Source organism: Arachis hypogaea, chromosome 1 (genome assembly GCF_003086295.3).
Source record: "Arachis hypogaea cultivar Tifrunner chromosome 1, arahy.Tifrunner.gnm2.J5K5, whole genome shotgun sequence".
Classification (NCBI taxonomy): domain Eukaryota; kingdom Viridiplantae; phylum Streptophyta; class Magnoliopsida; order Fabales; family Fabaceae; genus Arachis; species Arachis hypogaea.
Window position 1 is genome coordinate 98,178,910 of NC_092036.1, and position 70,788 is coordinate 98,249,697.

A 70,788-nucleotide genomic window follows, 5' to 3' on the forward strand; every position below is an offset into this window, starting at 1 on the left:
ATATAATAATATAAATATTAAATATATTAATATAAAAAATAAATATAGAGATTATTATATAAAAATTAATTTAAAAGGTACAAAGATTTGAGGGTATGATATTAAATTAGTTAAGTAAAAAATATTAGTAAATTAAATAATTAAGACATAAATTAATCACATAGTAAAAAATAATACTTATAAAACTATTAAATTACATAAGATTTTTTATTTTTAAACACATATCTCATATATAAATATAGGTTCTTAAAATTTTGGGGGGCCGAGGCCACTACTCGCCCCCCTCTAAGTCCGTTCCTGTGTATAACAGACTTTAACAGTTAAATTATTTTAAATTTTAGATAACGAATGTTAAAATGAATTATTAATAAAAAATTATACTTTTTCATATAAAAATAATTACTAAAAATTTTATTATTTAATTTTTTATGTATAGATACTTTAGTTTTCTTAGCCAAAGACTTTTGTTAACTTATTATTTTTTTTTCTATAAAAATAGTTTGATTTTATAAATCTTTTATGCCATGCATAATTTATACTATTAGAATAAAGACTATTCTTTTAAAAAATTTATATTACCATAATAACATTACGGATAAAAATACTAATTTATTTAATACTAGATATTGTTATAATGTTTCTTAATATTTTGAGGATATTTTTATCATTATAAAAAATAAATTTATTTTTAATAATATTTTAAAAAAATCCAGTACAATTATAGTAGTTTACCTTACTGCAGAGTTGAATATGTTTCATAGTGGAGTACAATATTAATACTTTATTTATCTTTTTATTTTTTTTTCAAATATGATAAAATATTTTCATTAAGTATCAGTAATAAGAGTCTTCTGTTAAAAAAACAGTTTAGTATAGTTAAGGATAGTAATATTATATTTAAATTTGATTAGAAGTTTTATTATTAGTTTTAACATTTGTATTGAGTGGATCATTTTATTTTACTTCAAATTTAAAAATAGTGTATTGGAGCATGAGAGATGCAAATGTAGATAACGGCTAGTTTGAGCATTTAAGTGACCGTTTTTTATGAGCTGCAAAATATTCAAATTGTAGATTCAGACAAGACTTTTACACAAAGGCATTCATTCATTTTAGCATTTTTGGTGGAGAAGAAGGAAAAAAAAAAAAAGAATGGTGTACTCTTCATATCACTACACACCCAAGTACTACTCTACACTTCAAGACTCCATCACCACACTCTGTAAATCCATTCTTCCTTTCAGCTTCAAGAAACGCTCTCTCCCGCCAACCGAACACAACCTCTCCAAGCTTCAATCTGATAACCTCAAATGGCAGCAGAACTCCTTCCATCAGGTTCTCAACCTCATGGCCCTTCACTCCGAAGGAATTCTCGCTCAATCTGAGGTCACTGCTTTCAGAACTAACTTGCTTGACACCCTCATTGCTTCTCCCCCTCAACAAGAACACCCACTTATTTTGAGAGACAAGTTGCTCTTTCTACAGGTACTCTCTTATCTTACTGCATAACTCTATTATCTTCTTCTTCTCTTGTTTTGTTTCATGTATTGTGTGTTAGCAGGAGCTGCTTTATGCCAAATGCATTTCTGAAGAAGAATACCATTCTTCAAAGAGGCCTTTGCTGCAGAGATTGGCGGTTCAAGGTGCTCATATTGAAGCTACAGATGTCATTGCGGCAAGGCCTAAGGAGAAGGAGGACCCCAAAGAGACGACTTCAGAAGAAGAGTGGTCGGTCATTGACTTAAGAGATGACAAGGACAAAGACAGCTCCGTGAGTTCCAAGAATAAATCAGCTAGGAAGCACATTAAAGGAGCAGCCTCTGTTTTCGGGTTTGGATCTTCTCACAAACATGGCAAGAATGGCATGGAGAAAAGCGTCTTTGAATTACCCTCCCATCCATCCAAGGGTAGTTCAATTCTCATGGAGGAAAGTGGGCCTCCAGAGAAGTTGAAGAGAAAGCCCTTTGTTACTTTGTTCCAAAGGGAGCCAAAAGAGGAACATGGTGGTGGTGAAGCACATCAGATAGCAGGGAAATCAGTGAAGAAGCAATGGGGGTTTGAGGGGTTTAAGAAATGGAAGAGAAGTGAGTTAGATGATGAGAATGAGAGAGAGGCTTGTCAACATCTTGGGGAGGGACCAGACACCAAGTTGATCAAGAAGAAGTTGCATGCTGATGGTTCACCATCTGATTTCTTCATAGACAAGGTTGAGATCTGTGTATTCAAAAGTCAAAACATTCAGCTGGTTTTGATGCATACTAATATACTTTTCTGTGCACTCTTTCTCACTAGGTTTTGGGAGACAAGATCAAGAAGGAGCTCTCTAGAATCCAGACAGAACTCAGCACCACAAACCCAAATCTTAGATTCACGTTAGTATACTATAGTACCATTCTCTCTCCTTCTTTCTAAGTAACTGTTGCTTACCTTTGTTGTGTGAAAACAGGAATGATCAGATTGAAGCAATCTCTACCAAAATACCAGTGGACAAGGCTGAGTTAAAAAATTACTTTCCCAAGTGAGTCAACATTTCAGTTCAGTTCAACTTTTGATGTTATTCCAGACTTTGTGTATCTTACAGTTTCGTCCTTTTCTTGTTTGTATTGAAGATCATGGTGTGACCGATACGGCGATGTCGTGCTGGATGTGGTGAAGAAAGAATTCAAGGAACATGTGGGAGAAATGGAGAACATGCGCAACATTGCGAGAGAGAAACACAGCAGCAACTCAAATCGGTGGACAACGTTTGGCAATGACGAAAACATGCATCCGAATTCAGTTCGCAGCAGTTACATCAATCCATTTTCTCAGGGTTACTCTCAGACCAAGTGGAACTAAGCTGTGATCTGGATCAGCTTCCTCTAGAGTATTAAGTATTGTTATGTCAAGCATGCATAAAAAGACTTGTAATTACTGCTTTAATTATCAATAATCTTATTTTCTTGATATCAATAGAGTTTGCTGCTAACAATTTATGCCACACCTGTTAGGCAAAACTCAAATAAGAATAATAACACAATTTCACAGACAAGGCAATATACAATATGAAAATGTAAGTGGGGGAAGGAATATCACAAAATTGGAATACAAAAATATCTCATTATTTTGCCAGAATAGATAGGTAATCTAAATGGCTATTTTATACATGTCATTTGAATATTTACATCCATATGTACAACAATATCAATGAGATGGCACTGAGTTGGCAGAAGACTCCGTGAACCCTCCACAAACATTGCCACGACAAAGAGGGCATACGCTGTAAAAGGATGAAGCAGAGAAAATGGTTGTTGGTTACAAAATGAACGAGGAAGAATGAAATAAGGAAGAATGATGAGTTTTTGGTTGTAATGACCATACCCATGTATTTCTTTAAGCCACTTATCAACGCACGACATGTGATACTCATGGTTGCAAGGAAGAACTCGAATTTGGTCCCCTTCTTCATACTCCGCCAAACATATGTAACATCTGCCAAAATGATTAGTAAGCATAAGTATAACCACATTAAGAACACATAGACCTGCTTAATAACATTTTGGCTAAAGCTAATTGGAGTTGAAAGAGACTTACTGTTCAGCATCACTGCCACCGTCAGCTGCATCGACCTTTTTGTGAGACTTAAGAGGGAAAGAGTCGACAACTGATTCAGGTGCGGGAAGAGAAACCATGGATAGGGAAAGCGATACAGGTTGCCGATGGATTTCATCTAAAACCTGATGAGGCAAAAAATATGGTTCTAGTTAAATAGGTCTTGGTCCACATAGTCAAATAATCTAATTTATCATAAACATGAGTACATGACTCCAAGAAAATGGAAACAAGCTTATTTGGAAATTATGTAGGTATAGATAACCGTTTGATAAACCAATAAGAACATATGACAATGATAGAAAGCCAAGACAAATTAAATCAAAGAAAAAACAAATGAATGAGTTCAGTAAAGGCTTGAACCTCAAACAGAGCTTCAGCCAGCATGACAATTCTTGAAATACTTGCTCGAGTGCTAGATTCTTCAGCTGTTGGTAAAGACTCACATGAGCACATACCATCTGCATGAAGTCCTGATGGACATGAAGAATTCAAACGACCAAAATCATCAAGGCCACCTCGAAGCCTTTCCCAGATCTATAAAAATAGAGAGAACAGCTTAAGTTAGATAAAAGGGATCACAAACCTAGTTATCACATGCAAGATGCAACTAGGTCACATAAGCAATATGAGACGTTCTATAGCACAAATATTCAAAATCACCTCGGATCTTGAATGCCGCATTCTTTCATTAAATCTGTGAATTCTACTGCCCACATATCCAGAAGAAGCACCTCCAAACCCATCGTTGGAGAAATCCCCACCAAGATCAACAAGCCATCTATCTTGAGATCTAGGATCATCGGCACCGCCAGCAGAGAACACAATTGTTTGAGAGTCGCCAAGCCTTCTAGAACTACGCCGTGAAAAAGCATCCCAAAATATTCTTCTACCACTCCTTCCGGTATCATGATCATTGGCATCAGCAGTGCTGCCAGACAAGATGTTGGAGGATATTGTGACAACATCAACTTGAAGCACACTATCATTTCCCTGCACTCTTTCCCGATTAGACACAAGAATACCTAATCCTGAAGGTATTGCCTCTCTGCGAGGTTCATCTTCGGGCATAGGAGAAGGTGCCGGTAAAGTGGAAACTTGAGAAACGGGATCCGAAGAAGGACTCTGGGTAGCCATTAATGCATCATTCTCAACAGAAATTTCCCCAGAACTAAAATATCCATTCTCCTGAGGGCTCGAACTCCATGGATGCACTGTCTCATGAGAGATTTGAGATACACCACTAACCACTGGATCATCAACATTATTGACTCCATCTTTGTTAGCAGAAACATTTACAGAGACTGGATCTGAAGATTGTTGCTCTACAAAAGAAGTACTAGCTGTATTGCTACTATCCCTATATGATTCATTACCACTATGACCAGCACTTACCTGATGAGGAGGGACTAGCTCCTTACATTCAGACAAGCACTTCCTCTGACTACTTGCTGCAACATTTATGGAAGAACCTTCAATACCAATATGCCGATGAGACTCAGTTCTTGTATTGGATGAGGTTGCGGCTTCAGCATGGTGGCTGCAGCTGATTCTAGCTTCTGTACATGATAAAGATGATTCCTCAGTGATTTCCTGAGTTCCACCATCAGGTTCTGTTGCTAAATCTACCTGAAGTTCAGATGGATGTTCTTCCATCTATATAAAACAATATAAGAAGGTCACTTCCAGTATTAGTTATTTGTTGAGTATCTATGTAAAAGCCATCCCTGTATTGTTGCACGATGAGAACAATTATGGTGGGTTAGGCATAAAAGTTCATGTCAGGAGATCAACAGCAAGCTAATATAAGAAAAAATATGATAAAAGCACATCCCAATGTAGATGTAAATTAATAGCAGCAAAAAAGCATAGACCATTCCTGAAATCAGCAGAAAGTAAAAGAGTCACACTAATTGTCAATATTTGGAGAGAAATTCTTAAATTGTTATCTATAACAAGGAGATGAGAATAACTTAAGTCATATCAACCATTTGTGAAGTGCAAGATTCTACATAATCCAACAACTAAGATAATCACTAAAACCAACAGAATATGAGCGCGTTGATGACATTCATATTGGTACATATCCATGTATTGAAACGATCTCACATAATCAATTGAAACAAAAGCGAAAATTGAACTATGAATAAGTAACGCTCAATCGATTTGCCTTTCCAGAAAAAGCTACGCTTGGACATGACTTATACACATGAACTAAAAAAGAGCTACCAGATTCAAAAAGAAGTTGATAGAAATGGTTTTGTTACGGTGGCAATGGTCTGAAAGGGGATGGATCCAAGATGCGAGAAAAAAAATTCGAATTTTTGAATTGAGAAAAAAGGAAAAAGGTATTTTAAAAAAAAAAATAGAAAAAGGAGATACCTGATAGGTGGAGCGAGAGGTGGAAGCACCGCAGAGAAGAGAGGAGAGGCTGAAGCGGGTGTTGTTGCGGTTGAGCCTCGCCGTGGGAGGGCGAGAACCGTCTAGTCTACTGGTGGCGGAACCCATGTGATGAGTGATGACGTCGAAGAAAAGAAGAGAAGAGAAAAGTGTGTGTCACAGATTTAATTTGAGACGTGAATGGTTGCTTATGCTTTATGCTGCTTCTTTCTTTTATTTCTTATCTTATGCTGCTGCTTCTCTCATAACTCATTAAAATGGAAAGCTGACCAACTTTGAGAATGAAACTCCCCCTTTTCTTTCTTTCTTTCTTTCAATCATTTCCCCCAACCTTCTTCCTTCCTTACATTTCAGGCTACCTCCACATGAAACATTCTACATGCCCTGTCTCCTCTCTCCTTCCTTCCATGTATTTTCTTTTTCTTTTGTATTATGCATATATTTGTCCATTATTTTATTGTTTTACAAAAATATTATCTACATAAAAATTTAACCACTATAATTAATTATTATATATTATTTAACTTATTTTTAATGTATAAATATATTTTTATAGTTAATTTTTTATGAGTAAAAATTTAATTACAGTTATTTTCATATGAAATTAATATTTAAAAATTATTCGGTAATTTAATAAATTTAACCAAATTATTATTTAATAATTTTTAATTATTAACTTTATATGAATATAATTGTATATGAATCTTTATTTTTTTGTGAGCATATAAAATGGTTATTTGTTTTGTATTGTTTTTTTGTTATATTGTTATTGCATGTTTAATTCATTTAAATTGTTTGTAGCTATTTTTGGGTTCGAGTATAGAATTATTTATGTACTTATTTTCCTTAAAGGGTGCATTTTAGTTCCCTGTATGGCTGTATCTTGTGCCTTGTCCACACATAATTTATGGATGAAATTGATTTTGAGTTGCCTATTGACATGTTAATCATGGGTATATGATAAGAAGTAAATATAAATAAGAAGAAAACAAAATTGTTGGTAACAAACTTACAAGTTACAATAGAACAAAAAGAGAGGAAAAAACGAAAATAAATTGAAATTTTTGTTCCAACCAAAACCAAGAAGGAATCAACCTAGCCAGTTTTAGTAATAATTAAGTAACGAATGATGTGTTTTAATTTTGACTATGTTTGGCTTAAAACAAAAAACCGAAGTAGGAAAATAAATAAGCCGAATGCCTGTGTGACATTTAGCAGTAGACAGTATGGAGAATCACAAAATCGAATCCATAACAGCTCATACCAATTAACATTCTCCTCTGCTTTTTGTTTTCTTCTGTATTAGGATTCTAGGAGTTAAATTAGTTTATTAAATTTTTATATTAAATTAAAAGTTTTTTAATTTTTAATTTTCACGTTATTTGACTCATGTTACCTTAGTGAGAAATAAGTCATTTAAGTGTACTTACTTTGCGTGAAATATGAACCATTGACTATGTGGATTAAACTTTCGTCCGTTTCTTTTTTTATATTGTTACGTTTTCTTTATATTCAGCAAACGCAATCTAATTCATCCGTCGTTTTACAAAATTTCTTCTACAGTTCTACATATTCTTATGCTAATTCTTTAATGATGAGTACCGTGGAATCATAAACGCATTTCTTTTGTCGTGATCATAAATCCATTTAAATATAAGTTTTCTTCCAAAAACATTAAAGGAAAACCCAAATAGCTACTTGGGTGTTTGTGAACAATGGAATTGTTAAAGCCCAATTTGGCCCATGGAGAATGTTAGCTAATATGTAATGTGCCGTCAAACCAACGTAGGTTGGTTAAATCATCAGGTCACTTGTCTGTTTAGAGTAAACATTCACTCTTGTTCTTATTCATTTTTACAAATGATAAAGTGATCTTTGTCAAAAAAAAAAAAAGGACAATGACAACCTTTTTTTAGACAGGATCCTTTTATCCTTCATAAAAGAAATTTAAATTCATGTAGTAATTCATTAGTCAACAACAAATTTTTAAATGAAGCTCAAATTTATCGAACCAAAGAATCCTGTGAACAACAAAAAATTGTAATATGTCGGCATATTTCATGCAACTACCAGGCCACAAAAAGTAACACAGCAATTGACTAGTAGATGAACATATAGATCTACATAGGTCTTTTGTCCCCTATATATATACATGTATACATTTGTGTATATACATAGTTGAGAAGTAAATTAAGGAGTGATTAAGCACTACTAAGCAGGCATAATGCACAATCCTCCTCCGCCAGGACCAGGAGGTCCAGGCCCTCACCACCACCCTCCAGGGCCACCGGGACCTCCACATCCTGGGCCTGCTCCACCGCCACACGCACAACCATCTCCTCCTCCTCCTGGTGGTCCTCCAGCAGTAGGGGCGTCACCTCCACCTGGTCCACATCAGCCTCATCCTCATCATGGCCATGGCCCCCATTGAGCTTGGAGCTTGATTATTCTGTTGTTGAGCCCTTTCATTTCCTTCCATTATCTGTAGTCACTACTCACCTATCAGTAGTTACCATGTATCATGTATCATGTATCATGTACGTATGTACATGTGGTGTGTGTACAAGCTTATAAGATCTTATATATAAATAAAACGAGAGCCTTTTATTAATATATATATTTTACACATACGTATAATTGTTATTGGAGCAGTGTTACAGGGTACTTGCAGCTTAATCTTAACATAAATTCTAGCACAAGTAATACAAATCAGATAATGAAGTTTTCTCTGAACTCAAACCATGGACTGATGGGAAATTTTTTGTTCTTCTAAGTTATGTATATATATAGTAAATTGTACGCAATACGGAGACATATATGATCATGGATAATTCTCTAATTTTAACTGCAAACGGATATATTTTAGGCATAAATTCATATTACAATAGTTTAAATGCTAATACAACCGTGTTTAAAGACGATTCTTCATCAATCTTAAATTGCTAAACACTCGTTTCCGCATATAGAGAGATAGAATTTGATATTAAAGAAAGGAAAAGTCTAGGGACCAGCAGTTTTGTTGAATTTTAGCCAGCATGTAACCAGCAGAGGAAGGTGAGTCATTGGATGAAATCTTACACCAATCTCACACCATCAAATCATCATTGATGGCTAATTGATGGCTAACAATCACAAAAATTGCTGCCCCTAACATTACTCAGAAAGAAATTGACTAAAGAAAGAAACCCAAGTGTAGGGTTTGAAATATGATGAATACTACCACTCTCATCTGATCTTCTTCATCTTAAAGCAATTAGCAAATAAATGAGTTTGGTAAGCTTGTAAATCTTGAAAGTTCGGCGAGGTAATAATGAATAAAATTGTGCTTGAAAAAGAATAATAAATTCACTTTCAAACATTTAATACAATCAAAGAAAGCAAGTGTTTATTAATATTCAATTCAATCTAATGATAGAAATAAAATATTTGAATATTAGAATAAAAATCACAAAAATGTTCAATAATTATCTCAGGTAGTTTACTCAAATTTTTACTTTCCATCAGATAAAAAGCGTCTAAAACATCTTTTTTTAAAGATGTTTTTTAATAATTAAAATTTAACATATATAATCGACTAAATTATGTTATTTTTGTCAAAATTAGGCTAGACAAACTGATTTAACCGAAAAAATGGTGAATCAAATTTTGAACTGGTCTAAATTAATATTATTTTTTTTTATAAAAAATGACTACAATATCTTTATTATAAAGAATGATTAAAATACTCTTATTATATATATATATATATATATATATATATATATATATATAATTTTAAAAATTCTAAATCCTAACCCTAGGGTAGAAAAATAAAGGACTAAAATTTAAGATTCTCAAAATTAATATATATAATAGAAATATTTTAGTCATTTTCTATAATAGGGTATTGTAGTCATTTTCTATAAAAAATAATATTAATTTAGATCAGTTTAAGATTTGATTCACCATTTTTCGATCAAATCAATTTATCTAGCCTAATTTTGACAAAAAAACACGATTTAATCGATTATATGTGTTAAATTTTAATTATTAAAAAATATCTTTATAAAAAGACGTTTTTAGCGTCTTTATATGAATGACTCCCTTTAAAAATAGTTTATAAAAACTAATTTTTAAAAAATGACCTAAGGCTTTGTTTGGTAAAGCTTTTACTTTTCAAAAGTAGCTTATAAAAGTTAACTTTTAAAAGATGTATTTTTAAAAGTTGTATCATTCATGTTTGGTAAATCAAATCAAAAATAGATTTTAATAAACATAAGCAATATCAATTGTGTTGGTAAAATAGCTTTTAAAATTTAAAAATACTATAATAGATATAAATGTAAGTATTAAATTTGAAAATTAGTTAACATATGAAGTTATATTAGACTTTTAAATTTTAAAAAGCACAAGCCAATTTTAAAAAGCTCTATCCTAGGTGCTTTCAAGAGTACTTTGATCTTTTAAAAACTGCAAGTACAAGCACATGATCTTTTTTATTTACCAAATACAAAATGAGGAGTTTGAGATTTTAAAAAGCACAATCACCTTAAAAATTGTAGCATTTATATTTAGTAAATTAAATTAAAAATAGTTTTTAATAAATACAAACAGTAACAATTATGTTTGATAAAATAACTTTTAAAATTTAAAAATATTATAACAATCATAAATATAAGTATTAAATTTAAAAATTAGTTAACATAAGAGATTATATTAGATTTTTAAATTTTAAAAAATAAAAATTAACTTTAAAACTCTATTTTAAATACTTTTAAAAATATTTTATTTTTTTAAAAAAATACAAGTATAATTACATGATTTTTTTTATTTACCAAATACAAGATAAGAGGTAACTAAGGCTCCCTCTACTGAAAATATGACTAGTTTAACCATGTAAATTGCATAAAAGGAATAAGAGTGTAATTGCATAAAAGGTAACTAAGAAGAATGTAATGTAAGAAGCTCATTTTGGGCCAGCTATAGTCGTTATAATTGGGCCAAGATTGAATAGGCCCAATAACCCCAAAAGAACATTAGAATGATCGTGTTCCCCCTTGTGGTTCCTGGTCTTGAACCCTAAACGGCTAAAACAGTAAACTTGTCCAAAAACCCCTCCACTCCTTGAAACGACGGTGAAGCTCACTGAACATCATTTCTCTCTTCTACTCCCAGATTCACTCAATACAGTAACACTCGAACATGGATGATAGCTTATACGACGAGTTTGGCAACTACATCGGGCCCGAAATCGAGTCCGACCAAGAATCCGACAGAGACATTGACGACGACGACGAAGAGGATGAGGAAGACCAAGGTGACCGACGCCACCGTTCCGCCGAAGACGGCGCCGCATCCGATGGCGAGGCCCATCCGAACGGCTGGATCACGACCTCAGGGAACGACGACGTGGAGATGGTGGACAACCAGGTGGTCCTGGCGGAGGACAAGAAGTACTACCCCACCGCCGAGGAGGTTTACGGCGAAGACGTGGAAACCCTAGTCATGGATGAAGATGAGCAGTCTCTGGAACAGTCAATCATCAAGCAAGTAAAGAAGAAGGACTTCGAGGTTGGCGTGAAGGACTCTTCAACCTACGTGGCTCCGCAGTTTCTGTTAGGGTTAATGTCGAACCCTGCGCTTGTGAGGAATGTGGCGCTTATCGGGCACCTTCAGCATGGTAAGACGGTGTTCATGGACATGCTTGTTGAGCAGACCCATCGTATGGCGACGTTTGATGACCAGAGTGAGAAGCATATGAGGTACACTGATACCAGGAAAGATGAACAGGAGAGAAGGATTTCAATTAAGGCCGTTCCAATGTCGCTCGTGCTTGAGGATAGTAATGCCAAGTCGTTTTTGTGTAATATTATGGACACTCCTGGCCATGTTAATTTCTCTGATGAGATGACTGCGGCTTTGAGGCTCGCTGATGGTGCCGTTTTGATCGTCGATGCTGCTGAAGGAGTCATGGTACAGTGTTCTTATCTAATGATATTGTCATTGTCATTATAGCTGTAGTGAGCTTGATTTTTGGATTTAAAAGAAAAGATTAATTTATAGTGTCGATAACTTGAAATTCCGGAATTGGTTGGTTTCAGGTATTTAAGCTTTATATAAGTGATTTGTTTTCAAAAGTGTAGCTGCGAACTGCTAGTTAGATTATGACTAGGCCTTGTTAGGGATAGTGCTAGTTACAATGACAATGACTGTAAGATTTTGAGGATTTAGTTCTTGTGATTTGTAGGTAAACACTGAGAGGGCAATACGCCATGCAATCCAGGAGCGGCTTCCTATAGTTGTTGTAATCAATAAGGTAAATGAACTTTCTGTAGTCTTGATTGCAACTTTAAATCCTTTTCGTGTCCCATTTAATTCTTATTTGAGAAAGGATTTTGATTTTAGGTTGACAGGCTCATAACTGAGCTTAAATTACCCCCAAAAGATGCTTACCATAAACTAAGGCATACACTGGAAGTAATCAATAGTCACATATCTGCTGCATCTTCTATTGCTGGGGATGTCCAAGTTATTGATCCAGTTGCTGGGAACGTTTGTTTTGCAAGTGGCACTGCTGGATGGTCATTTACGTTGCAATCATTTGCTAAACTGTACGGGAAGGTGCATGGAATTCCTCTGGAAGCAAATAAATTTGCTTCTCGCCTTTGGGGGGACTACTATTTTCATCCAGATACCAGAACCTTTAAAAAGAAACCCCCTGCCAGTGGAGGTGAACGATCTTTTGTTGAGTTTGTACTGGAACCACTTTACAAGATTTATAGCCAAGTGATTGGAGAACATAAAAAGAGTGTAGAGACAACCCTGGCAGAACTTGGAGTTAAACTAAGTAATGCAGCCTATAGATTAAATGTTAAACCTTTGTTAAGGCTGGCTTGTAAGACAGTCTTTGGTTCAGCTTCTGGTTTTACTGATATGCTTGTTCAGCATATTCCTTCACCAAAAGATGCTGCAATTAAAAAAGTTGATCATATATATACTGGGCCTAAAGACTCAATCATTTATAAATCCATGGCACATTGTGACTCTTCTGGGCCCCTGATGGTTAATGTAACCAAATTGTACCCCAAATCTGATTGCAGTGTGTTTGATGCTTTTGGTAGAGTTTATAGTGGCAAGATACAGACAGGACAAACTGTACGGGTTCTAGGAGAAGGATACTCACCGGATGATGAGGAGGACATGACCGTGAAAGAGGTAACAAAGTTGTGGGTGTATCAAGCTCGAGATAGGATGCCAATTGCTGAGGCTCCTCCTGGGTCTTGGGTCTTAATTGAAGGCGTGGATGCTTCAATCATGAAAACTGCCACTCTTTGTAATGTAGATTATGATGAGGATGTATATATATTCCGGCCTCTTCAGTTCAATACTCTGTCAGTGGTTAAAACAGCTACGGAACCTTTAAATCCAAGCGAGTTGCCGAAAATGGTAGAGGGCCTCAGGAAAATCAGCAAAAGTTATCCTCTGGCCATTACTAAAGTGGAGGAGTCTGGGGAGCACACTATATTAGGGACTGGTGAGCTGTACTTGGATTCAATCATGAAGGACCTCAGGGAGCTTTATTCTGAAGTGGAAGTCAAGGTAATCTATTTGTTCACCCCTACTCAATTTTTCTATCATTAATGTGGCTCCTATTTGTTGACTCAAAGTTATACTTTGCTTTGCTTTTCTATAGGTGGCAGATCCTGTTGTATCATTCTGTGAAACTGTTGTCGAGTCGTCTTCAATGAAATGTTTTGCCGAGACACCAAATAAGAAGAACAAAATAACTATGGTAGGCAGCTATCTCCTAAACTTGTTGTGTAAGCATTTTCAAGAACGTATGGTGTATGGTTTTCATGAGTACTTTTTTCCTGGGCTGATTTATTGTTCACTTTTGGTTTTTCTTTAGATTGCCGAACCACTAGAAAGAGGTCTTGCTGAGGACATAGAGAATGGTGTCGTTAGTACTGACTGGAATCGGAAAAAACTAGGGGAATTCTTTCAGACTAAGTATGATTGGGATCTCCTTGCTGCACGGTCAATCTGGGCGTTTGGCCCTGATAAGCAGGTAAATTTACTTGCTCTGCTTTTTAATTTTTATTTTATTTTATTGTTATGGTTCCGTCTCTGAACTTTTGTGTCATATGTGCAAATATAATGCAGGGCCCCAATATTCTGTTAGATGACACCCTTCCAACTGAAGTTGACAAGAGCCTGCTGAATGCTGTCAAGGATTCCATTGTTCAGGGGTAAATAAATGCATTGAACTATATTGCTATTCAGTGATTAATTAATTGATTGCAAATTGTTATGAGGTTCTATATATATATTTTTTGGGAGCAGATTTCAGTGGGGTGCACGAGAGGGACCTCTGTGTGATGAACCCATCAGAAATGTTAAATTCAAGATTGTTGATGCAAGAATTGCTCCTGAGCCACTTCATAGGGGATCTGGCCAGTTAATTCCAACAGCACGACGAGTGGCCTATTCTTCCTTTCTTATGGCTACCCCTCGGCTTATGGAACCAGTATATTATGTGGAGGTACATTCTTGTTATTTTTAGCTTATAATGATGGCTGCATATCAAATGTAATTGAATGTAATAATTATCTGGTTTTGTCTCTCTGACTAACCCATGGTCATATTATTTGCAAAGGCTGTGCATTCAAGCTAGTAGTAAGTTGATTTTCATGTCTTATGCTTACATGATGCCCTAATAAAACAAGGCTCGAATAATAGTTTCATGAAAGTCATTAAAACAATACTTGCTTTTGCATTTCCTTTAAATAGATTATTAAGAACAGTCATGTTACCATTTTACTGATGCTTGGATGGTATTCTTTTTTTGGACCTTTCCATCAGATTCAAACACCAATAGATTGTGTATCTGCAATCTACACTGTGTTATCTCGTAGGCGTGGACATGTTACTGCTGATGTTCCTCAACCAGGCACCCCAGCTTATATTGTTAAGGTTGGTGGTTTAACTTTTTCTCTGTAACCTGATTTAGTTGGCATTGCTTCTTGTTCTTAGGTTACTCCCATGATAAGGATAACTTGAGTAAGCCTGAATTTGTTAGTGCACCAGCAATCTGTTTTACTTATTTTGTTCCTCACTATGCAGGCTTTCTTGCCCGTGATTGAATCTTTTGGTTTCGAGACAGACCTGAGATATCACACTCAAGGTCAAGCATTTTGCCTCTCTGTTTTTGATCACTGGGCTATTGTTCCTGGAGATCCTCTGGACAAAAGCATTGTTTTGCGTCCACTTGAACCAGCACCAATTCAACATCTTGCTCGTGAGTTTATGGTGAAAACAAGGCGTAGAAAGGTATAGCCTTTCCTCCTGGATCTTCAGTCATTAACTACCATAAATTTTACTATGCTTCTATTTATTTATTTCCTCACTGTTCAAATTCCATGCTTATTTTGAAGTATTTCTAGCTGAGCATTTGCTGCTTTTTTTTGTGAGATTTTTTCCAATAAATAATATATTTGAGAATAGTAAGGAAGTTAGATCAATGTTACGACAAATATTTGTTATGTATTCGGAGAAGAGCATTTATGGCAGCTGCCAATAATTTAACATGCTCTTGCACCCAATTTTGCAGGGAATGAGCGAGGATGTAAGCATTAGCAAGTTCTTCGATGAAGCTATGATGGTGGAACTGGCACAGCAGGCAGCAGTTCTTCATCAACAAATGATGTGACTCTTTATAAAGTTTTGGCATCACCCTGTGCTATTTTTCTTTGGAGTTTGGGCATTAGGCTGTTCCACTGTGACGTGGAAATCAAATAACCAAGGTGATAAAAGCTAAATTGTATGAGCTTTTGCTTTGCGAATTGGTTCCTACTGGAGTAAAGCATCTGTGCCATTAATTTTGTAATAGTAGGAACCATCATCCCTCCCCTCTGAAAATGTTTTTATACTCCCGGTGAGGGCATCATTTGTACAAGAAGTTAATATTGAATGGATCATTGCTCTGTTAGTGTTGTAGTACTAACACTTTTCCCTTTTCCTTCAAATCGTAAAAATTGTAAGAGTGGGCTCATATTTGTATTGTCAATGCTTACATAGTATACAAGATACCAAAATTTGTTGTATTTTTCATTGAAGTTACCGCTATCGTAATTTCAGCCTAATCATGTAGAGCTACTTAAGTTTCAATTCTGGTCAAAATGGTTGGATATGTTGTGACCATCATGCATGATAATGATCTCTTATTTTTAATTTAAAAAATTGGATTTTAACAGGTTCATGACATATATCTCGTCCACGTTTAAACGGGTGGTTTCCATTAAATATACGCTGATGGTGAAAACATAACAAATGTATAGCAACCATTGGTTTCTAGTGAGCTAATTCCACACTTTCTGGTAGATCACTTTTCTCTGTCTATTCTTGCTCCCTAAACGGAAAAGTAATTCAGCTGCATATCTATGTATTTTCTCACATTTATGGATCGTGCATTGTGTTGGCATCATTTGTCTCGCTGAATGTCGCTTTCTACATTCTCTTGATGTGTTATTAAGGCTCAAAGAAGCCTCTTCCAATCACAGTGAGGCACTTGTTAATCTGCGTGTTAGATGCAATTTTCAACGAAAAAACGTCTAAAGAATCTTGGAAAACTCACACAAATAAAGATGTTTGCATGGTTAAGTGACATAGCCACCACTACACTTCAAAGATGTGCCAAGAGCAACCATTAAGCGAAGGGTGAAGGATACATGGAAAAAAGAAGAGGCTATTGATGCTTATGTAGCTTGCTAGAGAATTCATGTGTTGATCCATCTACAATGAGAAGTTAATAACATATATAGATAGTTTGTATAAATAATTTTTATTTTATTTTTATTAAAAGTGAGTAATAAGAAATGGGATAAGATAAAAAGAAAGATATACCCAAAAAGAAGTGCTCCAAATCATTTCTCTTATAGATAGCATCAAACAATTATTTACAAATTCATTTCTGCTTTTAATATCTGAAAAATAATAGTACAATGCTACACACATTATTCTTACAAGTTACAAGCAAATCAATGAGTTGGTGCCGTCTCAGTCTCAGCTTCTTGAATTCAGCATTGGCTATAAATATATATAATAGATGAAAGTGTGTGTATGTACATAATCTCTAACCTAACCTTGTAGCAGGCATTTGAGGTTATGCAGTCCCTCAGCAGATATGCTTCTTCTAACTCTTGCTCTTTCCACAACCACAGGGGGTGGTGGATCTGAGTGAAAACACACCATCACAACCGTTAAGTTATCTGTTGCTCCTCTCTTTATTGCTTCCTCTACTATTTGCTTGCAACATTGCTTCACATCATTGTGTTCTTGAAGCCTCCTCCGAGCAAAATCCACAGCATTTTGGCTCCGGAAAACATCCCAAATTCCATCACTTGCTATTATCAAGAATTCATCTTCTTTGGTCAATGTCATCAATTTGAGTTCAGGCTCAGCACTCAATGGTCCACCACCTCCACCAGTGTCCTTCATTCCTTCAAGATGCCAGTCCCCTAGAGCGCGAGTAACACCTAACTGACCATTCAGGTAGCCATCATCAATGAATCCACCTAGGGACTCGATTCGATTTCTCTCTTTGATGCAGTAAGGCCTGTGATCCTTGGACATTTCTATTGCCGCGCCATGACGCGACAACACAGCCCTGCAGTCCCCTGCATTGGCTACAAGCAATGACCTGTGCAACACAATCAAACAGATAAACTCATCCCTATGATTCAAGAATCAAGATTAGGCACTGCAGTGCAGTTACTGTTAGAGATACACTTAAGTTTTTGGAACGAGTGGTTTCATGATATACCTTCCGAATATAATTGCAGTGAGTGCAGTGGTTCCAGAAGAGAGGCAAGATTCAAGAGAGTATGTTTTAAGCTCTGCATCAGTGTCCAAAAAAGACTTTGTAACAACCTTCTCAAGTTCCAAAGGAAAGCCTGCATCCTCAACAATGATCCTAGGCAGATGATCGCGCACGAATTGAGCCGCGCTCTTCCCTCCATGTCCATCAAATACCTGCAAAGAAATCAAACCATTAATTCAGTTCAAAGGTTTGCACTTGCACATTCATTAATTCATTCATTCATTCATTCATTCATGCTTACACCATAAAATGAAACAGCTTCCTCAGAAAGTAGGTTGTTATTATATCCAAATCTTTTTGCCATGTCTCCAATGCATATGTGTGTATCTTCCATGTAAGGCCGGCCTCCGATATCAGACCATTCGCCGGAGCGCAGAGCCGGGACAAAGCTTGAACCGTTCTGTTTCTTGTCTGCAATCACTGTCTCCTCACATATGCTTTCCAGCTACAATGTGCCAAACCAGAAATTCAATAATAGGAATCTAATCTTCCAATTCTGAAATCGTACTTTATCTAAGGTCTCAAGAAATTTTACAATTATGAACCAATAAATTAATGTTATTAGAAAGTACAAGAAGTTAAACCTCAATAAATCAGTGAAATAAAAATAGCCATATTATGGTGAAGCATGAAAACAAAGCAATGTTGAAGAGAAAGAAGAAAGCACTGACAGGGAGTGAGTTTGCAGTGGAAGATGCAAAAGAAGAGGTGGTGTCCATCAAGAGATTATGATTATCACAATGCAAAGGCCACTTTTTGTTATGAATCATGTCTTCCTTCTTAGTATTCTCCATATCTTGATGATCATGATGCTCAACTTGCTCAGCTTCCTCAACACACATGGTGGCTGCTGCAGTCATGGGCTACTTGCACTTGCACCTTCAGGCATGGAACAAAATTGGAAGGTAAAAAAAAAAATATAGTGAGAGAGAGAGAGAGACAGAGACAGAAACAGAAACAGAAACAAGTAACAACCTCTTCACATGTAAGAGTGAGACCAAGTTGATGGAGTTTTGTGACTAAAAGGAAGATTCTCAGAATATGTTGGGGAAAAAGATTGAGTTCCAAATAACTATGATATAACATTGCTTAACAAAATTTCAGAAACAATGTGAGCCGTTAACTTCCAGATTTTTCTATCAAAAGTGTGGCCCAAATTCTGGTCCCTTTAATTTTTTATCATGTAGCCACTATTTGCATATTAAAAACTACTAATTAAGCATATGCAACCTAATGTGAAAAATAATGTGTTAAAAGTATAGACTTGGTCAAAGTTTAAAAGATAATAAATGGGTATGAAATTTGGTGTACAAAAAAAATATTTATTTTTTGTATGGTGTATTAAAATATTGTTGGTGAGAGTGAGAAATAAGATTGGTTGATGTCGTTTTCTATGTTGCTTTGCATACCTTATCACATTCAAATTGCCTTCCCATCCCTTCCAATCCATTTGATATTTGTTTATTTTCTCCTTCACTTTTTCCTACCTTTATTGCAATCATGCAAATCACATCCTATGTAAGCATCCAAAGAAAAAATCACAATTGAAAAAATCCCATCATATTGCGATATTTATACCAAATATTATGCATCTGCATATCATATCCACTTCTTTTTATTTTCTTCTTCTTCTTCTTCTTATTATTATTATTATTATTTAATTTTTGGTCTCTCTAATTGGTTTCATTTATTTGATTTTTCATTTTTGTGATTCTGATGAAAAAAATAGCAACACTTTCTGAGAAAATTTGGAGAGCATGTATGGAAGTTTAGGAAACAATTCAATAAGCTTAATTGACCATAAACAGTTGACCACAACTTTTATTTGTTAAACTTTTTACAAAAAAAAATGTTATTGTCTTTTAAAATTCAACTTTTTTTAAGAATTTATTATTATTTAATTAATTTAAATATCCACCTTCACGTATTAGTTGTTCAAAAAATATTTTGAGTCAAAATTTAGGATTTAGAATTTTCATATATATATTAAATTTGAAATCTTGTATACAAATATTTTTTTAACTTTTCATCGTTAATATTTTTTTATAGATTCGAACTCGTGATCTCTTAGGTGAGTATGGAAAGACTATGTCATTTAAACTATAACTTATTGACTTTCATCGTTAATAATTATATAGTGATTATTTATGTAAAAATATTTTTATATGAATATAATAATTAATAATATTAAATAATTTGACAAATTTTTATCAACATCTTAACAGTTAACATAATTTGTGTCCATATTTTGATTAGCTACTTAATTATATTACGGTAAAAATTTAAGTGCAATCAACTTCACTTGAAGTTAATAATTAAGAATTATTAAATGATACGAATAATTTGACTGAATTTTTATTTAACGATTTTCAATTATTAACTTCACATAAAATTAACTGTACCTAAATTTTTACCTTGTATTCTACTCTAGTTAGTTAGTCCATGGCAGTTACAGAAAATACGAGAAATCCAAAATAGTTGTGTTTTAGATAGATATTCTACATTTACAGCAACCATCAAAAGATTATTCTAACAAATTTATTTTCTCTTGCGAAATCCATCTAATATTTTACATGAAAAATAATCATATCTGTGGTCCTAATACACGATAAATGTTAAATAATGTTATTCTTTCTTTTAAAGAAATAATAAATAATTGTGGTAGCAATCAGTCACCAATTATTGTTGTCTCTATAAATACTATATATAATAATATAATACCATCATTTGTAAATCTAAATTAAAGTTATAAGAAATTCCGCAAAGTTAATTAGTTCATTGAGGACGGCAACAACCATAAGTAAATAATTTCTTAAGAGTTAGGTTTCCTGGTTGTATAGGTCACAATACAAGGTACCCATATTTGATATTTCATATTTCTACCTTTTGGTTAACCATATTTAACTTAGTGGCCAGGTTTTCATACTAGACGAACTATTATTCGACGCCATCTTTTCTACTTAGCTTCTTAAATAAAGCTATGCTATGCTTTTAGGTGAGACCGTATAAACCTACCTAATTATTTTAATATTTAATATTGAGTTTAATTTTAATATATTTTTTTTAGATAATTACATCTCCACCCAATTTTAAATAAAGTGGACGTAGTTCTAAAAAATAGCAACAAAAACAGAACAAGAGTCAATAACTACAAAGAAAACATAAAACTAGCATAAAATAGCAAACAGGAAGAAAAAGAATAGGGAAAAATTTCACTCCTCTCTCCTGTGAGATGCTAAAATAACACTTCCCTCCCTTTTATTTTATAAATGTACATTTTTCTCCTTTCTAACTTTTAAAAAACCTATTTTTTAATCCATTTTAAATGTTTTGTGTTAACTAATATTAACTTTATCATTTTTTAAGAAAAAATAAATTATTTTTTAAAAAAATATCCATTAACAAAAATTTTATTTTTATCATTAAATTTTGCTTACTAAAATATTTTTTAATAAATTATTTTTATTAATTAAATTATATTTTTACCAAAATACTTTTAAAAAAATTAACAATTAAATTATTTTTTCTAAGATACCTACCCTTCAATAATTTTTTAATTATTAACTTATAATTTTATCAAAATTTTTGTTAACAATTATTTTTATATTTTTCTATTAATTTTTCGATATCAATATATATTATTTTAACATTAAATAAAAAAATCTTACCACTGTTAATATGTATAATAATTAATATATATTGATATTAAAAAATAATTTTACTAAAATTTTGTATTTAATGTTAAAATAATATATAGATATCAAAAAATTAATAATAAAATATAAAAAAATTATTAACAAAAATTTAAGTAAAATTATAATTTAATAATTAAAAAATTATTAAAGAGTATTTTATAAAAAAATAATATAATTATTAATTTTTAAAAAATATAATTTACTCAATAAAAGAATAATTTATTAAAAGGTATTTTGGTAAGTAAAATTTAATGATAAAAAATAAAATTTTTGCTAATGGGTATTTTTAAAAAAAAATTATTTTCTTTAAAAAATGGATAAAATTAATATTAGTTAACACAAAAAGTTTAAAATTGATTAAAGATGAGGTTTTTTAAAAGTTAGAAGTGAGGGGAATGTACATTTATAAAATAGAGAGGAGGAGATGGTCATTTTAGCATCTCAAAAGAGAGGGGAGTGGAATTTTCTCAAAAGAATATGATGATTTTAGCTCTTCCAAAGATACTTCAAGATGAACCCGATCAAATATACAACATCAAATCATGATCATTCTCCTTCTAACTTTTACTCTGCAGAATTATTGGACTTTTTTATAGATCAGTAAATCATGCATCAAAGATCAACTTCATATGTCTTCTTATTCACCTTAGACTTGATATTTGCACTCATAAGTACATCAATTACTCCTATATTGTCGATCTTGACACCATCGGTTTGTGCATTCTACAACTTCCTCCTTTAACTTCTCTAATACTAACACTCTATTATTAAAGACAACGTTATTTCTACATCTTCATGTGCACCATATTACAGAAAAAAATAACATCATCCACACTTCCTTTATATCTTTCCTTATCTTTCTATCCATCCACACCTCAAAACATTTTTTGGTGGTTACTGGCCAAACCCAAATCACACTCCAATCCACCAAGATTGATCCCCACAACTTCTATATACGATCACATGAAAAAAATAAGTGATGTACCGTCTCCAATTTATTCTTATATAAGACACAAAAGGATTCCGCTTTTGGTACAATCTTAAACTTACATGATTTATCTCTAGTATTCAATCTTTTTAAAATTACAAACCACATCAGCAACTCAACCAGTGGAGACACAATACTTTTTCGCAATTGTTTCGTGAAATTATACATATTGGGTTCCACTCCTATCTCCTTATTCTTATATACCACATCTAAAAAAGATTTAACAGAAAAATTACCTTGCTTGTCATGCTTCCATTTCAAAATGTCCACCTCTTTTTATCTAATTCCGATTTTTGACAAAATTACAAGAAACTTTACAAGATCTTCTTATTTAATTTTAATACATTGATAATATAAAACATTTTACATACACAGTCGTGTAATTATATCTATTTTTTTGTATGACCAATTCACGCGATCAATGCGAAACATAATTGTTTTTACTTATATGAGGTTCCGTAATTGGATATCAAAATTAAATTTATTTAATATTTGGTAGTACAAAAAAAAAGCTATTTATCTATAATTAAAAATTCACGTACAATTATTCTCATAAAAAAAATAGCTAAAAAATAATAGATAATAATTTAATCAAACATATTAAATTATTTGACTATTTTTAATTATCATTTTTAAATAATCACTTCTATCCATAACAACATTTGTATATTTTATTTTTTATGTAAGAAGGGAGAAAAAACCGAAACTAGAAAAAGCCATGGAATAGTTGAGAGGAGATCATAACTTTTTGAGGAAGGGATTAATTTCCCTACAAATTAGAGCATGCTACCAATAAGATAATTTGTTTAGGGTATGGTTTATCTATGCAAGTTGCTTTTGAAGCCCGATCTCTTCACAATCGAACAAAACAAAATAAAGGTACTTGCAAGATGGTGCAATATAATATAATTAACAAGTTTAAAAGGACAAGTTGGACCACGGAGTTTGTTTCATTATTAATTTAAGAATAATGACGCAAGAAAGTTTCACAACATTGATTGGTTAGTTGAGAAAATAAAGGATTTGCTCAGTGAAAGAAAAAAAATTATTCTCTCTATTTATAAATTAAATTAAAAGTTATTTACTTGAATAAAATAATATAATAAAAAAATCAATGTATCTAAAGTTCTATACACACAATGGTTGTATATTGTTGCCAAGAAATTAAAACAGCACCTTTTGGCATTTTCGTATATATATATAGCTCTATGATTTGGTTTACTCAGGTGCTGTATGACCCACCACCACTTGTACAATAATACAACTATACAAGTGCCATATAGTTGAGTTAATCATATAAAAATATGCAATACTAGTGGAATAGAACTATAGAAGTGAATTGATTTTGTCCTTTGTTTTTGTTTTTGTTTTGATCCGATCAATGAAGTATAAATATAAAGGTGAATGGTATGGTGTCTAAAAAATAATACTTATTTATTAGAAATGGTTAAAATTTAATATTTAATTTAAAAATATAAAAATAAATAATTTTTAGAAAAATAAAATTTACTATAAAAAATAAGTTAGATAAAATTTAGACATTAATTCATAGACATCTAAAATTGGTCATAAATATGTAATGGGTATTACCCCCAACTAGGACCATAACTGATCATTATTTAGAATGGGTCATAAGAAAAAGTTTTCGACCACCTAACAAATTTCAAAGAATCAAATAAAAAAATATAAAATAAAAAATATCACAGTCAATTTAAATTTTCAAATGTCAAGTTAATGAATTTTTTATTTTATAAATTTTTTACTTTTCTTATTCTTTTAAGAGTAAATTGATAAATAAAATTTTAAAAATTTACATTTCAGATAGATTAATTCTTAAAAAAATTATCAATAAAATTATTTAAAATAATAAATATGAATAAATTAATTTAAATTAAATTTTTTTATTTTAATTATAAAAACTAATTTAAAAATAATTATTTATATTTATTATTTAAAAAAAATTATTAATATTTTTTTAAAATTAATCTATTTAAAATATAAATTTTTAAAAATTTATTTATTATTTTATTTTTTTTAATATGAGACTAATTTTATATATTCCTCCCACTTATAACATTATCTTTTAGCATATAATGTTTATGGTCAAGTCAATAAGGCATAAGCTATCCCCAAAGGAAGGGGTATGAAGTTGCCAAGACAATAGCAAATGGAAATGCACAGGAATCTTTTTTTTTCTCATGGCTTAATGTGTGAACAATAATGGGTGTTATTGGACAAACACGTGGGACAACGTTGTTCACTCAAGATTTGTGCTCCATCATTATATCAAGGCCTTAAAAATTATATAATTAATAATTTAATATAATATCCTATATCTTATGTCTATGTTTGATTGTTTGGTTTACATACTACTTTTTATGAGATATTTCATTGGTAATGGACACACCAACAAGAGCCAAAAGGACTAACAAAATCAAAAAGTCAACTCAGCATCAAACAACAACAAATATTTGTAGAACCCACTGGCCCCTTATTGTGAAATATTATTAGTAAATAGCATTAATAATTTGATTATAGATTCTAAACTTAAATGGTTAAAATTAAATGAGCGAGTTTAACGCTACAGCGTAAACCGAATATAACTTTTCCGAGTAAAGGAAAAGTTAATGAGCAGACTTTAGATAAAAATTGTGACCATTAGAATCTCTATTACATCATCAGCTATTAAAGATAACAGATAATGCTTCTTTTTTTTTTTTTTGCGGATCCCATTATTAAATCATTAACCTTAAGTTAAACCATTATACTTACAAGGAGCGTACCATAATAGAGAATTCCCTATAATATTATTATAATTGTGATAGCAATTACCTCAATTGAAAGCATAATAATACCAACAAAGTCATAAGTTCATAATAATATTGATTGAGCAAACTGAGGCACAAGATGTGAAAGTGACAAAGTGATTTAAGGGTAGGGCATAGGGCACAAAGCATAGCAAGTGGCACAAAGAAGGGCATGAGTGAGTGAGGTACAAAACATTTCCAGCTATGTCTCATCAATACTCAATAATGCCCACTGACAGATAACAACTCAGACTTAGTTTCATGTCATAAAAGTAAAAACACAACGAACATGCAATTTTTATGGTTCAATTTAGGTTTCGTTGGTTCTTAAATTTTTGTTGACTGTCCACAGATATAATGTTTTCCGAATAGATTCTTGCCTTGCATTCTGCCACATCACAAACGAACGGTCTGGCATGTTTCATATCATGGACACTCTAGTGTACAGATTAAAGTGGTATAGAGAGAAAATATAATTTCTTTTATAGTTATTTTTTATTATTTTATTATTATTTAAAATATGAGTCCTACTTTTATTAATCTCTCTTTCATTCTATTAAAAAAAATTTGTAAACTTATATCTTCACCGTATAATTCACCTTCATGTTAATGTTAAATAAGTTCACATATGCATCCATGCCACCTCATAAATTAACCAATTTAAAATCTAGAGAACCATTTTGACCCAATCCCTAACGACCCCTATGTATAAAGGGACCATGTCATGAAATGTGTTCTACTTTTTTTTTTTTCATTTTCTATCTTGAACTTGCTAACAAAAAAAAGGTTCAAGTATGAGTAGCTGAAATTAGACTTCTCAAGTTCTTATAAATTGAGTATACTTTTAAACGATTTATAACTAAAAAGAAAATCTAAGAGCCAATCTAAAAATTAATATAAAATGTAGAGACTAAAGACTAAAACCTTTTTTTTTAAACTTTTTTTTTTCGGTGGTTTGGTCTTGTTCTAAACCATTTTTGGAAAGGATTTATAGAAACAGGGCCTTCCTCTGGTTACCTTTGGGAATTGGCACCTTGGACAAAATCCAGGTAAATGATTCAAAACTTATTTATTTCGATCTAATTCAGGCTATATTTTAATAAAAAACCAAGTTATTACAATCGTAATACGGTAAAGTTTATTTTTTAACATTAAAATTTGTTAAAATTTTTTAAAATACTTTAAATTTCATTTTGTTTTAATTTGGTCTCAAAAAATTTTTATTCATATCAAATGACTAATTTTTTAAAAAACTAAAGATTAATTCAACAACAATTTTACAAAACAATTAAATCAGACATTATTGTTATGCATTATTATTAGATTAGTCTTAAATTTTTTTAAATTTAGCTGTTAAAGATATATTTGATACAAATTGAAAACTTTTAAAATAAAATGGAAACAAAATAAACCTTAAAAACACTTTTAACATTTTTGAAAATTTTAGAAAAAAAAATACCCTTTATCCTACATAATATTTGTTCTTTTTCGGTGAAAAAAATACAAGCTAGATTTATAATACGTAAATTAAAATGTGGCGAAACATATTTTTTAAAAAATTGCATGCCTTATGCTCCCTTTAGGTATTTGGAAAAAGTAGTTACCCCTCGACAAAAACAATATCCTCCAAAAGTAACAGCAGCTCAATACAGAATAACGAATTCACGCAAGGGAATAAGAGAAATCATGTGTAGCTAAGGTAACAAAGTTCAAGTGGTTGATCTATCGGTTGAATGCAATTTGTGTATCGCACGTCATTTTTCACTTACCATATATCAACCAACCATACAGATATAGCATAGATACCAAGCTAGAATTGATAAATTTAAAAGGATAACACTTGGTCATTCACAAACATAATCTTAAAGGAAATCCAAAATTGATCATATCTTTATATGATAATCTTCCAGGAATCAGTTTTACTAACTAATAAGATAACATTATCCTTCAACAAAAAACTGAATCAAATCTCAAATTCCAGCAAATGCCTTCTTTGCACCACTTGAAGATCCAGCTGGGATCACTTTCAACACATTGAACCTCACCGTCTTTGAAAGTGGCCTGCATAGATAGCAACATGCAATCAACACATACATACAATAGGCAAAGACAAGATCTTCAGGTTAATACATAAAACCCTAAATCCTTACCTGCATTGGCCAATAATAACATGATCTCCTTCCTTCACACGGAAGCAGGGTGATATATGTGCAGGAATATTCGAATGTCTTTTCTCGTATCTAAATAAATAAATAAGCAAACAAAGCAAAATTCGATCATTATTTACATCTCTTCAGGTGTCCACATACGGAACAACAACAACAAACATGAAAAAACTAGGCACCTAAAAGTACAAAAGGATAATACCTCTGATACTTCTTGATAAAATGAAGATAATTCCTCCTAACAATGATAGTCCTATTCATCTTAGCACTGTGACAAGTTCCAGCTAAGATTCGGCCACGGATGGAAACAGTTCCGGTAAAGGGGCATTTCTTGTCAATATAGGTTCCTGTTTTGGAGAAAACACAAGTCAAAATCAGCTGTATAAGAGGCACGGGTAAAAGCATTTAGATAGGGCAAAATAGCCAAGTCTTTTGATGAAAGACAAGGACTTTGATAAGAACAAATACCACCGAAACGAACAAGAGATTTGACTAGACATATCAAGAACCATCAGATTCTCACATTAAAATTTGGATCCTAAAATAATCTGGACTCATGAACATTATTCTGTTTGCTAGATTATAACTATTTTTCAACACTATTTGGAAAATAGTGCACCAGGAGATTTAAGCTTTTACCCTAATTATGTGCATATAATACATTAAATAATTGTTGGATATATATATTCACCACATCATACTCGACTATCGAGAGTGTGTGAGATACCTTCAATGGCATCCCTGGGAGTCTTAAATCCAAGGCCAATGGATTTCCAGAAACGGTTTCCACCCTTTCCGGGCCTCTTTCCCTTCCCACTTTTCTTCGAGCTGAGTAGATACGCAACACAATGAACCATTCAGAATCAACATCAAAATCAGAACAGAACACTACAAAACCGTTTAAAAAAAGAAAAGGCAATTTTTGTGATAGCATACCATAGAAACACTTTAGGTTGCTTGAGAAAAGCCTTCTCGGTCTGCAGTTGACAATTTCAAACAAATAAATGGAAGATCCAAAGGAAGCAACAGAATTCAGAACTATTGATGAAAACGAACTGGGAAAGAGGAAAATAAAGACTAGAAAGAAGTTAGTTACTTGTTCAGCCATTGTGACGCGTGAAGGGGGTTAACGGCGAAAGTTGCAGAGTCGCAGAATGAGAGCCGCACTCAGAAACCCTAATCTGTACTCACTTCTCAGTTCTCACTCTGTTTCTTCTTTCATCAGAGAATCTTCATCTTGTTTTGATTTTCTTATAGTGGGCCTTAAACTTGGTTTGAATTCTAAGCCCAAAATGGAACTTTTTGGATACTCCATCATTATGGGCCTTAACTGATATGACAAATATACCCACTAAACATTGCATTCATGAACATTACTGAATATTAGGCCGAAAGAAAAACATTACTCATTACTGAATAAAAAATTACTCGCATTAACCAACTTGAATACATCAGTCGCATTCACAACCGAAATCTATTTATATCTCCATGATTTTAGTAATATATTATGTATCAGATATTATTATCTAATTTAATAATTAAATGTATTACATGACACTTTTTTAATAAAATTAAGAAAAAATATTTTTTTTTAAATTAATAAACTTCATTTTTAAATTCTCTCATTTAACTTTCTCTCATTTGACAAATCAAAATATGTCATTCGACATTTTTTTACAATTAAAATAAAATTTTTTCTTCCAAAATTAATAACAAACTTCTACTCTCACTTTCATTCTTCATCTTTATTTTTCTCTCTATTTTTTTTATTCTCTATTTTTTCTATCTTTCTCTTCTACAAAAAATAAAATTAAGAAAATAATATAATTTAAATAAAAAATATTATTATTATTGTTATTATATACATAGTTTTTTATTTAGTTTTAAATTTTCACCGCTTATCTTTTTAATCTATATTTTTATTTCTCTTCTTTCAAATATTTATTACATATAATTTGGAGAGAATACTAATGTTATAATTAAAAGTTAGAATCAAGATTTAATTGTTTTAAAAAAATTAATTTTAAGTTAATTTTAAACTATAGTATAATTTTTTTATGCTAATATCTAATTATAATTTTATATACATAGAGAGAAAAAATATTATTTTTAAATAGTAAGTATAAAAATTAATTATTTCTATTTGTGCAACAGACTTAACAGTTAACACCTAATTAAATGTAAAAGTATATACGTTAAATTGTTTTAAATTTTAGATAACGAATGTTAAAATTAATTATTAATAAAAAATTAGACTTTTTCATATAAAAATAATAACTAAAAATCTTATTATTTGATTTTTTTATCTATAGATACCTAATATTTTTAACCAAAAATTTTTGTCAATTTACGACTTTTTTTTGTAAAAGTAGTTTGATTTTATAAATCTTTTGTGTTATACATAATCTATATTGTCAGAATAAAATGAACCGTAATTTTAAAAAGTTTATACTCCCATAATATTATTACGGTAAAAATACTAGTTATATGTTCTGGTTTCTATGTCGCAAGATAAAAGAATACTTAATAGTTGATTATGGTAAAACTTCTTGAGCTATAAATTTTATCATATTTTCACAACCACCGTATATTACAAAATGAAAGTAAAGTGTGTAATAAATGATAATAATTGTTATGAGTGTTCTAAAACCAGCTAGATTAGTTAATGTGGAGCTGTTATACGAGTTTAAATTGGAAAAAGTAATTGGATACCAAATAGGACAACTACGGTTGATAATAGTATACAAGTATCGAATAACTTTCCGACTAAAAAAAAGAAAAAAAACCAACACTATGACAGACTTGTTTAGAAGAAATAAAAATTTATGACAATCTGTTACATGTACTCATTTTTCCGACCAAACCAACTCATATATTGCTTGCACCGAGAAAATGTTTAATGTTGAGTTTGAAGGAAGAAGTTGTAAATTATAAGTGGAAAATTGTCTCAAGTTTGAAAGGCATATAAAAATTGAACTTTATATGATGGGCGATCCCAATTGTAAAATAAAATTCTATTCTCAATATTGCACAGCATGATGCCGCTTTTAAGACAAGCGAATCTTCTTATAGATATCTGAGTACAGCTCAAAGTTGAATGAGGACTGAGATGGACACAAAATACCAAATTCACATCAACACATCCGCCCTGAATTCCGATGGTTACGATCACAATCTTCCACAACTGCATCATGTACATTATCCTCTCCATCACTCCATCTGCATCATCAAGCCATGTCAAAATTGTAAAAACAAATTTCCAAACTGGCACTGATATAATAACAATTACAAATAGACAGCCAAGAAGATCCAGGTTCTCTTCTCTCTGCATTAGAAAGAAGAAATAGAAAGAAAACCTTTTGGCGTTTAGAATCAGGGGGGCTTGGATCTGAACCATTCCGCCTTCGTGATGTCCCTGCATCAGTTTCCACCTGAAAACACATCCACTTGTCAGCAGTAAGCTCGTTGTTTAGGGGAGAGGATTTTACAATAACTTTCATAGCTATATTCCAAATGTGCAACAAAGCCAAGAAGTTCTCATTATGGTTGAGGAAAGTTGACTTAAGTAAATTTAAATTGCAATAGAATCAAGTAACCTGTGATGAAGAATCCTGAGCTGCTTGTTCCTCTGAAGGATTTCTTCCAGAGCCTGTTTGTTGAGACACGAGGGGAATGATTTCGCGGAGTATGTTTGACAAAAACCTTCCTTCATCACTAACTCTAGGTTCAGCTTCAGGGGCCTGAGCTGCCCTTGCTGTTGCAGCTTGCTCTGGGGTAGAACCTGAATTTGTTCCCTGTAAATTCAAGTCTTCAACATGAATTTCTCCCCCAGGAAACAGGGTCCTTATAAACTGAAGAACACTGTTTGGTAACTGTCGCTCAGACTCCTGATTATTCTGGGCCCCACCAGCTGCCAGGATATTGATATTCACCACACGGGAATTCGAGCTTGTGGTAGGAGTTGATGAGGATCCTACAATGAAGTGCAATAACAAATTGCACAATCAAATTAAGCCTGAATATATCAAAAGCTAAATTTAATGCAAGTCACTATATTACTAAAAGCTAAATGAGGAACATATTTTGTGCCAAAGTGATGAACCAAAGAATATAAAAGCATGCATTTATAATGTAATCGATTTTTTTAAGATATATGGTTAGGATTGTAAAACAAACAAATACAAAAGTTAGAGTGTAGTCCTTTTTCCCATTCCTAAAACCGTATTTTATACATATGACAATGAATAAGCTGAAATTTTGATGCATGACTTCAACAATATAATAGTGATTCACACCATCATTGCACAAAATCAATTTGTGTAGAGTACTCTCAAATTTGGAATAATTCAAGCAGGAAACAGAAGTAGGAAGCATATAAAATTAAGTAGAACGATATATTCAAGTATCTAATAATAGTAAGCATCAAGTTGGGGAGACATGCTATTCATATCAATGAGCCAAAAGACTTGATTGCAATGTCAAACTGTATACACGTCCTGGAAGGGAAGCAATCATCAGTTGCAGAAGTACAATGTTACCATTCCTTGCAGAATCTTCGTTTTGCCTTTGCAATGTGTTTTCATGACTGGACTGTTGCACAGCATGATGCTGACTAGCTGGTTGAGATCCTTGTTCACTATTTCCATGCCCTGAAGATACCTGTTGAAATCTCCCGAGAACCGGATAGTAAACCCCTATAGAATTACCAGATGGTTCTGCAGGTGGACGACCTAAGGAACCTGGTACTGTTGCAACCATGGTTCTAATTGGCACAATCCTTACTCCTTGCTCCCCAGCACCAGCCACATCTGAACGCCTTGAGGCTGCCTGATTAGCAGGACCTTCACCTTGATTTCTTTGTACTGAAGCAGACTGTGTATCAGCACGTTCTTCTTGACTGGCATTTGGTGTGGCTGTTGAGACCCCTAACATAAGAAACAAAGTTAGCTAGAGGCCCAGAGCAGTATACAAAGCAACAGGACTTAAAAAGGACAGCCTATTGCACAAGCATCCCGCATTACGCAACAGGACTTAGAAAGGGCAGCCCATTGCACAAGCATCCCGCATTACGCAGGGTCTGGGAAGGGCCGCACCAAAGGTAGAATATACTAATGTTGTGCACCTCGTCGTATCTGTATATCAATCCGCCTTGGGAAAAAACTTGAACCAAGTCCACTACCTAAACTTGCGTTAGACTGAGCAGTTCCTATGGGGACAGTACCAAAGTTCGCTCCAGGTTGAAAAGGAAGAGGCTGGAAGCATAAATTTCAATAAGTAACAGGAGAGTAGTTTTCTTTACAAAGAAGACAGCAGAGTGAGTACAACCTGAACCATGATATGGTTAGGACCAGACGGAGATATGAAAACTGCAGGCCCACCATTAACTACAGCTTCAGACTAAACAGGAAAATAGGGTCAGCAGCACAAACTGATAGTTAACCAATAAGATGCCAGTGATGGGAAACCAAACATACCGGACTTTGACCCAAGCGCAATGTCATGGTTGTGCGGCCAAGCTCAAGGAATAATGCACCCAGGTTATAGAACAGAACTCCAGTCCTCAAAGCCCTAGACTGAATGCTTGACCGCATCAAATGATCAGTTACATTTGCCTGATTCTCCAGGTGTCTTGCAAGTTGCTGTGGAAGTATGTAACAAACTTACAGCAATTTGTTCAACACAAAATGTGATAAATAAAGCTTACAAACTGATACTTCAAGAATAAAAGCAGAAAAATGCAAAGAATAAACCCTTCTATAATTGGCTAGGTAATCAATACAGAATAAAACTATAAGGAGATGCTTTAAAACGCACAAGTAGGCATTCCCCAGCTTGTTCAATCATCATTCGTCTGGTAGATAGCATGACTTCTGCCAAGGATGCAGGTGATGTAAGTGCTTCTGCTGTTGAACCCAATCGTGACGAAGCAGACCCCATTTCTTCATTCCTATGAGCCTCAGCTGCTTGGACATTATTGCCCCCTTCTCTGACTGCAAATACAATAAATTTCATTATTCTCAGGGAAACAACCACATGACAGGAGCCAAAACAGGAGACTATGAAATGTAACATGGTGTGCTCACCAATTGCATCAAATTCGTGACTTATATGACTCAGAAATTGGGATAGTGTTGTCAAAGAATCGGGAATAACCTACAGGCACATGAGAAAACATATGAAGCAGAAGTTGGTTTTTAGGGTTTAATTAGACTAAAGCTTTTAGCACCTAGAGAGAGAGACTCAAATTTCAAATCTACAAAATTATCTATATCTAAGCAAAGCAAAATAAGGAACTTAGCCATACAGGAGGCTGCAAAGATCCCAAAGAAGCTGCTGCTGGATGTACAAAGGTATTACGCGACCTATCTGATGAATACCGCAAACCAGTTTGTTCAGGCTGAGGATGGGATGAATCTGAAAGACCACTGGAACCTGAAGTTCTTCCAAAGCCTTGGGAGTCATGCTCCTTCATCCAAGCCAGCACCCCAAGATGTTATGTCATAGTTCATCAGATAAATAGATAGAGACATATGCTTATATGAGCTTGAAACACTAAGTAAAACTTCTTGGTTTCAATAAAGAGAAGTTCTTTGATGAGAAAGGGAAGAAAAGAATTTTTATTTATCATTATCATTATTAACAAGAAAAAAAAAAAAAAAGAGGCCAACTAACATAGATTCAATTACCCTGACATCAATCCCTTCAACACCACTTCCGAAGTTTGGAATTCCAATAGAGCCTAGTACAGCAGAAACAATCTGCAATGGAGTAAGAAGAATAAAGCAATTGTAAACAAGATAAACTGTCAAATCTGCAGGCTTTCTCATCTTATTTAGAACATACCCTACTGAATTCAGGAGTAACTCCATCTCCCTGAACAGGTACATTGAAAGTTTCAATGACTACACCCGGGGATATTTGACTACTGTGGCCATGACTTGTGCTTGAATTTGGGTCAGCCCCTGCAAACAGGGTTTAGGGTGGATTTGTTACGCCAAAAACAAGAGCACATAACTCAATTACGAAAAAGGGGGAAAAAAAAGAAAAAAAACCAGCATCTATTCACTTCAAACCTGAATGACCGGGCAAAAATCCTGGTAGATCAGGTTGCCTAGAAACCAGATGCAAGGTATGACCATCTTCAACATCTACTTGTGTTAGGGAAGACCCATGTTGAAGAAGAAATGACACAAAAACAACATAGACATAGTTACAAGCAAATTTGCCCGGAGAATGAAAGCAATGAAACTAGTTTGCCAAAACCACTTATGTCTTTTAAGTCCAATCAACTTTCAAGCATAAACATCAATGGAAGGCTTATCATTTATAAATTTAAATCATAAAGAACCACATTTCATGAAATCAATATTTACCAACTAAAATTAAATGTGGCATACAAGAGAAAACTATACCCACGAGAAATCTTGTAACTTTCACATATTGGAGCACACAACCCAGAATTCATTTCTCTATGGAAAACTTATACTTAAGCTTATGAATCTGTTGTTTCTGGGACTTTCTGCCCAGAAATATCAAACTTCTAATAAGAAGACAGATGGGAAAAATGAATTCTCCAAATATTTATCAAAGCGGAAGAAGCAATGACAAAAAAATGCTATTATGCTAAACAAAAAGCATCCTACTAGACAGGCAAAATGTTGCAAATCAACAAAGTAGAGAAGACACAGCCATTTTCAAATTATGTTGTACTATTATGTAAGTATTCCAAATCTTTTTCTTCACAGGAAACTGGGATTCTTTGTTAATGTATTATCACAAATAAAAAGCTGTCTTGCTCCCTTTTCAAAATCCTTTGGCACAAAGTAGAAAGATAAAGAGAAAGGATACGGTAAGCAGACAGGAGTTGATCGTCCTTCAGAACCTTTCCTTGGCAAATTAAGCGCTGCCGATGTGATAACACTCCAGTGACAGAAGCAATCCGTTCTTTCAGAGCAGGGACTGGCATCTATAGGACCGAGAACAATTTTAGAAGGAGCAGCAACTCGTTTAATATTAAAGCAAGTAGCTAAGTAATTACAATATGTCAGCTTAAGCATCAAGAAACTTAAGCAATTATTTAAAAGAAAAACAAACAAATGAAACTTTTTTGACAAGCTCTAACAATTTTTACTTGTAGAGAGAGCAAGAAACTGGATTATATATGCAGAAATAAAACCAATGATTTTAAGAAATTGAAAAGAAATTGAAGAAGAATTAGAGATAGTCAAGGAATTACCTGTTTATCCACTCTGAGGGTGTAAGTCTGTGAATCCAAGGTCTTGATCTTTATCTCAATAGTGGTTTCTGAACTTCCTGTGCTGTTATTGCCTGGCATCTTGTCAGTACCAGTACTTCCCATTCTCCACAAGACCACGCAACACCTATAAAAAAGGAAAAATATCATAGGTTTTACTCTCAGCACTGGTAAGTTGAATCCCCCCTTCCAATGACAAAGGTGTACATATGACCATATTGGAACATATATATACACCCTATGTACAACTACAGCTTGCTTGCCAAATGTCCATCTTCATAGGACTACAAAAGCCTTCTCACATGTAAAAGTGAGCAAATGGAAAATGGGTTATACATATAAATAAAACATTGACCTGATTCCAAAATCATCAATACCATGCATAAGGTAGATAACAAATAGAAGTTGTTCAAAACATGTGCTTAACTGCATACTGCCAGGGTTGAACTCAGATGACGAAATTATGATATAAGGGAAGAGCCCCTGCCATGAATGGGAGTTGCTTCCCAAAATCATCCAACAAGGGACTTCCTCTATAAGGTTGGAAAGAGCCACCCATCCATGCTAGGGATATATACAAAACAGGCTCCTATTACATTTAGAAGAAAACCCACTCCTAAAGCCATGCCAATAAGAGGGGAGAGTCTCCACTGAGCTCTATCTCATACTCAACTCATATGGGATTTCTGCTCCAGTTCATGCATCAACTTATCAAAATAATATGCAATACTGTCAAATTCACAGCAAATCCCAATAAACTTATCTTTAAACCACACTTGAACCTCAAACTAAATAAGAACAAGCCCAAAGTCCAGATCATTGGGCAACCAAATACATATTGGATTCTTTCACACATACGTCAAATCAGGAAAGTAACCAGTATCTAACAACTTATAACAAACAAATTTGCATTGCTTCAATAAAACCAATTTCTGGACAAGATGCATCAACTCCATTTTTCAAACAGGAGAAGATTCAAACCTTGGTTTATGTGGACGTAGAACAGATATGAGAAGAAAGAAGCATAATGGCTACGAGAAATAAGAAGCAAAACCCCAAAACCCTTATGATGTAAACCAACAGCTAAATCTCTAGGGAGAACTAAAAAAATCTTGAGAGGCAGCAGAAAGGTAGAGGGGTGGAATTGGGCTTGTATATCACCACCCAATATCATAGCTTCAATAGCGCTATAGTGCCCACGATCCACTGTAACACTGAATTGTGATGTGAAGGATGATGGTACTGTCACATACTCCGGTCACTCAGCAACAAGCCATTATCAACAACTCCAAACTATGGAGCAGCTTATTTGGACATAGACATATCTCATGATCAAATGACAGCACCGCACATGATTGATGAGTTAGAGCTCAATTTGCTGTCATTAAAGGATTGAAGTTGATGAAGGAAGCACTGGCCGGGTATAAGTACGCAGCTTCCTTATTCTTTAGTTGAAGAATAATAGGGAAACTAAGCCAAGAGCTAAAGCACCTTCCAGCTTCCATCAACACTCGAAAATCAGCTAAATCCGCCCCATGATCAACAGTAAGCAATACAAGTTCATCAATAGTGAAACGAATTCACGCACCCCATTACTCATTCTAAGAAATCCACAATTGGCAAGGCGATGAAGCATGGACTCACACAAAAGACAGAGAAATTCCGCAATAAAAGAGAAGCAATTCATTTAAAAAAGTACAGTGATTGTGTATAAAAGGACGTCTCAGTGGGGAAATTGGTGCAAAAGTAAAAAACCTAACTGCAAATTAACAGCAAACAGAAGAAGAAGCAGTAGCAAGCGAAGGTTGGGATCCTGATTGATGGAATCAGAAATGAAAAACAGAGAAGCAAGAAGAATCACAGTAGAGTAATATTTGGCATACGAAGATAAAAAAGGAAGCGCGAAATCGGAATAGCGAGAAATAAAAGAAGGGAAATTGAAGGAGGAAAGTGCATACCTTTGGGGTTTGAGTGAGAGGAGAGAGTGAAGTGGCAGTGGTGTTGAGAGAATTAGGGTATCTGGATTGAAGTTGAAGGAGAACAAGAGTTGGAAGGTGATGAAGCTTTGGCGCTTTCACCGCTTAGTCAGGCTCAGGTGTTCACACACCCCAAACACAAAAGCCGGAGTGCACGCGATTCTATCATGCATCTCCGGCACTGGATTACTCCCCTACTTTAGCAATTTTCAAATAAATTAAAGGATGTCTAAAAATAGTATGTTCTTGTATATTGTATATGATAAAGGATATCTTAAAAAATTGTATGTGTAATAGATAACAAATAATAAATGAAAAATATCTAAAAGTGATACCTTTAAATTAAACAACAAAATATGTTTAACATTTTAGCTCTTTACAATCAATACCTTGGAATTTGGAAGTAAAGATTCACATATAGTTAATAGGACGAATAAATTAAGAGTACTGTTATTTATATATATATATATATATATATATATATATATATATATATATATATATATATATATATATATATTAAAGCCTTTTGGTATACAAGTCATATAAATTTATTATAATCCAACAAAATTTATTTATATAATGTCCACGTAAAAATTACATTATTTTTCTTTATATTCCGTATTTCTTTTTTTTCTTTTTTTTTTTGCGTTTCTCCTTCTTTTTCTTCGCGTTTTCATCTTTATGGTCATTTTTTTATTATTATTGTTGTTGCTGTATGTTTTTTCCTCATTTTTTTCTATTGATTTTGTAACATTATGTATTTTTTTCTTTTTTGTTCAATTTTTTCCTTTAAAAAATTATGAGAATATGAAATAAGAAGGTAAAAAAGAAAAAGTAGCAGAAGATGAGAAGGAGAAAAAAGAAGAGTTTTGAATTATGCATAACTTATCAGCACACATGCACTGAAAATTCTTAAACAATACACTCAATTATCTTCGTGTTACACCGAATTTTGCTGCAAATACATAAAAATATTTTCTCTAATGCTGCATTTTTTTCTTCTTCTTTTTTTCCTTGTTTCTTTCTTTCTTCTAGTTGAATGAATGTAAGTTCATCATTTTTCAAGTAATTTTGCAGCATTTGTGTTTCTTCTTCTTCTTTGTTCGATTTTTTTTGTTTTTATTCTTGTTAAGAGAGTAAAACAAGAAGAAACTTAAGAAGATAAAACAAAAAGAAAAATATTAATAAGAAAAAAAAAAGAAGAAGATGGTGATGATGATAAAAAAAGAAGCAGCAGAAGATGATGAGAAGAAAGAGGAAGAGTTTTAAATTATGCAGAACTTAAATAATACACTGAAAATTCTTAAACAATACATTCAAATATCGTCGTGGTACACCCAAATATTTTCGTGTTACACCCAAATTTGCTGCAAATACAGAAAAATATTTCCTCTAGTGCTGTATTTTTTTCTTCTTTTTTTTCCTTATTTCTTTCTTTCTTTTAGTTGAATGAATGCAAATTCATCCTCTTTTAAGTAATTTTGTACCATTATGTATTTCTTCTTCTTCTTCGTTTGATTTTTTTATTCTTATTAAGGGAGTAAAACAAAAAGAAACTTGAAAAGATAGAACAAGAAAACAAAAAGATGAATAAGAAAAAAAAAGAAGATGATGATGATGATGAAAAAGAAGAAGAAGAAGCAGCAGAAGATAAGGAGGAGAGAGAGAAGAGTTTTGAATTATACAGAACTTATCAACATACATACATCGAAAATTCTTAAACAATGCACTCAAATATCTTCGTGTTACACCCAAATATCTTCGTGTTATACCCAAATTTACTGTAAATACAGAAAAATATTTTCTTTAATGCAGAACTTTTGTATTACATTCAATTTAAACCATCAACGATGAACAACCATTTTCACAAACAAAAATAACATTATTCACCTACAGAATCATAAACTACTAACGAAAATATTAACTAGAATCGAATCACACCTCAACCACTTAATTGGATTCAAAACAATAATCAATTTCGTTCTGGTTTAATTGACAATTTGAATTTGAATTATTCATTATCTTCAATAATGAGATAACTGATGATGGAGGAGAGTGAAGAAAAAAAAAGAGAAGAAAAATTCTAATAAAAAAAAGGAAGAGAAAGTGGTTTTAGTGACGGCGATAATGAAAGAGAAAAATAACGAAGAAGAAGAAGAACGTGGACGCATAAATATAAATAACTTGTATAAACTTATATCGAAAAATGACTTATATATAGAGAATAATTAATAAATTAAATAATCATATAATAATTATTATCAATCAACTTTATATAAAAATAATTATATTTGAATCTTCATCTAAGTTGGAACTTTTAAAAATTAGTAGACAATGGTATGTTTCAAGACATGGTGACACAAGATTGTTGTGCATAGTGGTTTTGATTTTTGAAAGAGAGCAAGTTTGTGATGGCTCATGGTTAACCATACCTGCTTAATTTATTGGAAATGAGTTCCAACCAACATGTGAATTAAATTTAACCATTAATCGTGTGAAGCTTAACTCTATATATTACGATGATTTTTTTATTTTTTTTATTTTTTTGATTTATCTAAACGGTATTTCTCAACTCGATAGGTTAAGGATTAATCCGTTGTGGATCTAAGTTTTATTTAAGAGTCTGTCGCTGACCAATGAATTACTATATACACAAGACGAAATTCGAATCCCTGATACTTGTTTAAGCGGACGAGTGAGTTGGACACTCGACCAACCCAAATTAATTTATATTACGATGATTTTGATGATGATATATGACTATATGTTGCCTTCCAAGGATCGATCAACTCTGACTACTGACAAGTAGCCTTCTTCATTTTTTTATTTTTAATATGCATACATTTTTTTTGTGGTAGTTGGGAGTTGGGGGGATCTGGGAAAGCTAGTTCCTGGAGGCACATGGGCATGATACGCTTATGTGGCTATGACCCATTCACACACAAAGCCCTCTAAGATTATTGCAATGCGATATGATCCAAATATGAAATATTTGTTGCCACATGAAGCCTTCGACATCATCATGGCCTGCCATATGATCCAAAAACTTTTCCTATTTTGCCAACCTACACACACGACCCATTATCGATAATAATATTGTGGTTGAGGCCCTCCTAAAAAAACATTGAGGCTGTGTTTGTTTCGAAATACTTGACTAAAGACTTGAACAAGCTTAGACTTAGTTCAGATAATAATTCATGTATCTTTTAATATATTGTATTTGAATTTTGATAAATACATCAGGTATTAAAAAGGAACCTTTTAAGTATTATGTGGATGAATATATAGTGTGAGTGTGTTGTGAAATTTAAAATTAAGAGTTGTTAAATCTATTTGAAAAAAAAAATTCATATTGGGATTTAATATTATATTTCACTATGGAAGATCATTTATCATAGATGTTGATGGAAGTATGACTTATAATGGTGGAGAAATTTCTGAGTTACCAAGAGTTGATATAGATAAATTGGATGTTTTCTTTGTCCGAAACTACCAAAAGAATCTTGGATATGACAAAGTGACTCAAACATGGTGGCTGGTGCCTAGTAGACCTTTGCAAAATGGTCTAAAGGCTATAACAGATGACAAGGAGCTCTTGGAGATGTGTTACCTTGCTCAGCAAAACAAGAGAGTTATTTATGTGTACTACGAACATGGAGTCTCGAAATTTTTGTACATTGAGAAAGTAGAGCTAGTCTCATCTAAAGGCAGGGAGCTGATGGTGATACAGGACTTGATTTCCACCCCAAATCCCACCACCAATGATGATACCGAACCAATTTCCACCATAACAATATCTACTCCAACCTCTACACCAAATGACACCACTATTCCCACCCAAAAAATAGTCTCAACTATAAAGCTCCTACCAATTTCAATTTCTGTTAGTAAACCAGCAAAAAAAAATACACCCCCACCCCACTGCAACTCCTACGTCTAAGCCGAATCCATCCCACAAAAATAGTGGATCAACCCAGTAAAACCAAGCCGAAAAATCTACCAAAAAAGATGTCGCAACCCATTGCAATTCCTAAACCATGGTCGAAATTGAAAGAGACTAAGAAGTCTGGTGTACCAAGGAGAGGGTCTAAGAATGTAAAATCTGCAGCACTAGCACCATCGCTAGGAATAAAGTCAAGCTTAGTTCGAACACTGGGATTCTACCACCTATACAGCACAGCAGGTTAGAAAAGATAAGGAAGGAGTCAAAGACTTGGGTCCCGATGTGGTCTGGTGACTCTGAATATGAGAAATTCCAGGTTCATGGGTGGCCAACTAACATGGTTGTTGATCTGGGAAAGAGGCTCCGCACATGTAGTTTTTGGCAATTGAGTGGTGATATACTTTTACTTGTTTGTTCCTTTGTTATTTTTTTGTTACTATTGGCTTAATATTGGTAATATTTGGTGTTGTGTTAATGTTATTTAGGAATGCCGTGTGTGCATGCTTGTGCTGCATTGACAAGGGTTGGAAGAAAACCAGATGAGTTTTGTCATCAGTGGTTGACAATGCAAGCATATAATAACACATATGCCTTCTATATCAATCCAATTCTAGGTCAAGCCCTATGGAAAAAGTCACCTTATAACAGACCACAAGCACCAAAGTTTAGAAAGAAGCCAGGTCCACTTACAAAAAAAAGAAGAAAGGATGTAGATGAGGAGCCAAGTGGGGGTAAAAAGCAGAGGACTAAGATGAAAAAATTTATCAAAAAGGTCACTGTCGTTATTGTGGTGAATCAGAACACACCAAGAGAAACTGTGCAAAGAGAGCTACTGATGAGGATGCTGCTGCTACTGCTGCTGCTGTAGAGACTGCTGCTGACCAACCCCCTGCTGCTAATGGTGGTGAAGCCACCCTTGTCCCAGAACCCCCCCAACCGAAATTCAGCTTGAAGTCAATCAACCACCATTGTCACAAACCGATGACTCTCAACAGGTTCACAAAATTAAATGACATTCAGGCTTATTATGTGCATGTTCTTCTACACTTTTACTAACTATTATACATGTCTTCACTAATAGGTTTTGCCTTCTCCTGTGAGGCCACCAAAACTCCCAAAAGGAAGTCCTCCAAACAAGAAAAGGCAACTCCAGGAAGCAGCAATCAAGCAGCAACCACCCCACCTGCTGCCACCCCACCAGCAACCAGTCAACCCACAACTCATCATCCGTCTCATCCTATGCAAGGTGCATCACAAGGGACCGTTACAAGGCTTGCTAACTTCATGAAGTTTGTTCCTAATCATGGATTCAGACCACCCAGCACCAAAAAATGAAGACTATGATTATTATGTTTAGGAGAAGATTATTTTATTTAACTATTTTGATGAAGGAGTGTGCTTTCTGAATTTAGAACCCAAGTGTTTGGGATTTCAGTATTCAAAATTTGTGTTCTCAATATGTTGAGAACTTTTGATATACTTGTTGAATATTGCCTTGGTTCTGTAATGCCTATTTTGAATATGTTTTATGCATTATGAATATATGATTATGGATTATGACTTGATGTCACTTGAGTTGTGCCAGATTTTCTTTTTCTTGTTCTCTGATATGCCATTAAGATTAATTCCATTAGATGATTCCTTTAGTAGTACAAGAACAATTATTACATATAACCTCTTCTTTATTCAAATTCCAAATTATTCTTGCCCAGTTATGTGAAACAGTTTAATCTGCATTTCTTTCAACCAAAATGACAGGTGCAAGTACATGAACAGAACAACATATGCATATCCCATGTCACTTATTTATTGGCTAAATACAATTGACTCTGTTGCCTATCCAACCTTAAGACAAGCACAACAACTATAATCAACAGCAGCAGCATATATGCAAGCACGAAAATCTCCCCCATTTTGAGAACTTAACTTCAGACTCTAATCTTCCAAGTTTCCAAGCAATCTTCATCTTCTATTCTTTGTTGTCATTTGAAGAGCTTGTTCTACCATCACATGTTACCGCATCTTCTTCCAGAATTTTGTCCACCCACAGAAACAACCCACACCACCTCTTATCTGCAGTCTAAACCCAGGAAAGTGAATCAACCAAGTTAACATCCAGATTTACAACAAACAATAGTATCAAATACTTACATTGTAGTTTGGGCAACCCACAAACGGCCTCCCTGGATTAGAATCCGTCGTTGACCATCGCAACACTGGTCTCGACCCGCACGCACACCATTCTGGCAGACGCGCATCTTTGTTTCTATTCATTCTCCTCATGATGCTTCCAAATGATCGTAGGTTATTGGAGCTCCCAGATGCGTTGCTAGCGCTAGCCATAACGTGTGGTTCTCGAAGATGAAGAAGACACTAAGAAGGTGAATAGAGAGGAGAACAGAGTGTGCGATAGAGAAGAGAAAAAAATAGAGTGTGCGATGGAGAAGAGAGTCAATTGGGGGTTAGGGTTTTAAACCTAAAATTAGGGACCAAATTGAGTCCAAACAGTTTACGATGCCACGTCAGCTAGCCGTTGCGCTACCAAGGTGTCACCAATGACTCCAAGTCAGCTTTCTGGTTGCGCCAACTAGATGAAATTGACTAAAAGGACGACTTTGAGTACCAGAGTGCAACTTCAGAGACGATTACGACTAATTTTTAAATTCAGGGATCACTTTGAGACTCGAGGATAACTTCAGGGACCACTTTGATACTTACCTCTAGAAATTTCAGTCCCTTGTGTACTAAAGGAACAAAAATTTGGCATCTCGATACAAAAATTTTAGTCACAGTCTCTAATCACTAAGTATAATACTGAGTCTTAATTTCCGAGTCTCAATTATCTCGTTTTGCGTTTGGTAAATAAAAAAACGCTTGTGTTTGTACTTGTAACTTTTAAAAACTATTGGTACTTTTTAAAGCATCTAACAGAAAACTTTTTAAAATTCATTTGTACTTATTAAAATTAAAAGTCTAATATAACATCATATATTAATTAATATCTAATTTAATTCTTACATTAATATCTATTATAAATTTTTTAAATTTTAAAAATTATTTAATCAAACATACTTATTGTTGTTTGTGCTTATCAAAAACTATTTTTAATTTAATCTGCTAAATATAAATATTATTATTTTTAAAAAATAAAAATTTTACTAAATTAAGTTTTAGTCTCTAAAATTAAACACTATCTTAAACACTATCTTAATATGTTGTGGGATATGATAAAAGTAAATAAATAACCTCGGCCCGTATTATATATAGCACCAACAAATTTGTAAAATTATATTTTAAGAATTAAGTTATTTCTGTTTATTATTTTATAAAATGCGACATCAGTATCATTTATAATAATAACATATATATTTTTGTTCCAAGGAACTAAAGTTTTTAATCAACGATCAACCAATAAGGTAGTTCATGGACAGAGATTAAGGGTTTTGAATTATAAGTGTAGGGAAAAAGTTTTAATCTTTCTCCAATTCTATTATGAAGAGATTAATATAACTAAATATTATTGAAAATATGGTAAATAAAGTATGTTTTTTATTCTTAGAGTTTATCAAAAATTTTAAAAATATTTTTAAATTTTATTTTATTTTAGTTTTATTCTACAAGTTTTCAATTTACATTAAATATACTTTTGACAGCTAAATTTTTAAAAACTTTAAAACCAATCTATAACAATAATATATAAAAATTATGCTTAATTTACTTATGTTGAGAATTGTTCTTTTGAAAGTGTTGTTGAATTAGCCTTAAATTTTTTTAAAATTAGCTGTCAATAAATCGAAAAGTTCTAAGACAAAATTAAAATAAAATAAAATTTATAAATATTTTTAAAATTTTTGTCAAATATCAAGAACAAAAAATGTACTTTATCCTTAAAATTATTATTTGTAGTTTCACTTAATTTTAAAATACATTAATGTATTTTGTATTGACTCAAAAAAACAATATCTTAAATATATCATTTTCAATAAAAAATACAGTAAAATCCAACACTTATCAAAATATCATGGTGTAAATAATTTTCCTAAAAAAAAAAACATGACTTAAAACTAATAATACGGTTGACTTGAAACAAATTTTTATTATAGAAAGAAACTAAAATATTAGTCACCCATTTAAATTGTTTTCATATATCATATATATGTTCTCCTATAAGATTGTAACCAATAAAAATGCTTATGTTTTTAAGTAATAAAACAATAATATTTTACTTAATATTAATTTGTATTCTTTTATTATCTTTTTCAATTGACAATTTTTAGCACAAATTTTAACTAAATCTTAAAAAAATAAATTTATTATAATATAAAAATAAAATTAATTATTGAATTTTTTTATTAATTAACTATTAAAATTATTTTTTTTATAACCATTTGCCAATTCAAAATTTGAATTATCTTTTTTTATTTGTATAATTATACCAATCTAATATTTAATATATACTTAATCATGTGTTTTAAAAACTAATTATTTCAATTTAAAAAACTACAAAATCATGAACAAACATCAAAAATAAAAAATATAGTCGTTGTGATCAACAACTGATTTTATAGGTTTATGATCATTAATTTAGCGTAAATTAAAATAAAATAATCAAGCAAACATAAAATAAACATAAAGTGTATACGCATAAACATAAAATGTATACGCATTGCTTCCATAAGAATATATATTTTAGAAGATTAATTTTGATTTTGCTAATATAGGACAAAGAAAATTAAAATACTAATAATATCACACTATCACAAAAAATGGGATATGATGTTGTATATATTTAGATTAGGAATTCAATCATGAACTGAAATAAAATACGTAAAGAACAAATTTGTTCTCTACAATTTTTTTTGAATAAATCACCTGATATTCTAGATCATTTTATATTTTAAAGATAAGTGTAAGAATGCAATAAAAGAATACCTTCAAAATCCTGAAGCACAATATATTTTTAACTTATAATGATGACTGCATATCAAATGTAATTGAATGCAATAATTATCTGGTTTCTCTCTCTGACTAACCCGGGGTCATATTATTTGCAAAGGTTGTAAGCTAATAGTAAGTTAATTTTCATGTCTTATGCTTACATGATGCCCTAATAAAACAAGGCTAGAATAATTGTTTTATGAAAGTTGATGAATCTATATTTGACGATGAATTTTGGTTAGAATTGAGTGGATTTCATCATATAAACCTACACTTATTTTTTTAAATATCATGCTTTTGAGTTTTTCTCCTAAAATTATGCTTGATTGTGAAAACATGCTCTTTTATGCTTAATTTGATCAAGTTTATCCCATTTGCATTCCATTCGGTACCTTGATATTGTTTGTGAGTGATTTCAGATATATAAGGTAGGAATAGCTTGGTGAGAATGGAAGGAGAGCATGCAAGAGGGAGGAAGCATGAAGAAACAAAGGAGAAAAGCATCGCGAAGTGTGCGTGCGTACGCACAGCCTGAGAATTCGGCCAAGTATGTTTGCACACACACCTGTGCGTACGCACAGGTACCAGCGTGTGACTCCATTAAAAAGTCATGTGGCTCGCATTTTGGGGGCTTGGGAGGCCCAAATCTGATGGCCTAGAACTCATATTGGAGGGGTAACACTTGGAGGAACATAGCATATCATTAGGAGTAGTTTTTAGATAATAGTAGGAGGCTTTGGGTAGATTTTTCTTTAAGTTTTCTCTCAACACCATTAGGGTTTACATTTTAAGTGCCACTTTCTATTTTTGATCTTGAATTTTTGCTTGCCTCCATTGTAAGTATTTCTTAATTACTTCCTTTTATAGCTACAATTTTGATACTCTTCTTGCAGTTAAAGACATATAGTTAATATATATACTTGTTGGCAATTTCGATCTCTTGTTGATGATTTTGATTATTGATGATTGTTATATGCTTGTTTGAGTTAGTATTGTTGATTTTGATCAATTGTTGCTCATAGTTTCAAGCATTTTCTCAATTTTTCTATGTCTAATGTTTATTCTCACTAAGTGTTTGTAGAAATATCAATTTTGATTATGGGCTAAATTTTCACCTCTTGACTTGGGAAAAATGAGCATATGGGTTCCTAGAGTTGGAATGTCCAACATTTAGTGATAATTCTTGGATTGTTAATTGTTCTTGTTTCCACTAATACTAACTTATTGCTAAGGCAATTAGCAAGTGATTTAGGATTTGTGGATTAAGAACAACTATGTTCACTTGACCTACTCTTCAATGTTAAGAGTTAATTAAGTGATATTAATCCATCATAATTGTCATAGTTGTGGTTACAACAAGAAAAGGATCCCCTAGTTCATCCCAAGCCAAGAATCCATTTAAGCTTTGAATCACACACTCACACATACATCATTCACTTTTATATCTTACTTGTCCATGTTACATAGATAGTTTTTTTTAATTCCTTTATTAGTTTATTAATTGCAATTTTGAGTGTTCTTTCATTATTTTAATTATTTATCTCTTTATTGAAAATCTTTTTTACCTTCACAACCAAAATTGTGCACTTGTGGGCACTAGTCCTTGGGAGACGACTCAGAATTTTACTCCTGAATTTAAATTGATTTTGAATTGTGACATCTCTAATCTAAACTTTGGTTGTGAGTCGCCTTGTCGGTCGGGACTATACATGCAACGCTAAATTCCATCTTTCCTCCCCTTTTTGGAAGAAAGAGAATTCCTAACCAACGATCCGACGAGCACCAAGTTTTTGGCGCCGTTGTCGGGGAGACTAAGCACAAAGTTTTTGGTACCGTTGTCAGGGAAACTGGTGCGGTATTTTATAACCCACAAACTAACCGGCAAGTGCACCGGGTCGTACTAAGTAATACCTTACGTGAGTAAGGATCGATCCCACGAGAATTGATGGATTAAGAAACAATAGCATTTGATAGAATTACTTAGATAAGCAGAAAAGAGTGTTTTGGTGTTCAAAAAACATTAAACAGTAAATTAAGAATTTCAGAAAGTAAGCAGCAATGAGTTGGGAATAAAATATTTGAGAAAGCAGTTAAGGTTTCAGAGTTATCTATTTTTTCGGATTTATTTTTCTTACTAACTATTTTAATCATGCAATATGTAATTTCATGGCAAACTATATGTGACTATACCCTAATTCCTTAGACCTTCCTAGTCTCCTCTAAAATTCATTAATTGCCAATTCCTTGGTCAATTAATTCTAATTAGAGGGTGATGATCAATTTCTAGTTTACATGCCAAAAGAATCCTAATTATCCAAAAATAAGGGGATTATATGTCACGTATCCCGTTAAATACAAACAATTAGAAATTCAGTATAATATGTTTTCAAGCTGTTGTTCAAGTAAAGAGCTTTTCCAAGTTTTACAAAAACTCAATTAGAACATGGGTCATACTTCCGTTCCACCCAATATTCATAAAATAAAGAACGAAAACAATTATTAAAATATAAATCAAGACATGAATTAAATTAAAAAGATCAAACGAATCAATCCATAAAAATAGACAGAGCTCCTAACCTTAACAATGAAGGATTAGTTGCTCATGGTTCAGAGAGGAAAAAAATAAGGGTTCTGATAACAAACTATGTGTCCTTGTCTAAATGTACAGAGTTTCTATTTATAACTAATCCTAATAAATTTAAAATATAATTATCTAAAAAAATAATCTCTTTTCCTCCAAATCAGATTTGAATTTAAATTCGAATTAATTAACAAGTCTTCCGCTGATGGGTGGGGACCACTTGATGTGTCCATTCTGCAGCTTCTAATCTGTGTTTTCTGGGCTGGAAACTAGTTCAAAAAGGCGGCCCAAAATCCACGTCAGCGATTTCTGTAAATTCTGCAGATCGCGCACGTCACGCGTACGCGTCAGTCACGTGTACGCGTCGCTGGTTTTCTTCGCAAGTCACGCGGACGCGTTGCTGAGCAAATCTTCAATTCACGCGGGCGCGTCAGTCATGCGCATGCGTCGCCATGAATACTTCCAGATCACGCGCACGCGTCAGGCACGCGTGCGCGTCGCTCCTCGCAGCCATCTCCTTTGATTCTTGTGCTGCAAAAACTCCGTCAAATTCCACCGAATGCTACCTAAAATAAATAAAATTGCCCAAAACTCAAAATAGCATCCATAATGGCTAAAATATAATTAATTATTAATTAAACTCAACAATTTAAGTGCAAATTCACAAGGAAAAGATAGACAAGATGCTCACGCATCACAACACCAAACTTAAACTGTTGCTTGTCCTCAAGTAACCAAAACTAATATAAGCTTAGGATGTGAATTTGCATGAGAATGAGAGTTCGATTAAGCTCATGTCTCTTCTTATAGTGGGGTTTATAACTGCAATCCTGAATAGGTTTGGCATCTCACTCTCCTTTGAATCAGAAGAATGTTAATGTCATTCGGAATTAGAATCCGGGTAATATTATGAATTCTCTGATCTTTTATATTTCAGTTTAATCCTTGAACACAGCAAAATTCACTTTAATTTATTTTTCTTTGGTGCTTTGCACTTTGAGCCTAGCCGTGACTTTAAATATTTTGTCTCAAGAGTTACTTGACACAGAAACACCACAAGCACTTAACTGGGGAACTCCCTTTGAGTTCTGATTTTTCTTTCAGTTACTCCCAGACAGTGGTGCTCAAAGCCTTTGGCATGCTCTGTTAACCGCACTTGGTCTCGACTCTAAGTGTTCTATCTCAAGGATTACTTGACACAATCACACCACAAGCATATGACTAGGGAAACAACTCTTTGAGCTTTTAATCATGTCTGACCTCCCTAGTCATTGATGCTTAGAGCCTTGGACCTTGCTTTTATTATTATTTATTTATCTATTTTAAATTTTTTTTCTTGCTATTTCTTTTGCTTCAAGGATTAAATTTTTGTTTATTTTAGAGAAGTCATAATAATTCTCTAAATTCCTGTTCCTTATACATTAACATCCCTTGATTCAAATTCAAATATGCACTGTTTATATCATGCATTCAAAAATCACAGAAAATACCACCACCTTTAAGTAAATCAGACTATTCTTAAAATTAACTCAATTTCTCATGCAATACATCACTTCTTTTTCTTTTCTTTTTAGATTCAAGTTCAGTGAGTGGTATATGAAACATCTTTTCAGCATTAAAGCAATTAAAAGAAAACTAAACTAGTCCTAAGATTCTAACTAATAAAGGATCATGCCGCAAACAAAGCAAAATAGCAGAAATCCGGAACATAACATAGAAAAAGAGGGGAGGAATAAAAAATGAAAGGAACTCAACCACCTTAGTTATCCTAGCGGTCACTTTATTCTTCAGGTTGCGCTCCTCAATGAAGATGATTTACCTCCCTTTTGTGCCAAAAAAACCAATAAGCGCAGCGTCAACACCAAACTTAAAGGTTTGCTTGTCCTCAAGCAAAGAAGAACTGAAAATAGAAGAAACAAATATTATGAGGAGAGAAAAAGAAGAGGATAAAAGAATAAGAGAGAATTTAGGATTGCGAAAGAGAGAGAGAAAGAAAACTGGGCGGCACAAGCAACACGTACGCGTACGGCACGCGTACACGTAGGTCGCACATTTTCTTAATGACGCGTTAGCGTCAGGCACGCGATTGCGTGGCCAAATTTGTGCTTTTAGCACACTTCTTGCCCCCAAGCCAGCACAACTCTCTGCCCAAATACTCTTTTACGTCGATTTTGCAGGGCACGCATACGCGTTAGTGACGCGCACGCGTGGATGGCGATAATCACAAACGACGTGCACGCGTGGGGTATGCGTACGCGTGGTCATGTTTGTGCGCCAAGCATGAGTCCAGCGCCATTCCTGCACAACTCTCTATCAATTATTGTTTTTCACGCACACATGATTGACGCGTTCGCGTCAGTGACGCTTGCGCGTCGTGTGCTCTCTTTTTTTTTGAAATATTTATAGAGCTTCAGGTGTTCGGTTCCTGGAAAAACATAGCTGCATGATCAGAAAATTAGTAAGAACTCAATAAAATAAATGAGAAAACTACTACTACAAAAAATAAAAATAGCTAAGGATACAAAATTATCGGGTTGCCTCCCGACAAGCGCTTCTTTATCGTCACTAGCTTGATGGTCAGCTCCTCTAAGGAGGAGGATCATAGGGGCTCAGCTCTTCACTCCTTTACTTTGAACTTCTTTCCTGTGTCTCCATATTCCAGAGAGAGGATTCTGATTACTGTATAAACCCATGCTGGATTACTGGTCAACACCACCTTCATTCTTGGGGAGAAACCTTCAGTGGGGATCTTTTTGTTTCTCCATCTTCTGGGTACTTTCTTCTTTTTGGGAACCTCCTCCTTGGTAGATGATGCATTTCCAACACCAAACTTAGGTTTGATGTCAGGAGGAATTTTATTGATTGTTACCAAGGGAGGTTTGAACTGCAGATTCTACTGTGTATCATCAGGGGGTTTTTGAAGATTTGGATCAATAAGCTCATCCTGCATGCACATCTCTTCTTCACCTGTTGGATGTATATCTTTGAAGACATGAAAGACCAGTTGCTCATTATGCACTCTAAGCACTAATTCACCCACTTCTACATCAATCAGGCACGCGTGCGCGTCGCTCCTCGCAGCCATCTCCTTTGATTCTTGTGCTGCAAAAACTCTGTCAAATCCACCGAATGCTACCTAAAATAAATAAAATTGTCCAAAACTCAAAATAGCATCCATAGTGACTAAAATATAATTAATTCTTAATTAAACTCAACAATTTAAGTGCAAATTCACTAGAAAAAGATAGACAAGATGCTCACGCATCAGAGACTAAGTGCAATGAGTGCTATAAATTTGGTTATTGTAAATATATGAATAGTGTGAATACTTTATTTTTGTTTGTTACTTGACACTAATTGGTAGTTGGCTCCCCTATCTAACTATTAGTAGTAACTAACACTTTTATTTGTCTAGTCTTAGGTAAATAGAGATAGTTAGAACATATATTTATTTGTTCATTACTTTTGTTAATACCATTGAATCTTATATTTTCTTTTCACCATGAGCTATCACCCTTTTGGCTTGAAATTTGGTTGTTATCATGTTGTAGGGGATGACAATATCAACAGTGGATCGCATCAAAGTATGGGAGGCCAAATTGAAAGAGGGTTACAAGCAAGTAATTCTTGGCAATAAGGACATTCGCACAAACCATATGATCCTAATGCCTCTCAACCTCTCATACCTAATAGGACACCCCGTCATTATAACCTTTCCCCTCCACATGTGTATGCCCCATATCCTCTACATGAACCACAAACATCTAAGTGCCCAAGCCCCTTTATTATTTGAACCATCAACACCCCTTCATTCACCATACCTGTCATCATACATGGAACAACCTAACTTCCACCATCAACCCACTCAAAGCAACCTCCCTCATGGAAAGAGCGATCTCCATGCCTTCATTCAAGAACAACGAGAATTTCAAAGGAAACAAGACAATTACATAGCAACCATTGTCGAAACTTTATCTCATTTGACTTTTTCTCCTTCAAACACTCAAAATACCCATCAAGCTTCTACCTCTAGCGGTCTACCTTCTCAACCTCAACCAAACCCAAAGGGAAGCATTAATGCTATCACCCTTAGGAGTGGTACCAAGTTAAATGAAGTTAGTCTCGAGCCTACAAGTTTGAGCAAGGAACCCTACAATAAAGAAATAGAAGAAGAAGTAGAGGTGATTGGAGATGAGAAGGAAAATATTGCAAGAGACGAGGAGGAACTATTAAAGGTCAAGGAGCCCAAAAGGAAGAACTCTCTTGAAGAGCCTACACCAATTTCTTTTCCAAGGTTGGCTACAAAGGCTAAGAAGCATGAAGACCTTGACCCCAATGTGGTGGAGATTTTGAAGAATGTGGAAGTTACCGTTCCTCTTTCTCAAGCCATTCAACAAGTTCCAAAATACACCAAATTTCTAAAGGATGTTTGCACCCACAAAAACAAAATTGGTGAGCTGAACAAAAGCCTAATGAATGACTCTATCTCTTCTCTCATTCTAGAAAAATGATTCCGGTCATTGTTTGGTAACTTGTGTGATTGGTGGAACGGAGTTCACGAATTGCATGTGTGATTTGGGAGCTTGTGTGAGCATTATGCCCCTCCCTATCTATGAGAAGTTGAACTTGTCACCATTGAAGAGGTCTGGAGTAAGATTTGTGTTGGTGGACAAAAGTATTCTGTCGGTTGTAGGAATTGCGGAGAATGTATTGATCAATATCCAAGGGTTGCTATTTCCGGTGGATTTTCACATTTTAGAGACCCCTCTAATTGATTCGAACATGCCATCCTCTATTCTCATTGAGAGACCATTTTTGAAGACATCTCGATTCAAGTTAGATGCATTTTCGGGAACTTACTCATTCGAGGCCGATGAGAAAATGCGCTCTCTATGCGCCTGCACAGAAGTGTGCGTCCGCACACCACCTTGCACACCCTCGGCTGGGAGCGCGAGCACGTCCTGTGCTCATGAACCCCTAACAAAATTCACCCCTGTGCGTGCGCACGTAATTGGGTGCGTACGCACACATGACCCTTTCCCAAGTAAAATAAGAAAACCGCTCTCTATGCGAGCGCACAGTCTTGTGTGTCCGCACACCTCGTTACACCCCCTCTGCCAGGGGCGTTCGCACGTCTGGTGCGTCCGTATCCCCCTTTGTTTCGCTTGCTCTGCGCGTGCACGGACCTGTGTGCGCACGCACAAGCCTCGATCTGGGCATTAAACACGGCAAAAACCCTGGTGAGCCAACAGCTCTTTTCTTTCTTCTCCCCCCTTTGTTGCTGCCCTGCCCCGCCCAATCTCCTTTCGACGTCCTGCCGCCGTCAGCTACCGCCACCTATCTTTCTCTCTCTCTTCTCTCTTTATTCTTCCTTTCTTTCTTCTCTTTCTCTTTTCTTTCTCTACCACCGGAGAGCTTCTCCACCTTAGTGGAACTTTGGTGTGTCTTCGGTAAAGCTAACCGTCGTGACCTCGTAGTGGCTATCACAAGTGCCACTGTTTCATCTTCTCGTCTCGCATTCTTCATCCTTTGACTTTCAGGTCTTTATTTCTTTTCATGTTAATTTTTGAGCTTGTTTTAACTTTATTTGAATGAATTAGATTGAGTTTATTTCTTTGTTTAATTATCTTTGTATTGCAAGTGTTTGATCTCTGAATTGTTGGGTTGTTATTAATTGAATTTGAGCTTAAATGTGATAAGTTTGCACAAGGCACATTAAGTGTTCGATGAAATACATAAGTGAAACTTTTGTTTGATTCATATGAAATGGCTATCATATGCTCTCAACTTATCTCTTGTTTGGCATATTTTATGATTTGTGCAACTTCAAATGTGATTTTTGATGATGATTAACTTGAATTTATCAATGCATTCCCTTGTTTCTTGAACTTGAAGTTCCAAACACCCATGTCTTACATGACTTTTGATCCTTTGTTAATGGGTGACTTATTTCTAAATGCATTGATCTTAATTGAATTCAATTTTTCATTGTTCATCTTAGCAATTGAATTGAGTAATCACATTACAAGTGTTCATTCCTTGATGTCTTGATCAAACATCTTTTGCTCTAACTTAAGCACATTGTTTATGTGATTCTCACACCTTCAGGATGAACAAATGACATTTCACTTTGCTTAAATGGTTATTGTTGTTGTTGTACACCCTTTTTAATAATTAACTTTCATGTCCACAACCCGAATACCCATTGCCTCAAAGAATTCAATTAAGTCATCTTGTGCTTGTTTAAGTTTGCTTGCATCTTAATTCTTTACACTTGCAACTTAAACACTTGACTGAGAAGCATTAAGCTTTGATTATTTAGTAGTGTGATTGCCGTTTTAACCAGCCGGTATGTGTGTTCTAACCGTGCGTACTCTTGGAATGCACACATTATCTTCTCAAATCACACTATTTTGAAAGCTTCTTAATTAAGAATCTTAATTTTTCTGGACATTATTTGTGCTTCCTCACTGATCTTGTTTTGTTGATACCATGTGATCTTGAAATCTTTTGTTTTTATTTCTCATTTTTAGGATGCGCAAGAAAGGCAAAGCGCCGGTTCTACAACCGGTGGACCTGGAGAATACTCTTCCATGTCCCTCCTATTGTCAGAGCGACAAACCGAACACCTTTGCCAATCAAAGAGTTGGATGTGGAGGAAGACAGTAAAAAATGATCAACCCATGTCCCAATGCCCACCAGCTGAAGGTGGAGCCCCCTAGTTCTCATTCTCCCGGATTATGCGCATGCACGGAGGACCGTGCATTGATTAAGTGGGGGGGGGGGATCGGCAACTTTGAGGGGGTAAAATTCTTTTCTTAGACACTTTGCAATGCCTTCTAGTTTCTTTCTTCATTTTTGAAATTTTATCATTATTGTACTTTACTTAGTTTGTTTGTATATATTTTAGTCACTTATAGTTTTATGGTAGTAAATATTTGCATGTTGCATGGTAGAGTAAATAATTTTGGTAAAACAATAAGAAATTTTCATGAAATCTCTCTTAGGGTGTTCCATTAATTGAATTGAAAAAAAAATTTCAATTTGCTTGAGGCATCTTTTTTCATGGAACATAGAAAAAAGCGAGAACAAAACATTTAGTGAGATTTGAGCCTTAATGGTGTGGTTGCACATTTTCAACCACAAAGATGTGTTCTTGTGTGCTATACTCCTTTTATGATTGTGATCTTAGATTTGCTTAAATCTTTATGTCCTTTATTTGATGTCTTGAATGCATTTAGTATGATTGAGACCATTTTTGAAAATAAACTCACTAACCTATATGGCCAACCTTTATATTTTCCTTTGTAACCCACTTTTGAGCCTTTTAATGTCCCTTTGTTCTAATTTGAAGCACATAATTCTCCCTAAGAGAAAACCAGTAATATCCATGAATTGTGTCTTTGATTAGCTTGGGTTGAGCATTATGTGTTACTTAAGTGTGGGGGAAGTTGGTTGGGGAGCATTGGTGATGAATGTACATTGGGTTTCATTATGAAAATTTGAAAAAATGGGTAAACACTCATGCATTCATTACTTGAAGCATATGCATCTCTTGTTAATGACAAAAGAGAAAATTTTGGTATATATACTTTCTTTAAAAAAAATCACCAATAATAAAAATTCTGAATAAAGAGTGCATATGTGTGAGATCTGTAAAAGAAAATGTACGAGTGAATATGAGATAAGAGATAAATGGAAAGTTAGGTTGTTTTGTTATGTGTACATAGGTTGATATAGGATTAGGTGGTTTGCTTGAGCTAATCAAAGATCTAATTCACTAAGTCCACTTAACCATATTAATCCTACCTTAACCTTAGTCCTATTACAACCCTATCTTTGTGTTTATGCATCAAGTATTAGTTGATTGTTAGATGACTTGAAAATCTTTGAAAAACATGATTAAAGGAGAATTGAGTGATTAAACCCTAAACACTGAGCGATTCGAGTGTATAGACATCCGGTGAGGGGTTCTATCGCTCAATTCTATGTTCTCATCTTTTATAGTGCATCTTCTTGCAATTATGAGTTAGTATTGAAAATCTCAATTCAAATCTTTGGATGTTAATCATATTGAGTTGACTCTTTGCCTTGGCCCTAAGGCTTGCTTGGGATTGATTGGAATTTCATGGTTTGTTTTTGCCAAATTTCAATAGAGTATACATGAATAGGTAATATCTAGGATAGTTGCATGCATCTAGTAGGACATTGAATAAGTTGTTTACCCTTTCCATTTATCTCCTTTGATTGTGATTAGCATGAGGACACGCTAGTGTTTAAGTGTGGGAGAATTGATAAATCCATATTTGACTATGAATTTTGGTTAGAATTGAGTGGATTTCAACATATAAACCTACACTTATTCCCTTAAATAGCATGCTTTTGAGTTTCCTAAATTATGCTTGATTGTGAAAACATGCTCTTTTATGCTTAATTTGATCAAGTTTATCCTATTTGCATTCCATTCGATACCTTGATATTGTTTGTAAGTGATTTCAGATATAAAAGGTAGGAATGACTTGGTGAGAATGGAAGGAGAGCATGCAAGAGGGAGGAAGCATGAAGAAAAAAAAGGAGAAAAGCATCGCGAAGTGTGCACAGCCTTTTGTGCGGAGAAAAGCATCGCGAAGTGTGCACAGCCTTTTGTGCTACGCACAGCCTGAGAATTCGGCTACGCACAGGTACCAGCGCGTGACTCCATTAAAAAATCACGTAGCTCGCGTTTTGGGGGCTTAGGAAACCCAAATCTGATGGCCTAGAACTCATATTGGAGGGGCAACACTTGAAGGAACATAGCATATCATTAGAAGTAGTTTTTAGATAATAGTAGGAGGCTTTAGGTAGATTTTTCTTTAAGTTTTCTCTCAACACCATTAGGGTTTCCATTAGGGTTTACATTTCAATTGCCATTTTCCATTTTTGATCTTAGACTTTTGCTTGCCTCCATTGTAAGTATTTCTTAATTACTTCCTTTTAAATCTACAATTTTGATACTCTTCTTGTAGTTAAAGACATATAGTTAATATATATACTTGTTGGCAATTTGAATCTCTTGTTGATGATTTTGATGATTGATGATTGTTATATGCTTGTTTGAGTTAGTATTGTTGATTTTGATCAATTGTTGCTAATAATTTTAAGCATTTTCTCAATTTTCTCATGTCTAATGTTTATGTCCACCAAGTGTTTGTGGAAATGTCAATTTTTATTATGGGCTAAATTTTCACCTCTTGGCTTGGGAAAAATGAGCATATGGGTTCCTAGAGTTGGAATGTCCAACATTTAGTGATGATTCTTGGATGGTTAATTGTCCTTGTTTCCACTAATACTAACTTATTGCTAAGGCAATCAGCAAGTGAGTTAGGATTTGTGGATTAAGAATAACTATGCTCACTTGACCTACTCTTCGATGTTAAGAGTTAACTAAGTGAGATTAATCCATCATAATTGTCATAATTGTGGTTACAACAAGGAAAGAATCCCCTAGTTCATCCCAAGTCAAGAATCCATTTATGCTTTGAATCACATACTCACACATACATCAATCACTTTTATATCTTACTTGTCCATATTACATAGATAGTTCTTTAATTCCTTTATTAGTTTATTAATTACAATTTTGAGTGTTCTTTCATTCCTTTAATTGTTTATCTCTTTATTGAAAATTTCTTTTGCCTTCATAACCGAAATTGTGCACTTATGGTCACTAGTCCTTGGGAGACGACTCGGGATTCTACTCCAAGATTTAAATTGGTTTTGAATTGTGACATCTCTAATCTAAACTTTGGTTGTGAGTCGCCTTGTCGGTCGGGACTATACATGTAGCACTAAATTCCATCTTTCCTCCCTTTTTTAGAACAAAGAGAATTCCTAATCGACAATCCAGCGAGCACCAAAAGTCAATAAAACAATACTTGCTTTTGCATTTCTTTAAAATATATTATTAAGAAACGTCATGTTACCATTTAAATGATGCTTGGAAGGTATTTTTTTGGACCTTTCCATCAAATTCAAACACCAATAGATTGTGTATCTACAATTTACACTGTGTTATCTCGCAGGCGTGGACATGTTACAGCTGATGTTCCTTAACCAGGCACCCCAGCTTATATTGTTAAGGTTGGTGGTTTTAACCTTTTCTCTGTAATCTGATTTAGTTGGCGTTGTTTTTTGTTCTTAGGTTGCTCCCATGATAAGGATAACTTGAGTAAGCCTGAATTTGTTAGTGCACCAGCAATCTGTTTTACTTATTTTGTATCTCACCATGCAGGCTTTCTTGCCTGTGATTGAATTTTTTGGTTTCGAGACAAACTTGAGATATTTAAGGTCAAGCATTTTGCCTCTCTGATTTTGATCACTGGGCTATTGTTCCTGGAGATCCTTTGGACAAAAGCATTGTTTTGCATCCACTTGAACCAGCACCAATTCACCATCTTGCCCGTGAGTTTATGGTGAAAACAAGGTGTATAATGAGAATTTTTATATGTAGGAAGTTGGATGTTTTGTCACGGAATCATGTTTGCTTTAACCTCTATTATAGTATTGTTAAATTTTGTGACACAGAAAGAATGCAAATTTAGTATGGTTGAACAATATATTGAGGATTATAGTTGATAATACACTTTGTTTATGTTTTGAATTTTATGTTTTGAATTATATTGACTTGCTTGTTTATAATACTTTCTTTTAATTTTATAATACGATAAATTTGTTTATTTTTTGTAATATAATAAATATTCGAATACAAATGCAAGTATGAACCATCCACTAAAAAATCACATGTGTTACTTGATGCGTGAGCATCTTTCTTATCTTTTCCTAGTGAATTTGCACTTAAATTGTTGAGTTTAATCAAGATTAATTATCTTTTAGCCACTATGGATGCTACTTTGAGTCTTGTGCAATTCTGTTTATTTTAGGTAGCATTCAACTGGATTTGATGGAGTTTCTGCAGCACAAGAATTGAAGGAAAAAACCAGCGAGGAGCGACGCGTGCGCGTACTTGACGCGTGCGCATGGCTGACGCGTACGCGTGATTTGAAGATTTGCACGGCGACGCGTGCATGTACCTGACACGTACGCGTGACACGCGAAAAATATTATCAACGCATACACGTGACTGATGCGTATGCGTGACATGCGTCACGTGCAGAAAACGCTGGGGGCGATTTCTGGGCTTCTTTTGACCCAGTTTTTAGCCCAGAAAGCACAGATCAGAGGCTACAGAGTGAAGGAATCAAGTAGTCTCCATCTATCAATTGAAGACTTGCTGATTCCCATAATTAATTCTGATTTAAATTTAATTTTAAAATAGGAAAATATATTTTTTAGTTTTAGAAAGTAGATTTTAAATTTATTAGGATTAGATATAAAAGGCTTTGGAATTAGTTAACTTTGGATTCCATCAGATTGGAACTGAATACATTTTACCTGAACCCTTATTTTCTCTCTGAACCATGAGCAAATAAACCTCCACTGTTAAGGTTAGGAGCTCTGTCTATTATATGGATTGATACTATTATTTTTATATTTTAATTCATGTTTTGATTTATATTTCAATAATTGTTTTCGTTCTTTATTTTATGAATTTGGGTGGAACGGAAGTATGACCCATGTTCTAATTGAGTTCTTGTATAACTTGGAAAAGCTCTTTACTTGAACAACAGCTTGAAAATATATTATCCTGAATTTCTAATTGTTTGTATTTAACGGGATACGTGACATATAATCCCCTTATTTTTGGATAATTAGGATTCTTGTGGCATATAAACTGGAATTTGATCATTACCCTCTAATTGGAATTAATTGACCAAGGAATTGGCAGTTGATGAATTTTAGAGGAGACTAGGAAGGTCTAAGGAATTAGGGTCTAATCACAAATAGTTTGCCATGAATTAAATCTTACATGATTAAAATAATTAATAAGAAAATTCGATCAGGAAAATAGATAACTCTGAAGCCTTAACTGTTTCTCAATATTTGCTTTCCAACTTATTTACGTGTCTATCTTTTGATATTCTGAGTTACTGTTTAATGCTCTTTGAACATCCAAACACTCTTTTCTGCTTGCCTAACTAAGTAAATCATTCAACCATTGTTGCTTAATCCATCAATCCTCGTGGGATCGACCCTCACTCACATGAGGTATTACTTGGTACGACCCGGTGCACTTGCTGGTTAGTCTGTGGTTAGAAAATTCGCACCAAGTTTTTGGCGCCGTTGCCGGGGATTGATAGTGATTAATAATTATTAGTTATTTGATTGCTTAGATTAGGCATTTTAATTTTAATTTTATTTAATTTTTATTTAAAAATTTTCAAAAAAAAAATTTCTAGCACTAATATTTTTGGTGATTGCTGAAATTAAGTTTGGTGTTTCCTAGTTCAGGTTACCTCGATGGGAATTCTCTACACTCTGACATAAAGAGTTTCATTTTTTTCTTGTTTTCTGTTTGTTTATGCGCAGGAACAGAGACAAAGAACATCTCTTAAACTTTGATCCTGAACCTGAAAAGACTTTCAGGCAACGTTTACAACAGGCAAGACTTTACAAGGCTGCAGAATCCACTATGGATCCTAACAATGCTGATAATGCCAATGTGACAAATCCAAATGGGAATGAGCAACAAAGGAGAGTACTTGGCTCTTACTTTGCTCCTACTGCAGATCTTTATGGAAAAAGTATTGTGGTGGCTCCTATAGCTACAAACAACTTTGAGTTGAAGCCATAACAGGTCACCCTGGTGCAACAAAACTGCCAGTATCATGGTCTTCCCCACGAAGACCCAAATAAGTTTATCTCTAGTTTTCTGCAGATTTGTGATACTGTGAAGACAAATGGGGTGAACCCAGAGGTGTACAAACTCATGCTCTTCCCATTTGCTCTGAGGGATGAAGCAAAGCTATGGTTAGATTCCCAACCCAAGGAGAGTTTGGATACTTGGATCAAGGTTGTTACTGAGTTTCTCGCTAAATTGTTTCCACTAAAGAAGCTGACTCAGCTTAGGGTGGAGGTTTAGACCTTCAAGCAGAAGGATGGTGAAACTATGTATGAAGCTTGGGAGAGATACAAGCTACTGACTAGGCAATGTCCTCCGGACATATTCTCCAAATGGACCCAACTAGACATCTTCTATGAAGATTTGGGTGAAATGTCTAAGATGTGCTTAGATAATTCTGCAGGTGGTACATTGCACAAGAAAAAGACACCAAAGGAGACTATTAAGCTTATTGAATTGGTTGCTAGTAACCAATACTTATACTCATATAATAGGAATCCTGTGAACTCTGAGACCTCTTAGAAGAGAGGCGTGTTGGAAGTGGAAGCTGTTAATACTCTTCTTGCTTAGAACAAGCTTATGTCTCAGCAAATAAATCTACTTACTCAGCAGATGGGTGACATGCAAGTCTCAGCTATTAACACCCAAAATCCACCCAAAGAGGTCTCTTATGACATAATAGGTAACTTTGTGCAAAATGATAATTATGATTATGCTCAACCCTCTTCTGAACAGGTCAATTAGATGGGGAGTGCTCCTAGAAATCCCAATAATAATCCTTATTCCCAGACCTACAATCAAGGATGGAGAAATCACCCAAATTTCGGGTGGAGGGACCAACCTCAGAGACCTCAGAACTTCAACAATAATTCCCAGGGCGGCTTCCAACAGAACAATTATAATAACCGCCAATTTCAATCTCATCAACAACAACCACCTCTACAGGCAAATTCTAAATCCGAAGAAGCTTCTAATTGGGAAATGATGAGGAGTTTTGTGCAGGAAACTAGAGCATCAATTAAGAATTTGGAGGTTCAGATAGGTCAAATAGCCACAAGAGTTAATAAAATTGATTAGAGGTCCACTAATAGCCTTCCTAGTAACACAATTCCAAATCCAAGAGAGGAATGCAAGGCTATCATCTTGATAAGTGGACAAGTGGCAAGTATTAAAGCACAAGTTAATGAGGAGCCAGTTGAAAAAAATTGCAAAGGTATTCAACTGAGAAGTGGTAAAGTAGCTGGCTCTGAGACTAAGGTCAATGAAGAGTTAGTGGAAAAAGAAGCTCCAGAGGAGAAGAAGGAAGAAGTAGAGCACGCCCCTCCAAAGCGTGTGGACAACCCATTCCCATATTCTTTTGACACTTATCCTACATTGCCAAAAGCTCCTGAGTACAAGCCTAAGATGCCGTATCCTCAGAGACTTCAAAAGGAGACCAAGGACAAGCAGTTTTCAAAGTTCTTGGAAGTTTTTAGAAAGTTACAAATCAATATTCCTTTTGCTGAGGTTTTGAAGCAAATGCCTATCTATGTCAAGTTCATGAAAGAGCTATTGTCAAAGAAGAAGCGTTTAAAGGGAGATGAGACAGTAGTCCTGATTAAGAAATGTAGTGCTGTAATTCAGAATAACTTACCAAGGAAGATGCCAGATCCAGGGAGCTTTCAAATTCCAGGCACCATTGGGAGTACAACCTTTGAGAAAACATTATGTGATCTGGGGGCAAGCATAAATCTAATGCCCTTATCTGTGATGAAGAAGCTGCAAATCCAAGAGGCACAACCCACAAGGATAGCGTTACAGATGGCAGACAAATCTATGAAGCCTGCATACGGATTAGTAGAGAATATCTTGGTCAAAGTGGGTAAGTTCTTTCTCCCAGCAGACTTTGTGATTCTTGACACAGGCGGGGATAAGAATGCCTCTATAATTCTAGGAAGATCATTCCTAGCCACTGAAAGAGCTCTGATTGATGTAGAAGTGGGTGAATTAGTGCTTAGAGTGCATGATGAGCAACTAGTCTTTCATGTTTTTAAGGATGTACATTCAGCAGGTGAAGAAGAGAGGTGCATGCAGACTGAGCTTATTGATCCAACCCTTCAAAAACCCCCTGATGATGCACAACAGAATCTGCAGCTCAAATATCCTTTGGTGACAATCAATAAAATTCCTCCTGACATTAAACCTAAGTTTGGTGTTGGGAATGCATTATCCACCAAGGAAGAGGTCCCCAAAAAGAAGAAAGTACCCAGAGGATGGAGAAACAAAACGATCCCCACTGAAGGTTTCTCCCCTGGAATGAAAGTGGTGTTGACTAGAAATCCAACATAGATTTATATAGTAAACAGAATCCTCTCTCTAGAGCATATTGAGCTACGTTATGGAGACACAGGAAAGAAGTTCAAAGTAAGGGGTGAAGAGTTGAGCCCCTATGATCCTCCTCCTTAGAGGAGCTGAACGTCAAGCTAGTGACGGAAAAGAAGCGTTTGTCGGGAGACAACCCGATAATTTCGTATCTTTAGTTATTTTCGTAGTAGTAGTTTTCTTATTTATCTGATTCTTATTGCGCTTTATCTGATCATGCAGCTATTTTAGAAGCAGGAACTGAATATTTCAAAAAAAAAAGAAAAGGAGAGAAGAGACGAAAAAGGCCGAAAGCTGCGCTGGAGTAGCGTAGGAACTATGCCTTATGCACAAACAAGATCACGCGTACGCGTGCACGTCGTTTACGCCTTGACCTTGAAAATCGGCGTAAATGGGTATTTGGCAGAAAGTTGCACAGGAGGGGAGCAGAAAGTGTGCTTTGTGCACAAATTGGCTCATGCGTATGCGTCCATGACGCGTGCGCATCATTTGCACTTTTGACACTCCACGCATACACGTCAAGCACGCGCACGCGTGGATGAGTAAAATTGGCGTAAAAGGTGTTTTGGCCAGAAAGTTATGTTGGTGTGGGACTGGAACTATGTTGGGCGCACAAGCCCCACCACGCGGACACGTCCTTGACGCGTTCGCGTCGTTTTCCCATCCGGGCGTTAGGGACGCGTACGCGTCGCTTGAAGTTCGTGCGATCCACGCATATGCGTGCCTCAAGCGTACGCGTCGCATGCGACGCCCAATTGAACCACCTCAGCGCCTAATTTCAAATCATCCACCTCCCAAATCCTAATTCTCTCTTGTTCTTTTATCTTTTTATTCTTCTTTCATCATATTAATTACTTTTATGTCTCTCTCTGTTTGTAGTTCTTCTTTGCTCGAGGACAAATAAACCTTTAAGTTTGGTGTTGACACTGCGCTTATGGCTTTTCTGTCTAGCACCAAAGGGAGAAGAATGTTCTTCATGAAGGAATGAGATGACCACCAGCATAACTGAGGTGGTTGAGTTCCTTTCATTCTATTTCTCCTCCATTCTTATTGTGTTATCTTCTGTTTTCTGTTGCTTTGATTGCTTGCATGATCTTTAGTAATATGATCAAAAAAAATTTTTGTCCCATGTATTACTCACTAAAGCTTGAATTCAAAAGAAAAAGAAGTGATGTATTGCATGAGAAATTGAGTTATATTTAAGAGTAGTCTTATTTACTTAAATGTGGTGGTATTATTTGTGATTTTTGAATGCATGATATGAACAATGCATATTTGAATTTGAATCAAGGGATGTTGATGTATAAGGAATAGAAATTTAGAGAATTATTATGACTTCTCTAAAATAAATAAAAATTTAACCCTTGAAGCAAAAGAAACAGCAAAAGAAAAAAATAATTAATAATAAAAGCAAGGTCCAAGGCTTTGAGCATCAATGACTAGGGAGGTCAGATATGATTAAAAGCTCAAAGAGTTGTTTTCCTAGTCATATGCTTGTGGTGTGATTGTGTCAAGTAATCCTTGAGATAGAACACTTAGAGTCGAGACCAAGTGTGTTTAACAGAGTATGCCAAAGGCTTTGAGCACCACTGTCTGGGAGTAACTGAAAGAAAAATCAGAACTTAAAGAGAGTTCTCCAGTTAAGTGCTTGTGGTGTTTCTGTGCCAAGTAACCCTTGAGACAAAATATTTAATGTCACGGCTAGGCTCAAGGTGCAAAGCACCAAAGAAAAATAAATTAAAGTAAATTTTGCTGTGTTCAAGGATTAAACTGAAATGTAAAAAGATAAGAGAATTCATAATATTATCCGGATTCTAATTCCGAATGACAGTAACATTCTTCTGATTCAAAGGAGAGTGAGATGCCAAAACTATTCAGGATTGCAGTTATAAACCCCACTATAAGAAGAGACATGAGCTTAATCGAACTTTCATTCTCATGCAAATTCACATCCTAAGCCTATATTAGTTTTGGTTGCTTGAGGACAAGTAACAGTTCAAGTTTGGTGTTGTGATGCGTGAGCATCTTTCTTATCTTTTCCTAGTGAATTTGCACTTAAATTGTTGAGTTTAATCAAGAATTAATTATCTTTTAGCCACTATGGATGCTACTTTGAGTCTTGTGCAATTCTGTTTATTTTAGGTAGCATTCAGCTGGATTTGATGGAGTTTCTGCAACACAAGAATTCAAGGATAAAACCAGCGAGGAGCGACGCGTGCGCGTACTTGATGCGTGCACGTGATTTGGAGCTTTCCATGGCGACGCGTGCGCATGGCTGACGCGTACGCGTGATTTGAAGATTTGCACGGCGACGCGTGCGCGTACCTGACACGTACGCGTGACACGCGAAAAAGACTATCGACGCGTACGCATGACTGATGCGTACGCGTGACATGCGTCACATGCAGAAAATGTTGGGGGCGATTTCTGGGCTACTTTTGACCCAATTTTTAGCCCAGAAAGCACAGATTAGAGGCTGCAGAGTGAAGGAATCAAGTGGTCCCCATCCATCAATTGAAGACTTACTGATTCCCATAATTAATTCTGATTTAAATTTAATTTTAAAATAGGAAAAGATATTTTTTAGTTTTAGAAAGTAGATTTTAAATTTATTAGGATTAGATATAAAAGGATTTGGAATTAGTTAACTTTGGATTCCATCAGATTGGAACTGAGTACATTTTACCTGAATCCTTATTTTCTCTCTGAACCATGAGCAACTAAACCTCCACTGTTAAGGTTAGGAGCTCTGTCTATTGTATAGATTGATACTATTATTTTTATATTTTAATTCATGTTTTGATTTATATTTCAATAATTGTTTTCGTTCTTTATTTTATGAATTTGGGTGGAACGGAAGTATGACCCATGTTCTAATTGAGTTCTTGTATAACTTAGAAAAGTTCTTTACTTGAACAACAGCTTGAAAACATATTATCATGAATTTCTAATTGTTTGTATTTAATGGGATACGTGACATATAATTCCCTTATTTTTGGATAATTAGGATTCTTGTGGCATATAAACTAGAATTTGATCATCACCCTCTAATTGGAATTAATTGATCAAGGAATTGGCAGTTGATGAATTTTAGAGGAGATTAGGAAGGTCTAAGGAATTAGGGTCTAGTCACAAATAGTTTGCCATGAATTAAATCTTACATGATTAAAATAATTAATAAGAAAATTCGATCAGAAAAATAGATAACTTTGAAACCTTAACTGTTTCTCAATATTTGGTTTTCAACTTATTTATGTGTCTATCTTTTGATATTCTGAGTTACTGTTTAATGCTCTTTGAACATTCAAACACTCTTTTCTGTTTGTTTAACTAAGTAAATCATTTAACCATTGTTGCTTAATTTATCAATCTTCGTGAGATCAACCCTCACTCACCTGAAGTATTACTTGGTACGATCCGATGCACTTGTCGATTAGTCTGTGGTTAAAAAATCCGCACCATTACTGTACACGGGCAAAAGTATCCAATTCGAAACAAGGGAACGGCTAAAGAGGTGAAGGTAATTAGAAGAAGGATAAGATGCAAAGAGAGTGAACAATTTTAATGGGATTAAATGCAGAAACTCACCAGGAAATTCAAAGCCGTATCACCTGTGAGAAAAGCAGCATTGACTTAATTATCAACTGCCATAGAAGAATTTGTATATAGTTTAGCTTTAAAGTTCTCTAATGTGATTGAAGATATCAAAGATAATTTCTAGATGATACTTACAAAATTTATGTTGTAATCTTTGATTGTTAGAAATGAAACTATTAGGAACCAAAATACAAGTGAACAATATTTAAAATTCTTTCATTAACAATAATCACAGGAAAGCAAAAATACATTTAGATAAATAAAAAATAATAGTCAGACTTTATAATTAGAAGAAGTAATTAAAAATATCTATACATTAAAGAATAAATGCAAAGGATCCATTTTAAAACTAAGTCAAAGCTGCCTTTACATGCGCACCCAACACCCAGGGAGTAGCCATCAAGGTCTCAAAAGAGTGCCAACAATTGAAGAAACAATGAATTAAACAAACAATTTTAAATTTCAACAAAAAATTAGCACCAAATAAATTTTTTGGTATTTTGATACCTAAATTTCATAACAGTAATTCAATCCTGGAAGACATAGTCATTTGTAATAATGCATATAGTCTAAGATTATTTAAGAAAAATATACAGCAGCAAAAAATAACTTAAGAAATAATTACATCTAAATCCAAATATCTAACACTTTAAATTTTAGATCAATTCATTATCTTCACAGTTTTTATATCTCAGAACTGGTAAACCTTAATCCCTAATTATTTCGTCCAATTTACCTTAAAACACGAGTTAGATAAAAACGAAGATAGAGTATCCGACAACGGAACAAAAACTAACAATACTTATTGGGATCAAGATCGATTTGTTTGATGAATTCGCCATTTTACTTTGCGATTTTCATGACAAGAGCTGCAATCAATGCAATCAAGTTAGTTTTTTTAGCATAAAAAAGAATCAAACAATGAAAATTACAAAAAACAACAACGATTAAAAATAAATACGAACCAGAATATGGATGGTGGGGTTGAGAACCTAGAGTTTGGAAGAGAAATCGAGAGAGATTGAAATTTTTTTAGCTCAAAGTGAGACAAATATGAAATTTTCAATTTTATCTCAAATCTAGGCATAGTAAATCGCACATTATAGAAGACACACGTACCTTCTTAAGCTTCTGAAGGATGGCGAAGACGGCGGTGCAGAAAGAATTGACATAATCACGGAGTTGGATGACATCACAGGTGGCATGGGAGACCCAAAGGAGCGCGGCGGTGCTGTGTTCCTCGAGGGAGGCGAGGATCTACTCGGAGACACTATGGATTTTCATCATTGTGAAAGAGTGAGAAGGAGTAGGACACAAAAAAAGAAAGAGCAGGAGTACTCTTCTGTTTAAACCCTAATCTAATACGAAAAACGTGTGAGAGATAGAGTGAATATAAAATAGGAAAAGAGGCGTTTTGATTTTTTTTTCCGTTAAACGTGAAGCTGTCACGTGGTTGAATAAGCTACGGATATTGTACAAGTTAGTATATATATTTCACGATAGTTTTCAACCTAGTAAGTCAAAGATTAATCCGTCACGATACTAAATTCTATTTAAGAGTTTATTTTGGCTAATAAATTGTTACATATATAAAGTAGGACTCGAATCTTGAACACTTGTTTAAACAAATTAGTAAAATAAAATCACTAGATTAACTCAACTTAAATAGGTATCTGGGTATATTTTATCAAAATGAACTCATTTTTTTCTTCTTCTTGGTATTATCAAAGTGAGGTCATCTTTTGGACATGAATGATCCACCGTCTAATAACATGTGAGCCCACATTTAAGAAGGGGCCATGGTTACCATTGCAATGAATATGTGAAACACGGTGGCCCCAATTGCTTATACTAGCATCGACAATAGGACCTGTTGAATTCACTCCCTCTCCCTCAATCTCTTGGCTCTTGAAACATGCAAAGACAAACCACGCTTGCATGCATTCATGCATCCCCACACTACATCCACATACATCACTGTCTATCTATCTCTCTCTGTCGTAGGATGAGTTAGTATGTATGTGTTTGTAGATAGAGAACGGCAATTGCATTTTGCAATTGTCAATCGGCAATTGTACCCACAAGTTTGCACAATAATTAATGTATATGTGGGGATACAAACTTGCCTCTAGCTCAGGCTAAGGACTAAGGCATCAGGTTGTAGTACGTAGTAGTAATTAAAGGCCAAGTACTTTTGCACTCTTTTCATTATGCATGGATCATGCAATTTCATTTTGGACCGTGTTATTTGGGGAGATTTTTTAGCTCAACCATTATTAGTATAAAATATATATTAAAAATAAATTAAATAATATATGTATTTATATATAAATATATTATTATTAATTTTAGCGTATAAATAATAATTTTGTTATTAGTCACATGAAAAATAACAAAAAATGTTTGATAACAAAAAAGAAAAAAATACTATTTGTACATTAAAATTAGTTATTAAAATCAATTACTAATATATTTGTATATAAATATATATGTGATTTAATTTATTTTTAATGTATATTTATATTCTAATATATATTTTATACTAAAAACTAATATTGGTGGCTGATTTTAGTATATACGTAGCATAACTAAAAAAAATTAGCGAAAATCAGCTTCTTATTTAACATTCATACAATAATTATTATAATTTGTAACCATTAACAAATATTAAATAATAAAATAAGTTCTGATTTTCTTTTGTCTTTGTAATATTATTATAAAAGTAGAATTAGTAATTGGTATGTTTATCATTATTGGCCCCACTTTACTATCTTTCAAGTTATCAAATTAAAAACAAGTAAGCCTTATATTTTTAGCATAGAAAAACAATTTTTTTTTTTTAGGAACAACGTAA

The 70,788-nt window shown here is 34.0% G+C and overlaps 6 protein-coding genes across 13 annotated transcripts; 2 read left to right on the plus strand and 4 right to left on the minus strand.

Moving 5' to 3' along the window:
* The first annotated feature begins 1,061 nt into the window (after positions 1–1,061).
* Positions 1,062–2,952, plus strand: LOC112701192 (uncharacterized). The gene is made up of 5 exons (XM_025751985.3): positions 1,062–1,485; positions 1,562–2,206; positions 2,293–2,372; positions 2,447–2,518; positions 2,610–2,952. Exons 1-5 carry the CDS (start codon positions 1,153–1,155, stop codon positions 2,836–2,838), a joined length of 1,359 nt encoding a protein of 452 aa, XP_025607770.1. The 5' UTR covers positions 1,062–1,152; the 3' UTR covers positions 2,839–2,952.
* LOC112701183 (uncharacterized) lies at positions 2,911–6,439 on the minus strand. Its single transcript, XM_025751977.3, has 6 exons — positions 5,974–6,439; positions 4,255–5,247; positions 3,955–4,128; positions 3,574–3,716; positions 3,361–3,471; positions 2,911–3,259 (listed from the first exon to the last, which is right to left on the minus strand). Exons 1-6 carry the CDS (start codon positions 6,097–6,099, stop codon positions 3,184–3,186), a joined length of 1,623 nt encoding a protein of 540 aa, XP_025607762.1. The 5' UTR covers positions 6,100–6,439; the 3' UTR covers positions 2,911–3,183.
* A 4,580-nt stretch (positions 6,440–11,019) lies between these two features.
* LOC112701202 (110 kDa U5 small nuclear ribonucleoprotein component CLO) lies at positions 11,020–16,073 on the plus strand. Its single transcript, XM_025751992.3, has 10 exons — positions 11,020–11,943; positions 12,218–12,286; positions 12,376–13,569; positions 13,664–13,762; positions 13,880–14,038; positions 14,134–14,219; positions 14,314–14,512; positions 14,833–14,943; positions 15,094–15,300; positions 15,581–16,073. Exons 1-10 carry the CDS (start codon positions 11,173–11,175, stop codon positions 15,677–15,679), a joined length of 2,994 nt encoding a protein of 997 aa, XP_025607777.1. The 5' UTR covers positions 11,020–11,172; the 3' UTR covers positions 15,680–16,073.
* Positions 16,074–16,883: 810 nt separating this feature from the next.
* Positions 16,884–19,274, minus strand: LOC112701209 (probable protein phosphatase 2C 27). 2 transcript variants are annotated; one of them, XM_025752000.3, is made up of 5 exons: positions 18,824–19,274; positions 18,520–18,727; positions 18,090–18,293; positions 17,792–18,000; positions 16,884–17,668 (listed from the first exon to the last, which is right to left on the minus strand). In XM_025752000.3, exons 2-5 carry the CDS (start codon positions 18,706–18,708, stop codon positions 17,107–17,109), a joined length of 1,164 nt encoding a protein of 387 aa, XP_025607785.1. In that variant the 5' UTR covers positions 18,709–18,727; positions 18,824–19,274; the 3' UTR covers positions 16,884–17,106. The 2 variants fall into 2 exon arrangements, with proteins under 2 accessions (XP_025607785.1, XP_025607788.1); XM_025752003.3 differs by having other exon boundaries at positions 18,520–19,157.
* Positions 19,275–27,132: 7,858 nt separating this feature from the next.
* On the minus strand, positions 27,133–28,811 carry LOC112701223 (small ribosomal subunit protein uS17). The gene is made up of 6 exons (XM_025752009.3): positions 28,600–28,811; positions 28,440–28,480; positions 28,231–28,331; positions 27,706–27,850; positions 27,489–27,578; positions 27,133–27,399 (listed from the first exon to the last, which is right to left on the minus strand). Exons 1-6 carry the CDS (start codon positions 28,609–28,611, stop codon positions 27,309–27,311), a joined length of 480 nt encoding a protein of 159 aa, XP_025607794.1. The 5' UTR covers positions 28,612–28,811; the 3' UTR covers positions 27,133–27,308.
* A 1,541-nt stretch (positions 28,812–30,352) lies between these two features.
* Positions 30,353–38,009, minus strand: LOC112701232 (ubiquitin-like domain-containing protein CIP73). Of its 7 annotated transcripts, none has more exons than XM_025752015.3 (16): positions 37,716–38,009; positions 35,740–35,884; positions 35,352–35,469; positions 34,577–34,651; positions 34,347–34,465; positions 34,190–34,261; positions 33,808–33,969; positions 33,587–33,656; positions 33,318–33,493; positions 32,978–33,142; positions 32,829–32,900; positions 32,626–32,755; positions 32,042–32,428; positions 31,100–31,476; positions 30,860–30,934; positions 30,353–30,722 (listed from the first exon to the last, which is right to left on the minus strand). In XM_025752015.3, the coding sequence occupies exons 2-16, from the start codon at positions 35,860–35,862 to the stop codon at positions 30,714–30,716; spliced, it is 2,130 nt and encodes a 709-aa protein (XP_025607800.1). In that variant the 5' UTR covers positions 35,863–35,884; positions 37,716–38,009; the 3' UTR covers positions 30,353–30,713. The 7 variants fall into 7 exon arrangements, with proteins under 7 accessions (XP_025607800.1, XP_072055520.1, XP_072055494.1 ...); XM_072199419.1 differs by having other exon boundaries at positions 32,042–32,416; positions 32,683–32,755; positions 35,740–37,279; positions 37,716–37,970; XM_072199393.1 differs by having other exon boundaries at positions 32,683–32,755; positions 35,740–37,279; positions 37,716–37,970.
* Positions 38,010–70,788: the final 32,779 nt, after the last annotated feature.

Excerpts from the sequence above, each read along its gene's own strand:
- LOC112701232 (XM_072199283.1), bottom strand. The coding sequence starts at position 35,907 with ATGATATTTTTCCTTTTTTATAGGTGTTGCGTGGTCTTGTGGAGAATG. Across the intron at positions 34,262-34,346 it reads TTACTCCTGAATTCAGTAGG|ATTGTTTCTGCTGTACTAGG; the intron begins GTATGTTCTAAA and ends ACTCCATTGCAG. Across the intron at positions 33,970-34,189 it reads TTGAAGGGATTGATGTCAGG|GAGCATGACTCCCAAGGCTT; the intron begins GTAATTGAATCT and ends GCTTGGATGAAG.
- LOC112701209 (XM_025752000.3), bottom strand. The coding sequence starts at position 18,708 with ATGACTGCAGCAGCCACCATGTGTGTTGAGGAAGCTGAGCAAGTTGAG. Across the intron at positions 18,294-18,519 it reads CCACTGCAAACTCACTCCCT|CTGGAAAGCATATGTGAGGA; the intron begins GTCAGTGCTTTC and ends GGCACATTGTAG. Across the intron at positions 17,669-17,791 it reads ACTGCAATTATATTCGGAAG|GTCATTGCTTGTAGCCAATG; the intron begins GTATATCATGAA and ends TGTGTTGCACAG.
- LOC112701202 (XM_025751992.3), top strand. The coding sequence starts at position 11,173 with ATGGATGATAGCTTATACGACGAGTTTGGCAACTACATCGGGCCCGAA. Across the intron at positions 12,287-12,375 it reads TAGTTGTTGTAATCAATAAG|GTTGACAGGCTCATAACTGA; the intron begins GTAAATGAACTT and ends TTTTGATTTTAG. Across the intron at positions 13,763-13,879 it reads AGAAGAACAAAATAACTATG|ATTGCCGAACCACTAGAAAG; the intron begins GTAGGCAGCTAT and ends GTTTTTCTTTAG.
- LOC112701183 (XM_025751977.3), bottom strand. The coding sequence starts at position 6,099 with ATGGGTTCCGCCACCAGTAGACTAGACGGTTCTCGCCCTCCCACGGCG. Across the intron at positions 4,129-4,254 it reads TGCGGCATTCAAGATCCGAG|ATCTGGGAAAGGCTTCGAGG; the intron begins GTGATTTTGAAT and ends CTATTTTTATAG. Across the intron at positions 3,717-3,954 it reads TGGCTGAAGCTCTGTTTGAG|GTTTTAGATGAAATCCATCG; the intron begins GTTCAAGCCTTT and ends TTGCCTCATCAG.
- LOC112701223 (XM_025752009.3), bottom strand. Across the intron at positions 28,332-28,439 it reads CAACCTAAAGTGTTTCTATG|CTCGAAGAAAAGTGGGAAGG; the intron begins GTATGCTATCAC and ends GTATCTACTCAG. Across the intron at positions 27,579-27,705 it reads TTTATCAAGAAGTATCAGAG|ATACGAGAAAAGACATTCGA; the intron begins GTATTATCCTTT and ends TTATTTATTTAG.
- LOC112701192 (XM_025751985.3), top strand. The coding sequence starts at position 1,153 with ATGGTGTACTCTTCATATCACTACACACCCAAGTACTACTCTACACTT. Across the intron at positions 1,486-1,561 it reads ACAAGTTGCTCTTTCTACAG|GAGCTGCTTTATGCCAAATG; the intron begins GTACTCTCTTAT and ends GTGTGTTAGCAG. Across the intron at positions 2,373-2,446 it reads AACCCAAATCTTAGATTCAC|GAATGATCAGATTGAAGCAA; the intron begins GTTAGTATACTA and ends GTGTGAAAACAG.